Source organism: Antechinus flavipes, chromosome 5 (genome assembly GCF_016432865.1).
Source record: "Antechinus flavipes isolate AdamAnt ecotype Samford, QLD, Australia chromosome 5, AdamAnt_v2, whole genome shotgun sequence".
Taxonomy (NCBI): Eukaryota; Metazoa; Chordata; class Mammalia; order Dasyuromorphia; family Dasyuridae; genus Antechinus; species Antechinus flavipes.
This window is the reverse complement of record NC_067402.1, coordinates 39904099-39975176: the sequence shown is the minus strand read 5'-3', so window position 1 is coordinate 39975176 and position 71078 is coordinate 39904099. Positions and strand designations below refer to the sequence as shown.

General features: G+C 36.1%; 1 protein-coding gene across 1 annotated transcript; it reads left to right on the top strand.

The window, feature by feature from the left end:
* Window positions 1-48230: 48230 nt before the first annotated feature.
* CCR9 (C-C motif chemokine receptor 9) lies at window positions 48231-69523 on the top strand. Its single transcript, XM_052001583.1, has 3 exons — window positions 48231-48817; window positions 54096-54138; window positions 66831-69523. The coding sequence occupies exons 2-3, from the start codon at window positions 54118-54120 to the stop codon at window positions 67896-67898; spliced, it is 1089 nt and encodes a 362-aa protein (XP_051857543.1). The 5' UTR covers window positions 48231-48817; window positions 54096-54117; the 3' UTR covers window positions 67899-69523.
* Window positions 69524-71078: the final 1555 nt, after the last annotated feature.

Sequence of the window (71078 nt, the reverse complement as noted above, 5' to 3'; positions counted from 1 at the left end):
ATTTGTATCTACTTTCCTTTAAAATTTCCAAAAAATTCAGCTCTAATTATCAATAACTGACTTAATCCTAAGCAAAGTTAAATGAAAGCCTATTCTTTTCCTCATCTCTGTAAAACTAAACTGAACCTTCTTTTTAGGTCAGAAAAGGATGGGATTAATTCATAGGGTTGTCACATGTCTTGACAGTTTACTGTTGAGGTGGGGAATCTCTCCCCTAAGGCTGTCTTGTTCCCTCAAAGTGATGTCAGAGCACTAGAGTGGAGAATCACTCTCCCAAGTCTTACCCATCAAGAGACTGATCATAGGGTCCTTTAGATGAGTTTCTACCTTCACTGGGAGCCACCAAAAGTTCTTCCTCAACCAGTTTGAGAGATTTCTCTACTGGTGATAAAAATGGCTTAATTATTATTTGTTAGAAGAATTTAAAGACAAAAAAAATCTATTTTAATCTTGCCAACAGGAAGTTTTAAAATTAGCCAGGTGGCTAGCTGGTTGAAATAAGGAATCAGCAGCTCTGCTGCTGAATACATTGCTGTTAAGATTAAGGATGGTCTTAACAAAATGAAAGCTAAAACAAAACAAAACAAAACAGGGTGTGTGTGAAAACAACAGTAACTTGTGTATTAAAAGTTAAAATTATGGCCACATACTTTTTATTTTAAAAAAATTTGAGTGCTCTGGAGCTTATACATTTAAACTGATGTGTTGTAAATTTAAATAGCTTCTTAATCCAATTGGGGATTCCTTAAAATCAATTTGGGGCAAATCAAGGTAGATTCACCAATCTTCAATTTAGAGAGACTACTTACCTGAGTACAGACAGTAAAGAGAGTCCAGCCTCCCATAGCCAATGTCCATGGGAGAGCCAATTTGGTGTGCATTTCCTTTTTGGGTCCCTTGTAGAGGCTGGTTTAAGAAGTTGAGATTCATGCATCATAATCCCATCTCAGGTACCAATTATGTGAGAATTAAAACTTTCCAACATGCAATAAAAGACTGAGGCAGAGCTCTGAGCCAATGACACTTTATTAAAGGGTCCATGATCCCTTACAATAAAGTGGATTATAGAGGTGGAGTCAAGATGGCAGAGTAAAGGAAGAAACTCCTCCAACCTCTCCTCCAAACCACCCCAAATTCCTTTAAATAATGACTCTAAACAAATTTTAGAGCATCAGAATACCCCAAAAGATGGAATAGAACATTGTCTAATGAAAGCAACTTAGAAGATCAGCAGAAAAGATCTTAGACACCAGGGTGGGAGACCAGCAAGCTGTCCCAATGCAGGCCACCCTGCATAGCCCCAGACCCAGCCCTAGCCCAACCTCTGAATTAACAGGTACCGGTGGCTTCTAGACCTTCATAAACACCAAAGAGGATCTAGAAAGTCAACAGAAAAGTTCTGTGGAACCAGGTGGGAGCCTAGCGTACAATCCCAGGGCAGCTCTGCTCAGCCTCAGCCCCAGTTTCATCCTGAACCCCAATGTCAGTGAGATGGGACCTCTGAATCAGCAGTAGTGCTGAGGGCTTCTAAACCTCTAGGCCTGGGGACAGCAGGGAGGACTTTGAAGGTCAGAAGAGAGGGTCTTGTGGAAGAGGGAAGAATTTATGACCAAAGGAGAACTAGAGATCACTACTGACCACAAAATAGAAAATTTTGATTATATCAAATTGAAAAGTTTTTGTACAAACAAAACTAATGCAGACAAGATTAGAAGGGAAACAATAAACTGGGAAAACATTTTTACAGTCAAAGGTTCTGATAAAGGCCTCATTTCCAAAATATATAGAGAATTGACTCTAATTTATAAGAAATCAAGCCATTCTCCAATTGATAAATCGTCAAAAGATATGAACAGACAATTCTCAGATGAAGAAATTAAAACTATTTATAGACATATGAAAATATGCTCCAAATCATTATTAATCAGAGAAATGCAAGTTAAGACAACTCTGAGATACCACTACACACCTGTCAGATTGGCTAGAATGACAGGGAAAGATAATGCTTAATGTTGGAGGGGATGTGGGAAAACAGGGACACTGATACACTGTTGGTGGAATTGTGAACACATCCAGCCATTCTGGAGAGCAATTTGGAACTATGCTCAAAAAATTACCAAACTGTGCATACCCTTTGATCCAGCAGTGTTTCTACTGGGCTTATACCCCAAAGAGATACTCAAGAAGGGAAAGGGATCTGTATGTGCCAAAATGTTTGTGGCAGCCCTGTTTGTAGTGGCTAGAAGCTGGAAAATGAATGGATGCCCATCAATTGGAGAATGTTGAGTAAATTGTGGTATATGAACATTATGGAATATTATTGTTATGTAAGGAATGACCAGCAGGATGAATACAGAGAGGACTGGCGAGACTTACATGAACTGATGCTAAGTGAAATGAGCAGAAGTGAGATCATTATATACTTCAACAATGATACTGTTTGAGGATGTATTCTGATGGAAGTGGATCTCCTCCATAAAAAGAGATAATTCAGTTTCAGTTGATCAAGGATGGACAGAAGCAGCTACACCCAAAGAAAGAACACTGGGAAATGAATATAAACTGCTTGCATTTTTGTTTTTCTTCCTGGGTTATTGATACCTTCTGAATCCAATTTTCCCTGTGCAACAAGAGAACTGTTTGGTTCTGCACACATATATTGTATCTAGGATATACTGCAACCTATTTAACATGTAAAGGATTGCTTGCCATCTGAGGGAGGGAGTGAAGGGAGGGAGGGGAAAAATCGGAACAGAGGTGAGTGTAAGGGATAATGTTGTAAAAAATTACCCTGGCATGGGTTCTGTCAATAAAAAGTTATTTAAAAAATAAAATAAATAAAATTTTAAAAAGAAGAAGAAGAGAGGGTCTGTGGCAATAGAGTGGCAGTTTGGTATACAATCCCAGTGCAAACCATGCCAGTACAGCCCTGACCACCAGCCCTAGTTGCCCCAGAGTCAACAAAGCAGAACTCTGTTGCTTTAACACCCTAGTTATCACAACTTTAGAAGGGCAGGGACACTCCAAACAGGTCCAGGGCAGAAAAGAGTGCTTGTGGTCAGTTTCCTTTATAGAAGGAAATCTGAAAACAGCTGCACAAAACCCCTGAAGCTTGGGACAGGGCAACCTCTATCCTGGAAACAGAGCCCTACTTCAATAAGTTAAAAGTAAGTAATAGGCTAGGAAAACGAGTAGACAACAAAAAAAAGTTTCTGACCATTAAAAGTTATTATGGTGATAAGACAAATCAAAACACACACTCAGAAGATGATAATAAAGTCGAAGTTCCTACATCCAAAACTGCAAAGAAAAATAAAGAAAACAAGAATTGGGCTCAGGCCATGTAACAGCTTAAAATGGATTTTGCAGTTATCAAACTGTTCATACCCTTTGATCCAGCAGTGTTCCTACTGGGCATATATCCCAAAGAGATCTTAAAGAAGGGAAAGGGACCTGAATGTGCAAGAATGTTTGTGGCAGCCCTCTTTGTAGTGGCCAAAAACTGGACACTGAGTGGATGCCCATCAATTGGAGAATGGCTGAATTAAATTCTGGTGTATGAATACTATGGAATATTATTGTTCTGTAAGAAATGACCAGCAGGATGATTTCAGAAAGGCCTGGAGAGACTTACATGAACTGATGCCAAGTGAAATAATGAGCAGGACCAGGAGATCATTATATACTTCAACAACAATACTATATGATGATCAATTCTGATGAACATGGCCCTCTTCAACAATGAGATGACCCAAATCAGTTCCAATAGTGCAGTAATGAATAGAACCAGCTACACTCAGTAAAAGAACTCTGGTAAATGAGTGTGAACCACTACATAGAATTTCCAATCCCTTTATTTTTGTCCACCTGCATTTTTTATTTCCTTCACAGGTTAATTGTATATTATTTCAAAGTCCAGTTCTTCTTGTATAGCAAAATAACTGTATGGACATGTGTGTGTATGTATATATATATATATATATATATATATATATATATATATATATTGCATTTAACATATACTTTAACATATTTAACATGTATTGGTCTATTTGCCATCTGGGGGAGGGGGTGGAGGGAAGGAGGGGAAAAATTGGAACAAAAGGTTTGGCAATTGTCAGTGCTGTAAAATTACCCATGCATATAACTTGTAAATAAAAAACTGTAATAAAAAAGGGGAAAAAAGAGATTTTACAAACCAAGTAAGAAAAATAGAGGAAAAAAATAGGAAAAGAATTGAGAATGGAGCAAAAGAAAATTCAAAAAGCTAAGGAAGAAAAGAATGCCCTAAAAAACAAAATTGGCCAATTGGGAAAGGAGATACAAAAACTGACTGAGGAAAATAATTCCTTAAAAAATAGAATTGAGCAAATGGAAGGTAATGACTTTGTGAGAAATCAAGATACAATAAAGCAAAACCAAAAAGAAAAATAGAAAAATAGAAAAAATGTAAAATATTTCATTGGAAAAACAATTGCCTGGAAAATAGATCCAGGAGAGATAATTTAAAAATTATTATTCTATCTGAAAGTCATGATCAAAAAAAGAACCTGGACATCATCTTTCAAGAAATTATCAAGGAAAACTGTCCTGATTTCTTAAAACCAGAGAGTAAGATTGAAATTGAAAGAATTCACTAATGATATGAAATGAAAACTCCTAGGAATATTATAGCCAGATTCCAAAACTCCCAGGTCAAGGAGAAAATTATCCAGAAAGAAAAAATTCAACTATAATGGAGACACTGTCAGGATAATACAAGATTTAGCAGCTTCTACATTAAGGGACTGGAGGGCTTGGAATATGATATTCTGGGAGCAATGGAGCTGTGATTACAAGCAAGAATCACCTACCCAGAAAAACTGAGCATAATCCTTCAGAGGAAAAAAGTGATCATTCAATAAAATAGAGGATTTTCAAGCATTCATGATGAAAAGGTCAGAGCTGAAAGGAAAATGTGATTTTCAAATATAATACTCTGGAGATGCATAAGGAGGTAATCAAGAAAGTGATATATCATCAATAAACTTTTTTTGTTTACATTCCTATATGGGAAGATGATACTTGTAAATCATTCGAACTTTCTCATTATTATGGCAGTTGGAAAGAATATATATATAGACAGAGGGCACAGTGTGAATTGAATATGAAGGGATAATATTTTTTAAATGATGAAATTAAGGAGTGAGAGAGGAATGTACTGGGAGAAAGGGAAAGGTAGAAGGGTAATGATGCAAATTATCTGCCATAAAAAAGAGGCAAGGAAAAGCTTTTATTCGAGGGAAAGAGGTAGAGAAGGGGGGAGTGTATGAATCTTACTCTTGTAAGTGTTGGCTTAAAGAAGAAATAAGATATATACTCAATAGGAGTATAGAAATCTATCTTACCCTGCAGGAATATAGGAGGGAATGGGATATGGGAAGGGAGAGAGGGTGATAAAAGAGAAGGTATATTAGGAGAGGGAGTGGTCAGTACCAAAACACTTTTGAGGAGAGACAGGATAAAAGGAGAGAGAGAACAAATAGGAGGAAATACAGTTAGCAATAGTATTGTAAAAAAAAATTTCAAAGCAATTTTCTCTGATAAGATCTCATCTCTCAAACATGGAGGGAATTGAATCAAAATTTATAAAAAATAAGATCTATACTCTAGTTGATAAATCACCAAAAGATATGATCTATACCCCAAAGGCTATAAAATTCATGCATATTCTTTGACTTAATAACACCAGTACTAGGTATGAATACCAAAAATGATTCAGAAAAAAAAGGAATATATACACAATATATTGTACATATGAATATAGCAGCCATCTTCTCAGGACAAAAAAAAACAAACCTGGAAATTGAGGGGATGCCCATCAATTGGGGAATGGCTTAATAAACTGTGGTATGTGTTTGTGATGGAATATTATTGTTCTCTGGGAAATTATGAGCAGGAAGCTCTAAGGGGGGAAAAAAAAAACCCTGGAAAGTCTTCCATGAACAAAAGTGAAATAAGTGTGTTGTATACAAAGTAATAGCAATGTTCTGGGATGACCAACTGTGAATGACTTTGCTATTTCAATAGTACAGACATCCATGACTACTCTGAAGGACTTATGATAAAGAATCCCATCTATACCCAGAGAAGGAACTTATTGTGTCTAAATGAAGATTGAAGCATTCTTTCTCTCTCTGCCTCTCTCTTTATTTTTAACTTAATTTTTCTTAAGAATTTAAATTTTCATTAGGGTGGGATATCTGTTTTCTTCCTCACCTTGACTTTTATGGAAATATTTTGCATAACTTCACATGTGGTTTCTTAATTGTGGGTGGAGATAAGGGAGAGAACTTAGAACTCAAAATTTTGTTTTTATTTTTGTTTTTTAAGCTTTGTATTTTCAAAACATATGCACAGATAATTTGACAACATTGACCCTTGCATAGCTTTGTGTTTCAGATTTTCTCCTCCTTTCCCCTCCCCCTCTCCTAAATGGCAAGTAATTAACATTTAAATATGTTAAAATATATGTTAAATCTAATATGTATAAACATTTATACAATTCTCTTGCTGCACAAGAGAAATCAGATCAAAAAAAGAAAGTAAATGAGTAGGAAAATAAAATGCAAGTGAACAACAAGAAGAGTGAGAGCGTTAGCTTGTGATCCACATTCAGTTCCTACAGTCCTCTCTCTGGGTATAGAAGACTCCCTTCACAAGATCATTGAAACTGGAATCAATGATCTCATTGTTGGAAAGGAACTCAAAAAATTTAAAAAACATGTAAAAATAATTTTTTTTGCATGCAACTAGGAGAAATTATTAAACAAAAAAGAAATGAGAATCAGAAAAAAAAATGATTCTTGGTTCTTCCTCAAAATCTGAGATCCATTCTTTCTTTCAGAAACTTATTTTTAGAGGTTTGATATAGAGGATGCAAAAGAGGCAGGGTAAATTACAGAATCTCACTGGTTGTTAGACCTTTCTCTTGAGGACCAAAAATGACATGCAAGCATGGGGGTTTTGGGTTGGTGAAGTATGGGGTATCATCACTGATTAAGTGGTCATAAGATGAACATAAGATGGCCACTTGCTCATGATGGACAAAAGAGAATGGTCCAGAGGTAGAAAAATAAATTGGAGAACTTTCCAAAGCATCAAAACATCTCCTCTTACACTGGATTTGGACATGAAATTCGAACAAAACAAGATGAAAGTATCTGTCAGCATTCTTGTGGTTGTACAAGTGAATCTCATATCTTGGTAAACAAGTAGCAAACATTACATTAACGTTTCAGGCCCATTATAAGAATCTATTTAATTATCCCTACATAATTTATGTGACATATCAAGCTGCATAATATTGAATGGAATTGAGTAAGAGCCTATGATTTCTCATAGCTGATGATTTATGTGAGTTTATTTTATATCTTGTGACTGCTAAACTTGTTGATTATTTTAAGTAATTTTTTGATTGATTCTCTTAGATTCTCCAAATATACCATTATGTAATCTATAAAATGTGAGTTTTATTTTCTCATTGCTGTTTCTAATTCCTTCAGTTTTTTTTTATTGCTATAATATACATTTGTAATACAATATTGAATAATAGTGGTAATAATGATTCTCTTTTTCAATGATGATTTTCAGGTAGTCTAATATTACAGGAGCAACCTACTAATGGCTGCTGGATATTACAGGAACCACCACACTAGATCTAACTCTGACCAGTAGAATAGATCTCTTCATGTGAGAGGATACAAACTATACAAGGAGATTGAAAGGCAGTTGCATTCTCTGATCTCTCTTCCCTCTTGCCTCCAATTTATTTCATTCCTAATTAAAAAGCAACATCTGCATCAGTAAAGGCTGATTTGCAACTCCTTCAAGTATGTTATGATTTAAAGTTATGAGGGCTTTTGGAAAATCTACCTGCCCCTTCACACTCAGGAATGGTCCTTAACAGTTTAATAATTTTTAGATTCTCTCTCTTGGATCTATTTCCAGGTCAGTTGTTTTTCCAGTGAGACATTTTACATTTTCTTCTATTTTTTCATTTTTTCAAAATTTTGTTTTATATCAGTTTTCATTAGGAAAATTGGTCTATAATTTTTCATTTTCTGTTTTGGCTCTTCCTAGTTGAGATATCAGCACTATATGTGTATCGTAAAGGGAATTTGATAGTACTCCACTGTCACCTACTGTTCCAAATAGTTTATATATTATTGGAATTAATTGTTCTTTAAATGTTTAGTAGAATTCATTTGTAAATCCATGTGGTTCTGGAGATTTTTTCTTAGGAATTCATTTCCCATATTTTCTAAAATATTTGAGCTTCCTTCTAAAAGCAGGATGGGCCAAGAGCAGTTGGTACCATTCTCCCCAATAGGCCATAGTAGCCATCAACACATTGCTAATCTCTTTACTCGATCTTTCCTTACCCCAAGTAAACAAGTACTTTAGCTCAGAAATGTCCAGGTGATCTCATGAGTTCTAAGAGATCTGAATATCTACAAGCATTTTAGGATCTCTAACCTCTACCTGAAGAAGATTCCCTTCTATGTCATAGCCAAGAAATGGTCATCTAGCCTTTGTCTGAAGACCTTAAGTGAGTGTGAGCAGGTAGCAAAAATGCACTATCTCTTCAGATACTTCATACCACTTTTGGACAGCTCTGAGTTTTTCTTAATATCAACTGTAGAGGCTCCTTTTATTTTTGTCAATTGGTCTTAGTTTTGTTCTTTCAAGTGAAGCAGAATAAATAATTGCATGTATATATTTATAAAATTATGTTTTACAATTTATAAATATATATAATAAGTATATTTATGTACACGAACATACATACATAAAAACACGTAAAAGTTGAATCCCTCCTCTACATGACAGCCCTTCAAATATTAGTTATCATCATCTCCTCTAAGTCTTCTTCAATGGTGGGGAGTGGGAAGGCTGCAGGTTAAAAAAAAATTGTTATCAATCCTATATTCTTGGTCTGATCCCATCACTTCTTTGGTCCTCAGTTTGCTTATCTATCTCTAAAATCTTATGAATCAACTCACTTATGAATCATTCCCACTTTATTCTTTATACACTTAACTAACTTTAAACTATTGAAACAAATTCTATTAGGCAATTGACCTAAAACCCATAAGAAAACTAAGATTATTCTTTGGGTTGGTTGAAGTTCTGGGGTTACTCAAATGTATTTGCAACATAGATGTGAATAACAGATATTTCACAGGTGGATATTTTGTGGTTTGAAGTTGTTCAGTGTTTTGTGAAGTTGAATCATTTTGTTTTTTGAAATATATTTTATGAAATATTGATCCTTGTTCTTTCTTGGTTTAATGAAAGAGTATGTAATTAGAAGGGTGTAGACAGAATCTTAGTGTGACTCCATATATGGGCTCCATTTTAGATGGCATTCCTTCTCTATTTAAGAAAATTAAAACTTTTCTGAGCTAAAAAGAAGAATAATGTCCCATATTTAATTAACTGTGACAAACCTACTTAAGAAGTAGATTATTTTTTCCATTCCCTAAAAGTTTTTGCAAATGAATACATTTATTTCATGTCTTTAATTTCTACTGAATGTTTCATGAAAAAGCTGAATCCATGATGCAAGCTGTTTTTTGGGTGATCACTAAAGGAGAATATCTGAGCTGCTAGGAGGGTGACCACACCCTCCTTTAGGTAGGATCTTTCAAGATCACTAACTTTTAAAAAAAAATTTGTTTTGTTTTGCTGACCTTTATTTTTTTTCCATTTGGGGATGTGTATTTGTTTTGAAAGGCAAACAAGGTCACTTGTGTACCTTTCAGCACAACTCACCCTCAATAAGACCAAGAATAACATTTTAAAAACAAAACAAAACAAAATGCCACATCAGCATCTTATATCTGTTTTTTATTTTTTATTTTTTTTTTTTTAATGAAATGAGGCAATACTATAGAAACTGGAGCCCACTTCAGTGCCGTTCATGTGTCTCATTTTAGTTCATTCTACTGTACCTCTGAAAAATCCCTTTATAGTCTCAATGAACTCATCGAAAATCCCCATACTTAAAAACAAAAACAAAAATTAAGTTTTCTTTTATTTTTAGTTCTCACTTCTTTCCACTTCTTTCCCTTCTACTCGCACCTCCCTCATTCTTTGAGAAAACAAGCAAAACAAAACCCATTATGATATGTATAGTCAATCTTCAATCTGCTCTATGAATCCATCATATTTCTAATGGATGGCAGATAACATGTTTCATCAGGAATCCTCTGGGACTGTGATTGTTGGTTCCATTGTGTGATCAGAAGCCTTTCAAAGTTGTTTGTCTTTATTGTATTGTTATTGTATAAAATGTTCTCCTGATCTTACATATGTAAGAAATTCTAGAAAATGTCATGAAATTGAGAGTTGTTTTCTCCCACTAGAGATGCATAGCATACAACTTCAAGGATTAAAAACTGGAAAGCATGTTAAAGATCATCAGATTCAACCTTGTCATTTTACAAATGAAAATACTGAGGCTTAGAAAGAGAAAGGGACCTGCTCATAACGTGGCAGACCTAAACTGTATTTCTAAAGCCTTTTTGCTTTCCACTAAATTATAGTGGAATTGTCATTCCACAATTATTCTACTCTACCTGTCCCATTCTACAAAATAATCATTCCTTTTTCTTCTCCATTGTCAGGGTAATGACACATTTTGGGATTATTTTTTAAAAGGAAGTATATATATAAGTAAATACATATGTATATATGTCTTTATGCAATATGTATACATGTGTGTTATATATGCACACATTTGTGCAACCCACATGTGTATATTAAATATGTATACACATGTGTATACATGTACATGTGTTAAGCATGTATATATTAATGTATTAGATATATTAGGTGCATATATGTATATACTGTGCAGATATACATATATATGCATTCATAGGTAAATACATATGAATCAAGCCTATATATGTATATGTACATAACTGTGTTAAGTATGTGTGTGAGTGTGTATTAAGCATGTATACATGAATATATATTAAATATGTGCATAAGTGCATGTATGTGCACACACATATGTGTATTAAGTATGTGTGTGTAAGTGTATATATTAAGCATATATATGAATGTGTGTATATATTAAGTATGTGCATATATGCAACACATATTTATGCACTGCATAACACACACACTAAGTATATGTGTACATGTATGTATCAAGCATGTGTGTGACTGTGTGTGTATACACACATGCATATTTGTGACTCTTCTGTGGCCATTTTTCTGATTCTGTGTATGGTTTTTTTCCCCCTTCCATGCTTCAAAGCTTCCCAGTTCATACTGTATTAAGAATAAAAAAGCTCAAGAGGAGGCCAGAGAAAACCCTATGAGTGCTGTTTCTCTGAGTCTCTCTCTGAGCTCATGGGTTACATGAGGCATTTGGGCAGGTCCCCTGTTGAGAGAAGACTACTCTCAGTTCTTCTTCCGCTCCATGCCCCTGAGGAAAGTCTGTTTCACAGAGGGCCAGTAGAAGGGGGTCAGAGGGAGAAATGTGATTGCTGTTCTAAAAGTGGCCAAGCAAGGAAGTGTATACTCTAAAGCATTTGAACTACCTTCTGAATTATATGGAAGGACATCTTTGCTTTTCCAAAATTATAGGTTATTTTTACTAAAAACCGTCACTTACACATCAAGATTAGCCAAGGAAGATCAAAGAACAAAATCACTGTTTAAAAAGAAACACAAAAAAACCACAGGGTCCTCTCGAAGTATTTGAGCTGTTGGTCATGAGAAAGATGTGACATTTTGATTTTTAGGGTCAAAGGGACAATAAAAATACATTTTGTACCATATTAGTCAGAATACATATTACATTTCCCCAGCTCCCACCCCTAGATCTGGCTTGATCAAAACTTGGATGATCTGAGTATTCTCTATGTGATACAGATTAAGAGAATTGTCAAAATAAAAATGAAGAAAACATCGGCACCTGAAGTGATAATATGTAAATGCCTTTCTTAGTAAACATCTTAAAATGTTAATTTTACACAAAAATTTTTCAACATATTCTTATTCCTCTCTCTATATTGTACTCTGTGTTTCTTCTACTAGATCCCAGAAACCTCTTCATTTTAGAAGCTCACTCTAACCCTGGAATTCACACATAAAAGCATCCATCCTTGGGGACTGCCCCCCACACCCCCTCTCTCCCTCTTCCCTTTCTCTCTTTTCCCCCCTTTCTCCCCTTTTTTCTCTCCCTCTCTTCCTTTCTCTCCACTCCCCTCTTGTTGGATAACTCTTCCCAGAACCTCTATTCCTTAGGAGCTTTTTGGAATGACAGTATCACATCTTTGGGAAAAATTCTATTTCATACGTTTAACCACAGTAGGTTATTAAATAAATGATACAATTACCACTCATAACTAGGGCATAGCTAGGGTGTGGTTACTGGGGCTTGTCCCCACAGTGCCTAAATTTTGAAATTGCTGACAGCATTGCTGATTTTTAAAAAAGCATCATAGCAAAACCAAGCTAGCCCCTAGTTAGAAAGAATTATTATACTTTAATATTGGGAGGGAATCAATGGCCATCTAGTCCAATTTATAATTGAAAAAAAATTCCCATTATAATGCCAAGTGGTCTTTCAACCTTTGCTTGAAGATACCAAATGATGGGGACCTTCTTCCTTCCGAAGTAGCCCATTTCATTTTGGGTCAGTTCAAATTATTAGGGAACACAAAGCCTAAATTTGTCAATTTTCACTTCTTGGTCATAAGGCTGAATCATTTCTTCTCCAAGCTAAATACTTTCAGTTCATCCTCACATGACCTTCTGCATTCTAATTGCCCTCTCTGGATGCTCTCCACATTACCCATGCTCTTTCCAACCCATGGTGCACAGAGCTGACCAACGGTTTGTTGTAATGGGAAACATCAAGATATTCCTTTGACCAATGGCCACATTCCACATGACCTCTTCCCTACCCCAGCCCTATCTCCTAGCCCTCCCAGTAACGAGCTCCCCAGAAATGTCCTCATAGTGTCCCAGAATGGGATTCCCTCCTCTCTTCACCCTGCTACCACAGGCAAACTGCAGTTAAGTGACTCACCCATACTCTGGGCACATCGGAGGCAGGATTTCAACTAAGCTCTTCTCAACTCTAGATAGTTCTCAATCCACTGCACTGCCCAGTGGAGAACGAAATTAAGATACAGGGAAAATAACTTGTTCAAAGTTACAAAGTTAGGAAGCTTCAGTTCCAGGATTACAACTAGTTCTTTTGACTGAGTAATAATTCCCATTTGTTGAGGTCGAGATAGCAATTTCTAGTTCAAAATAAACATATGATAAATTCACAACAGCCATTCTCTTTGTCAAAAGGTAGATTTATTTAGGAGAAGAGTTTACAGACAAAATAAGAGACAAAATAACCAAGAATGGCAAATATGAAATAGAGTTGGGAGAGCATATAATTAGCAAGAAAAAGATACGTTTCCCAGAGGAACTCCCAATTAATCAGGAGAAAGGAAATACTCCGGTGAGGTGGGATTAAGCCACTGACTGGCAGGTTAGATTAACCAGATCTAGCTAGAGTAAGGAGAAAAGTACCCCTAGAGGGAAGGCACTATGAGGAGGGAGAGCATAACCTCATACTGGGCTTAGTTCTTTTTTTTTTTTTTTTTAATAATTTTTTATTGATAGAACGCATGCCAGGGTAATTTTTTACAGCATTATCCCTTGCATTCATTTCTGTTCCGATTTTTCCCCTCCCTCCCTCCACCCCTTCCCCCCAGATGGCAAGAGTCCTTTACATGTTGAATGGATTGCAATATATCCTGGATACAATATATGTGTGCAGAACCAAACAGTTTTCTTGTTGCACAGGGAGAATTGAATTCAGAAGGTATAAATAACCCGGGAGGAAAAACATAAATGCAAGCAGTTTATATTCATTTCCAGTGTTCTTTCTCTGGGTGTAGCTGCTTCTGTCCATCTTTGATCAATTAAGGCTCTCTTTATCAAAGAGGTCCACTTCCATCAGAATACATCCTCAAACAGTATCATTGTTGAGGTATATAATGATCTCCTGGTTCTGCTCATTTCACTCAGCATCAGTTCATGTAAGTCTCGCCAGTCCTCTCTGTATTCATCCTGCTGGTCATTCCTTACAGAACAATAATATTCCATAACGTTCATATACCACAATTTACTCAACCATTCTCCAATTGATGGACATCCTTTCATTTTCCAGCTTCTAGCCACTACAAACAGGGCTGCCACAAACATTTTGGCACATACAGGTCCCTTTCCTTTCTTTAGTATCTCTTTGGGGTATAAGCCCAGTAGAAACACTGCTGGATCAAAGGGTATGCACAGCTTGATAACTTTTTGAGCATAGTTCCAAATTGCTCTCCAGAATGGCTGGATGTGTTCACAATTCCACCAACAATGTATCAGTGTCCCGTTTTCCCACATCCCCTCCAACATTCCCCATTATCTTTCCCTGTCATTCTAGCCAATCTGACAGGTGTGTAGTGGTATCTCAGAGTTGTCTTAATTTGCATTTCTCTGATTAATAATTATTTGGAGCATATTTTCATATGTCTATAAATAGTTTCAATTTCTTCGTCTGAGAATTGTCTGTTCATATCCTTTGACCATTTATCAATTGGAGAATGGTTTGATTTCTTATAGATTAGGGTCAGTTCTCTATATATTTTGGAAATGAGGCCTTTATCAGAACCTTTGATTGTAAAAATGTTTTCCCAGTTTATTGTTTCCCTTCTAATCTTGTTTGCATTTGTTTTGTTTGTACAAAAACCTTTCAATTTGATATAATCAAAATTTTCTATGTTGTGGTCAATAGTGATTTCTAGTTCTTCTTTGGTCATAAATTCCTCCCTCTTCCACAGGTCTGACAGGTAAACTATCCTATGCTCTTCCAATTTATTTATAATCTCATTCTTTATGCCTAGGTCATGAACCCATTTTGACCTTATCTTGGTGTACGGTGTTAAGTGTGGGTCAATGCCTAGTTTCTGCCATACTGATTTCCAATTTTCCCAGCAATTTTTGTCAAATAATGCATTCTTATCCCAGAAACTGGTGTCTTTGGGTTTGTCAAACACTATATTATTAAAGTTATTGGCTGTTTTGTCCTTTGAACCTAACTTATTCCATTGATCAACTAGTCTATTTCTTAGCCAATACCAGATGGTTTTAGTAACTGCTGCTTTATAATATAATTTTAGATCTGGTACAGCTAGGCCACCTTCATTTGATTTTTTTTCATTAATTCCCTTGAAATTCTTGACCTTTTGTTTTTCCATATGAACTTTGTTGTTATTTTTTCTAATTCATCAAAGTAGTTTTTTGGGAGTCTGATTGGTATAGCGCTAAATAAGTAGATTAATTTAGGTAGTATTGTCATCTTTATTATATTTGCTCGCCCAATCCAAGAGCATTTAATATTTTTCCAGTTGGTTAGATCAGACTTAATTTGTGTGGAAAGTGTTTTGTAGTTTTGCTCATAAAGTTTCTGATTTTCCCTTGGCAGATAGATTCCTAAATATTTTATACAATCAGTAGTTACTTTAAATGGAATTTCTTTTTGTATCTCTAACTGTTAGGTTTTGTTAGTGATATATAAGAATGCTGATGACTTATGTGGGTTTATTTTATATCCTGCAACTTTGCTGAAGGTGTAGATTGTTTCTAATAACTATTTGGTAGAATCTCTGGGGTTTTCTAAGTATACCATCATATCATCAGCAAAGAGTGATAATTTGGTTTCCTCATTGCCTATTCTTATTCCTTTAATCTCTTTCTCAACTCTTATTGCCAAAGCTAGCATTTCTAATACAATATTAAATAGTAACGGTGAGAGTGGGCAACCTTGTTTTACTCCTGATCTTATTGGGAATGGTTGCAGTTTGTCCCCGTTACATATAATGCTTACTGCTGGTTTTAAATAGATGCTACTGATTATTTTAAGGAAAAGTCCATTTATTCCTATACTCTCAAGAGTTTTTAATAGGAATTGGGCTTAGTTCTGAAAAGAATTTAGGAAAGGGCTTCATTATAAGTAGGTCTTTTATAGGGAAAATACAGCCTTGAGGTTTCTCAGGTGCAAAGGCAGGAACTTAAGAGGGAGGGTCAGAGAACTAGATGGAAGGCACCTGGCAGACCAGGTCCCAGATCTGTCTAAGTCATGTCAGTCAAGATAATCTGAGAAAGCTAACTTCCTTTTGGTATGCAGTTATGATTGATGGAGTTTACATTATGACTGTCTTAACTTATGATGATAACACACAGTCTGGGAAAGTTAAATTCCCATCCAGGTTGTCTCAAAGGTTAATTTGAATGTCTTTAAAGATGCTAACTAGGTTGGAGACAGGATGGATGAATTAACAATAGACTGGCTTCACATTAATTCTATTCTAACAGGATTTGGGCTTCTTCCTGACTGGGGAAGAGTAAGTCACATCACATTTATGCAATATTTCTCAATTTGCAAAGCACTTTACTCATAAAAACCACATTATGATGTTTGTATTACAAGTGTAGTCTTCCCCATTAGAATGGATGTGTCTTGTTTTTATATTTGTATCTCTAGTGTTTAGTATGGTACTTCGCACATGGTAAATGCTTAACAAAAGCTTCAGTCATTTAAATGTATTGTCCTTCTTTCACAGATGATGTAATTGAGACTCACAGCTAATAAGAGTTAGAGATGGTTTTTGAACTCAGTTCTTCTTGCCTGTAAATCCCATTATTCAAGATCTAGCTAACAAGTTACCTCCAATATGAAGTCTCCCTTACTTCTCTTAACAGAAATGATCTCTTTCTCTTAGAATCCCAAAGGGTGCTTTGTTTATTCCTCACTTACTATAAAATTATATTTTACCTTTACCTTGATTTTTTTCACTGCATTGCCTGGTACATAACAAACTTAATAAATACTTGCTATTTTATCGATATGGCTTAAAATCAGTATTGTGCTGGAGTCAGAACTTACAAGTTCTTCTTAAGAGCCAATTATTAAATTTTCAGTGTGAACATAAAATCCCTTAGAAATCTGCAGAGGCAGCTAAGTAATGCAATGGATATTTTATCTATATGTATGTATATATCACAAAATATATTTTATCTTATAACATATAACATGTAATTATATTATTTGGACATGTACATGTTGTCTCTCCTTCTAGGATGTACACTCCCGGAGGACATCCTTAGCAACCAGCTCAATGGCTAGCACATAGTAAGCTCTCAATAAATGTTTACTGAATATGGAAATATGTTTAGAAGAATTGCATGTGTTTCTTTATTTTTTTATTTAATAATAACTTTATATTGACAGAATCCATGCCAGGGTAATTTTTTTACAACATTATCCCTTGCACTGGCTTCAGTTCCGATTTTTCCCCTCCCTCTCTCCATCCCCTTCCCTAGATGGCAAGCAGTCCTATGTATGTTAGATATGTTGCAGTATATCCTAGATACAATATATGTTTGCAGAACCAAACAGTTCTCTTGTTGCACAGGGAGAATTGGATTCAGAAGGTAAAAATAACCTGGGAAGAAAAACAAAAAGAATTGCATATGTTTAACTGATATCAGATTGCCTGCTGTCTAGGGGAAGAGGGAAGGAGGAAAGAGGGGAAAATTATGGAACATATAATTTTGCAGAGGTGAATATTGAACACTATCTTTGCATATATTAGAGAAAATAGAATACTATTTTTTAAAAATGCTTGCTGATGGGTAATCAATCAAGGTGAGAAAGGATTTTGACTTTACAAGATATTTTTAAAGTTTTTCCTGAATTCTTATAGCTCTATCTTTTGGAAATAAATGTGTGTTTCATGCCATAGTTATCACCACATCCCACAGCATTTCTAATGGACTGGACCTTTCCTATCACTCTATAGTGACTCTGTAGCCACCATCTGTAGAAACTGCCCTCTGCAGATACTTTCCTCCTCATAGGCTGCTGTTCACAGCTTCTGCTTTCTAACTTCTAGTCTGTCCTTCACTAGGATTCCAATTTCTCTGCTGCCATTTTAATTTGGAAAGTGTCCTTCCTCCCTTAGAGTGAGTGCTCTAGGGCAACATGCCTGGGGGCCAGCATGTCTCTGATCATTTTCTGGGCTCCACCCAACCAGGGCAAAAAGAGACCAGTATGTGGATGCAAATTGTTTCCTTGTCCATTCCAACAAAAGATCCCCAGCCCTTCCTCTGAGATGAGGTTAGTAAATGAATGAATGCCTTTAATCTCTTTTCCACATCATGGTACCAGAAATGCGTCTCCTGTAAGATCAACAACTCCAGGTGAGTCTTTCTGAGGTTGGGGACAAATACACACACCCCTTTCTATGTACTGTTTCAATTTCTGTCACTCTTTCTAGTAGGCAGCACCTGGCCAGATTGTTTTATGATTTATTTTAATCCTTCAATACACTTCCCTAAGATACCAGAGACATTGCAGGGAGGGGCAAAAGCAAGCAGCTGGATTTCTGTCACTGCAGCAAAGACCACATCCCCTTTATGATTGATACTTAAGATGATAATTCTTTAGAAACAATATTTTATTTTTAAAGCTTCTTGTGAGCAGGGATTGGTTTTTTTTCACTGCATCACCTGGTACATAATAAACTTAATAAATACTTGCTATTTTATTGATGTGGCTTAAAATCAGTATTGTGCTGGAGTCAGGACTTATAAGTTCACGAGAGCCAATTTTAAAATTTTCAGTGTGAACATATAATCCCTTAGAAATCTGCAGGGGCAGCTAAGTAATGCAATGGTTAGAGCAATGGATTCAGAAGGACCTGAATTCAAATCTGGTCTCAGATACTTGACACTTATTAGCTTGTGAGCAAATTGATGAGGTTTAGATTTGGGGAAACCAAATGAAATTAGGGTTACTGGTGGTCAGGGAGTTAAATGAGGTCTAGTGATGACACAAGCATAGGTTCTCTGTAAAGGAATTAACAAACCTGAAAACCTAGATTGATAAAAGAGGTTTATTATGGGGATTGGAAGTAAAGTTTGCTTAAGGAAATAGGTGAGAGTAAAGAGAAGAGGGCACTGGAAACAGTATTCCAGTGGGCAGAGACCCTTGGCATGACAAGCATAGGGTTGGCATGTTTGGAACCTCTGCAAAGAGAGGATCTTAGGCTCTTTTCATAATGAGAGATTTAGCTAAAGGGGGCCTGTGGGAGGAATCCCAAGTTTGTTTAGATCCAATGGGAGCTGGGACAAGCTCGGATCTCCTATTGGAATTCAAAGGGGTGCTTTTGACCAGGATTTGTGAATCAAAGGTGCTGACTTCCTGAATTGATAATGTATCAGCTAGGAGACATTGGGAATCAGAAAGGAATAAATCTATCTGAAAGGAATAGTTTCTTAAAGGGACCACAACCCGCTTCAAAATCACTTAATTTCAATTGCCTTGCTATAACAGCAATGGGAAAAAAAAAGAAATTTCAAGGTTTGACTTATTGTTTTAGGAATTGTTTAGACTTAAGAAAATGATGGAGAAGATATAAATCATATTAGATTTAAAAGTCTATTTTACATTTTTTTTCAGAGAGATGTTGTTAAATATTTATCTTCATGCACTACTTAAGATAGAATACAAAGTTCTTTCTTTGATTTTGCATATAACACTAAAACTTAAAGTCTGCCATTAGAAAGACTGCGCTAATGTTATGTCAAAAAAGTCATATTTGCTGGGAGAGAAAAGGAACTTATTTCCTGCCACATTTGATTGACTTTTGGCAAGAAGTGTTTCTCTCCTCTATATCAAAGTTTAATTTGCCCTAGTGACATCTTCCAATTACTCTAATTCTATTTTTTGAAACTAAACAAGAAAAGTCTAATCCATCTCCTATGAGAGAACTCTTCAAATTCTAGGAAATGGATATTATATTCTTCCTATATTTTCTCTAGCCTACACAATTCCAATTTTTTCAACCAAGTTGACAAACTATTAATGATCACTTTTTAATTCTACTCATTCAACTAATTCCAACTCTGTCTAATGTACCTTTGGGATCCAATATCTCTCCATTTTGTACAAAGGCATGCATAATTGGGACCACAGATGTATAGATTTATAGCTAGAAAGGACCTTAGAGGTTATTTGATCCAACCCCCTCATTTTATACATGAAGAACTTAAAATCCAGAAAATGTAAATAATTTGCCAAAATAACAGAGTCAGGATTTAAATCCATGATCCTTGGCTCCAAATCCAGTGCCCTTGCCCCTGTGCCTCCTGGCCTCTATTCAATCTCAGTTCTGTCCCTTATTAAACTTTGTGACCCTAGATGAGCATGCTTAATCTCCCTGGTCTCAACTTCCTCATTTGTAAAAATTAAGTTGTTGACCTACATAGGTCTCTGAGGTCCCTTGCACTTTAAATCTATGATGCTATAGTCTTACTTTAGCTATAGCTTACAGATTCCATTCCTTGCTGCTTAAAATCAAGATCATTACCCTTCTGTAGTCTTATGCAGGTTTCCTATTCTCCATGAACTCCCCCAGATCACTGATAGATGCCTTGCAATCATGTTTGCAAGTCCTCTCAGTTATATGTTGTTCATCTGGGACTGGTGATTTGAAATTATCAAGGATGCTCTCTTACCATCTCCTTACTTATCTTGAAAATCAGTTTTCTATTATTTTTGTTGCCCTTTCCCAGACAAATATCCTCTTTCCATTATATTTTTCCTTATTGAAGATTTCACAGGTCTCCATAGTTTCCAATAGCACTGTGCAAAAAATGTTCCTTTACAAGTCATAATACCTAGATATAAACCCTATCTCTGGGTCCCCACTAAAACAGTGGGACTTTAGCCAGGCTATTTCGTCTTGCTCATCTATTACTCATTTGTAAAATCAGAAAGTTGAATAAGGTAGTCTCTCTGACACTCTGTGATTCTATAGAAAACTTAATTATACCTACCCTTAAGTCATGAGACTTGAGGTAAGCACAATTTTGAATATTTTCATTTTTAATATTACTTTCTTGATTATCCAAAACCTGTCAGCAATAATAATAAAAGAGTAAAACAATCCTTCAAATTGCTAGAGGGTTTAACATTAAAAATTGAGGCAATCTTAGAAATCACTCATTTTTAAAGTTTTTCATGCCTAGTGCTTTAAAAATAGACAATCAGATGCCTTTCATATTCATAAACCATCAATGATAGTTTCATATGGGAAGTGTTGATGCTAAAAGTTGTGAATTTGGGCTTCCTCCCCACCCAGCACCAAGAAATACCTTTGGGTCATGGACAAAAATCTCACTAGGGATTATATATTATGTATGTATGTCTCAACCATAGGAAGGAAATAATGACTGATCTACACCCACTTCTAAGAACAGTAAATAAGCATTTAAGTATAAGGTCAGTAAATATTATACACTACCTTATTTGGTGAGCAGGGAGAACTAGCAGACCTGGATTTAGGTTCAGTTTTTTCTTGAAATATTCTAGCTAAATGGTTCTTCACTTCTCCCCTTCCCTCCTCCCCCCATGCCAAATCACTTTAACTTCTTAGTACAATGGACAATTTAAGAGTATAAGCAGGATACACCCAGTGAAAGAACTCTGGGAGATGACTATGAACCACTACATAGAATTCCCAATCCCTCTATTTTTGTCCGCCTGCATTTTTAATTTCCTTCACAGGTTAATTGTACACTATTTCGGAGTCCAATTCTTTTTGTGCAGCAAAATAACTATATGGATATATTGTATGGATATACTGCATTTAACTTATTCTTTAACATATTTAACATGTACTGGTCTACCTGCCATGGGGGCGAGGGGGGAGGGGAAGGAGGGGAAAAATTGGAACAAAATGTTTTGTAATTGTCAATGCTGAAAAATTACCCATGCATACATCTTGTAAATAAAAAGCTATAATAATAAAAAATATATATTATATATAAAGAATATAAGCAGGAGAGAAAAGTATAGATTTGAATTGGTTGAGAGAGTTTCTTCATCTGAAAGATCTTTGTGCCAATAAAAATCACAATCCTACTCCTCCTTTTCAAATGTGCTACTTGGGCTAGTTTATAAGAGATGAAGAAAAGGGAAGTAACCTAAATAAGTAGTAATGATTTATTAGTGATTTATTATACCTACAAAAAGCCAACACTTTTTTTCTGCATAATGGAGCCAAATATCCACTTTGACAGATCAGAGATTGTAAACTATTCTTAAAGTGAGCGCTCTCTTCCTCCCCTCAAAAATGGTTCCAATTGCATTACATTGGCCAAAGAGAGAGATTCAAAAGAAAGAAGAGTTAAGTTTAATGAAAATAAATAGAACTCTTAGGTCAAAGAGACATTAACATTTTAGATTTGGTTTCAGTATTATAAACTCCTTTAGAAAAAAAGCCTATCTTTTGCTTTTCTTTGTATCCATAACGCTTGGCATATTTCTTATAGACTAATTGACAGAATGAAGTTCAGAGTAAGAAATGATAGATGAATTAGTTATGATGTGAGAACCAGTTTCACTCTAATCTCAGCTTTTTTAGATTCAACTCAACTCAAGAAACATCTATTAAGTGCTTACTATATATATATTTATATACTTGACACTGAGCTAGCTATTGATAACCCAAAGGGGAAAAAAATCAAAGAAGCAAGAAAGAAAGGAAAGAAAAGAAAAAAGAAAGAAGCAAGGAAGGAAGGAGGGAAGGAGGGAAAGAAGGAAGGAAGGAAGGAACAGTCTATTGGAATGATGCAGCTTGATATAAAGTAATATCAATAGATAGAGAACGCTACGACTGAAATGTTTAATCAGGGAAGGACTCCTGGAGGAGCTGTGCTTTGAAGGAAGGTAAGGATTCTAAGGTAAAAGTATTAATTAAAATGCAATTTCCCTTTCTATCTCGAAGAGAACCTTCGCATACAAAGCTAAAGAATTGGTGCCGGTGTGTCACGGCTAGCTGAGTTCCCTGGCTTCTGCAGCCGGTCAGCCTCATTTTCTCCCTTGGCTTTAACACCTGCTCTAAGGAGAGAAGGCGATCCTGACGCCCTTCCTCCCCCCACCCCCACCCCCTATTCCCCCGGTACAGTCTGGAGTTTTTGCCTGCCTCACGCTGGTACTTCCCCAAGGGGAAGCAAACAGGCTTTGGACATCAATATCTCTGGTAGAGTGACACTGACCAGAGGGCCCGAATCTCTCCCACCTGAACATGTGCGTTCCTTTTCCAGTCGGAGGCTGATGGTTATTTCTGGGGGTCGTTTTTTGTTTGTTTGTTTGTTTTTTTGAGACATCTTTAGAACAGCAAATATATAGAGGCTGAAATCTAGGTAAAAGGTCAAAGGGGTTTCATTTTAAGGGTTTTTTTTTTTTTGTTTTGTTTGTTTTATTTTCAAAGTAGAAAGATTGTGAGTAAGATTGAGAACAGTGATTAAAAAGGACAAGCTAAGAAAAACCACAGTAGCGCAGCTCGGTCAATCTTTGGGCTCCTCTTGCCTCAGAGCAAGTTGAATCTACCTTTTTTTTTTTTATCCTTCAAAGCTTTTTTTCTAATAAGATGTTATTGAAATACACGCACGCTTCTTCCCAGAATTGTTTGTGTTTGTCTCGTCCTCACAAAAGCATCCATTTTTTAAGACGTAAGGAGCCAGATTGAAGTGCTACGCTAACAATATTACAGAGACTTTTCATATGTCAAACACTGCTAATAACTGGGTGTCTGTTTCTTCCCTTAGAAGGTGGGAACTGTTTGGCTTCAGTTACTTGTTTGTCCTGAGAGAACTCATTCACCTCACCTACAATAGTTTATTGATAAAACCATAATAAGAATCAGCAGGTAGGACGGAGTGATGAGGGGGCCAATTCCAGAATCAGAGAGAAGCAGATTTGAGACCCACCTCTGGCACATACTGGCTGTAGGACCCTTAACCTAGCAGTGCCTGAGGCAGCTTTCTAAGACTGTAAGTTGCAGAATAACTGCCAAAGTGCTTACTGAAAATTCCCTTCACTGATGAAATCATGGGTCTTTATAAAACAATATTTATTTAGCTCCTTAAGGTATTCAAAATGCTTTATACAAAATTGGTGTTTCATAATAACTTTATGAGATAAGCACCACAAGTATTTTTTTTTAAATTCGGGATCTGTGATTTTATTGTCATAGGGAACTCCCTATGGAAAAACTTGCCCCTGACCCAGTGCAAATTGTCATCTTCTTTGCAACTTAAAGTCTTAGAGAGTAGTCACAGTGGCCCACAGTTCTACCACCACAGGCAGAATCTGAAGCTAAGTCTTCCTGCCTCTCCAACTGAAACACTGCGCTGTTATATGACTCCTAAAGAGGAATGGTCTTGAGGTCATCTAGCCTAACCTTCTGAAATTGCAAAGGAGGAAACTGAGACTCAGTGGAGTTGATCAATTTGCCCAAGGTTACCCGGTCAGTTAGAAAGCATATGGTGATTGATTGTTTTTACTGAGTTCATTTTTAATTAGATCTATTCAAAAGTGGAAATAGTTTGGGAAGAGAAATTGTGCGTTCTACTCCTAAATTTTCAAGTTGTTCTTATTATTGTTCCTTCATTTTCGAGGAGGACCAGTGACATCACAAAGGTGATGTCTTGGGTATGAGCAGGACAGTGCTATGCAAAGTCAATAATCCCATTCCTCCAAAGTCACCAAATTCCTGTGGCAAAGATCAAGATGACTGGTGATGGTCCAGGATGCCAAGTCTTCAAGCATTAGCTTGAAGTACATATTATAATATGTACAGTCACACTTGACTGAAATATTGATTATTTTGATAAACTCCTTTCTCTTTCTCCTTCCCTCCCTCTCTCCCCCTCTCCCTCTCTCCATTCCTCTCTCTCTCTCTCTCTCTCTCTCTCTCTCTCTCTCTCTCTCTCTCTCTCTCTCTCTCTCTCTCTCTCTCTCTCTCTCTCTCTCTCTCTCTCTCTCTCTCTCTCTCTCTCTCTCAGTGATTTTATGTTTAACCAATATCAAATTGTTTGCTGTCTGTCTTGGGGAGAGGAGAAGAAAGAGAGAAAAAATTGGAACACAAGGTTTTGCAAAGGTAAATCTTTTCATGTATTTGGAAAAATAAAATACCATTAAAATAGGGAGTGGTTTTCTGGGTGTGGAGTGGTAGGAGAGATGTAATTGGAAGCAAAGGTGATGCAAAAAAAGATATGAAAATGAAAAAACGAAACAGGAGGAAAGCAGTTAAATGTTCTATAATTGATGGCATTGCTTATTTGGAATCTAACAGTGGTCTATGACCACACTGGTGAAATGTGGTTATTTCTGTGATATAGTAAGAAAGAAAGAAACTACTGGTTTTACTCATTCCAGCAGGTTGAGAGTTTAAAGGTAAAAAGTTCAAGATTTGAAGTTCAAGTCTTTTGCCCTTCTCAGAATGAGAACTGTGCTGAGAAACAAGTTTGAAAAGAAATTTGTAAGTGAGAATCATTGATGTGAAGTGACTATTATAGAAGAAAAGTTCTCTTTGAAAAAAATATCAACTGAACTTTAACAGTGTCACGAATGGAAAAAAAAAAAAGTCTTCCTGCTCATCAGTTGGCTTTCATTGACCCAGAACTCTCTAGAAGGCCAATAAATTTAAAGGATCTTCCCAAATTTTCTGAATGTTGACACATTGAAGGACATGGGATGCCCAGAGATTGCAAGACCCTGACACCTCATCATTAGACAAATTCTAATATTAAATTCTAATATCTCTCAAACAAAACAGCCACAGAGGATATGAAATAATCCAATAAAATTACATTATAAACTCTTCCATTAGATTATAGGATTATATATTCTTGAGAGTAGAATGTGTCTTTTTCTTCTGTGTCCCCAGACCTCAGCATAGTTTCTGACACTTAGTAGATGTTTAATAAATGTTTATTGATGGATTGAGTTCTTATCTCTCTCATGAAGGTAACTAATTTCCAAGATTATGCTGTTCCTGAAATAAAAAATTGGAGCAGAGGCAACTTTGTGTAGTAGAGAGTGAGTGATAAACTCAGAGACAAGTGATAGGAATTTGAATCCTGGCTCTGTTACTTACTTGTAATGTGATTCCTCCCAGCCTCAATGACATCATCTATAAAATGGGAACAATAATACTATTTTGCTGCCTCCCTTATAGAGTTGTTGAAAGGAAAGTGCTTCATAAACTTTACTTTGTTCTAGAGATGTGTTATTACTCAATTTTTAAAAATGTTGTTCAACAAAAAATAGCTGAGTACTGAAAAGCAGTAACTAACAGAAATTAGGGTTAGTTCAGCATCTCACTCATGTGCCATAATAAGTCCCAGTTAGGGAGTTCTTTATTAAAAATAGGATAGAGAGAATCATAAAAGATAAAATGTACAATTTTAGACATATATGGAAAATTCTTTGTCCAAGAAAAATCTGTTAGAATTAAAAGACAAATAGTTATCTGACAGAAAAACTGCAGCTAATTAAAGGTCTGACATCCAAGGCATACAGAGAATTGACATAAATATGTATGAACAAAAGCCATTCATCAATAGATAAGTGGTCAAAGCATATCAATGGAGTTTCTATAGGAAGAAATGCAAACTATTAATAACTATATGTAAAAACCTTAGGATAAGTTGAGTTACAGAAGGGTATTTACATTCAGCACCAGAGTGGTGTGAAGATTAATACAAACAGAATAAAGAGGGAGGGAGAAGATAAGAGAGTGATCAATGAATCCAGGAGAGAGAGTAGGAACATTAAGTAATAGCAAGGCAAGTCAAAAGTAGAAGTAAAGTAGAAGAGTTAGCAAAGGAAAAAAAAGGTTGGGTAGTAATCATGAATCTCAGACCAATCAAACTTAAAAAAAATCAAGAGAGAAATTTTTTTATGTCAGTCATATTAATATTCTTTTAAATGTATATATATATATATATGTATAGGTACGTGTATATATATACACATATATATATATAATATATACACACACATATATATATCCAATTGTTAACAGAATAATATCTATAAGATCCTATATGATCTAATCCTTATCTCCCTTTTTAAGCCTTGTGTCCCATTTTCCCTTACATAAACCTCTTGTTCTGCTCAAGTGAGCTCTTATATGTGTGCACCTATAACAGTCATGTACATAAAGTGTGCTTTTCAAATTTTTGAAAACAATATAAATGTTATTACCATTATGTGCAATAGAGCAAGCGTTAATATGGAAGACTCAAAGAATGAAAAAAGATGGCTGCTGTTCCAAGGAGTTTTAAATGTAGTTGGGAAGGGATGGTACAAGATAATGAAAAGTTAAATAATATATTATTGCAAGATCAAAACATGAATTAATCACAAGACAGAATGGGGTTAATTTACAAATATATAATATAGCTAATAATTACTTTAGAAGTTTCAAGGGGAAAGAGGCTTTTGTCAAGGAAGGGGATATTTGAGCTGATAATGTGGAAATGAGAGAATCTTAGTGATGTGCTATTTTTAAAGTTTCAAGAGGTAATTTAATAATTTTTAAAATAATGCCAACATTTTATTTATTTTTTGTAAATAATATTTTATTTTTTCCAATTACAGGTAAAGATAGTTTTCAACATCTATTTTTGAAAGATTTTGAGTTTCAAACTTTTCTCCCTCCATACTTCTTTTCCGTTCTTCCTCCTCCAGATGTCAAGAAGTCTGATATAGGTTATACATGTTCATTCATGGAAACATTAATCATGTGAAAGAAGAACAGAACACAAGGAAAAAGCCACAAAAAGAAAAAAAAGATAAAAAAGTGTGCTTCAATCTACATGCAGAGTCTATAGCTCTTTCTCTGGATGTGGATGACATTTTTCATCATGAGTCTTTTGTTATTGTCTTAAGTTATTGTATTGCTGAGAAGAGCTAAGTCAATCATAATTGATCATTACACAATGTTGTCTACAGTTAATATAAATGGAATTTCTCTATCTCTTATTGTTGGGCATTGTTGGTAATATGAATGGTGATATGGTAATATGAATTGGTAATAGAAATTCTGATGATGTATGTGGGTTTATTTTATATCCTGTGACTTTGCTAAAGTTAATTATTTCAAGAAGTTTTTTAGTTGATTTTTGATGATTAAGTGTATCACCATATCATCTGCAAAGAGCTATAGTTTTGCTTCCTCAATGCCAATGTTAATTCCTTCAAATCATTTTCTTCTATTGATAAAGTTAGCATTTGTAGCAAAATATTGAATAATACTGGTGATAATGGACACCCTTTATTTCACCAATGATCTTATTGGGAAAGTTTCTAGTTTATTCCTATTATAGCTAATATTTGCTGATGATTTTAGATAGATGCTACTGCTCATTTTAAGGTACTCCATTAATTTCTATGCTCTGTAATGTTTTTGATAGTAATGGATGTTGTGTTTTGTCAAAGTTTTTCTTCATCTATTTAGATAATCATATGATTTTTGTCACTTTTGTTATTGATATTGTCCATTATGCTAACAGTTTTCCTAATTTTGAACTAGCTCTGTATTCCTGACATAAATTCCACCTGATCATAACATATTATCTTGGGGACAAATTGTTATATTCTCTTTGTTATATTTTATTTAAATTTTTTGTATCAAATTTCATTAAGGAAATTGGCCTATAATTTTTTTTTTCTCTTAGCTCATTTAAATATCAGTGCCATACTTGTGTCATATAAGGAAGTTGATAGACCCCTTCATTTTGGGGATGGTTTTTGTTTATTAGCATTTGCTATATTGAACATTATGGTAATAACATTTATATACCCTATCGATTTTTCCATTATCCATCATTCTATCATCCATTTATATAGTATTGGAATTAATTGTTCTCGACATTTTTAGTAGAATTCATTTGGAAATCCATCTGGTGCCAGAATTTTTTCTTAGGGACTTCATTGATGGTTTGTTCAATTTCTTTTTCTAAAATGAGGTTAAGTATTTTATTCTCTCTTTTGTTGATGTGGGCAATTTATATTTTTGTAAATATTCACCATTTCATAATAGATTTATTGACATTTATTTGAGCAAAGTAGCTCCTAATTATTGTTTTAATTTTCTCTTCATTAGTAGTGATTTACTCTTTTTATTTTTGATAATGGTAATTTGGTTTTTGTTTTTCTTTGTTTTAAAAATTAAACTAAGCAAAGATTTATTGATTTATCTATATTATTTTTATTAAACCAGTTAAGTTTTATTTATAAATTCAAAAGTTTTCTTATTTTCAGTTTTATTAATCTCTCACTTTATTTTCAGGATTTATAATTTGGTACTTAATTAAAGATTTTTAATTTGTTCTTTTCCTACCATTTTTGGTTTCATGCCCAATTCATTGATCTCTTTATTTTATTCATGTAAGCATTTAGATGGTCAAAGGATATGAACAGAAAATTTTCAGATGATGAAATTGAAACTATTACCACTCGTATGAAAGAGTGTTCCAAATCACTATTGATCAGAGAAATGCAAATTAAGACAACTCTGAGATACCACTACACACCTGTCAGATTGGCTAAGATGACAGGAAAAAATAATGATGAATGTTGGAGGGGATGCAGGAAAACTGGGGCACTGATGCATTGTTGGTGAAGTTGTGAACGAATCCAACCATTCTGGAGTGCAATCTGGAATTATGCCCAAAAAGTTATCAAACTGTGCATACCCTTTGATCCAGCAGTGTTGCTTCTGGGCTTATATCCCAAAGAAATACTAAAGAAGGGAAAGGGACCTGTATGTGCCAAAATGTTTGTGGCAGCCCTGTTTGTAGTGGCTAGAAACTGGAAATTTAATGGATGCCCATCAATTGGAGAATGGCTGGGTAAATTGTGGTATATGAATGTTATGGAATATTATTGTGCTGTAAGAAATGACCAGCAGGATGAATACAGAGAGGCTTGGAGAGACTTACATGAACTGATGCTAAGTGAAATGAGCAGAACCAGGAGATCATTATATACTTCAACAATGATACTATATGAAGATGTATTCTGATGGAAGTGGATCTCTTTGACAAAGAGACTAACTCAGTTTCAATTGATCAATGATGGACAGAAGCAGCTACACCCAAAGAAAGAACACTGGGAAATGAATGTAAACTATTTGCATTTTTGTTTTTCTTCCTGGGTTACTTTTTGCCTTCTGAATCCAATTCTCCCTGTGCAACAAGAGAACTGTTCGGTTCTGCACACATACTGTATCTAGGATATACTGCAACATATTTAACATATATAGGACTGCTTGCCATCTAGGGAAGGGGGTGGAGGGAGAGAGGGGAAAAATTGGAACAGAAGTGAGTACAAGGGATAATGTTGTAAAAAATTATCCTGGCATGGATTCTGTCAATAAAAATTATTATTTAAAAAAAAACATTTAGAGATATAAATTTTCCCCTAAGAACTGCTTTGGCTGCATGCCAAAAGTTTTGGTATGTTGTCTCTTGTTGTCATTGTGATGAAAATTTAGTTTCTATGATTTGTTGTTTGATCCTCTCATTCTTTAGGATTAGATTATTTAGTTTCCAATTAATTTTTAACCTATCTTTCCATGAGAGATTTACACATAATTTTCATTACACCATGATCTGAAAAGAACACATTTACTATTTCTGCCTTTTGGCATTTGATTGTGAGATTTTAATGCCCTTTAATATATGATATTTTTATTTAGGTGCCATATTCTGCTGAGAAAAAATATATTCCTTTCTATTCTCATTCAATTTTCCCCAGAGGTCCATCATATCTAACTTTTATAGAATTCTATTCAATTCCTTAAATTTTTTGCTTATTTTGTGGTTAGTTTTATCTAATTGGGGAGATAAGGTTCCCTACTAATATAGTTTTGCTGTCTATTTCTTTCCATAAGTCACTTAACTTCTCTAATTTGGTGCATATATGTATAATATTTATTGTCTATGGTACCTTTTAGCAAGATGTCATTTCCTTCCTTATCTTTTAATTAGTATTATTTTTGAAATAATACTAATTGCTTTGTCTGAGATTAGTATTGCTACCCCTAATATTTTTTTTTAATTTCAACTGAAGCATAATATATTCTACTCAAGCCTTTTACCTTTACTCTGTGTGTATCTCTACTTCAGATACATTTCTTGGAAACAATATATTACAGAATTCTGGCTTTTAATCCACTCTGCTATCTGCTTCCATTTTATGAGAGATATCTTCTCATTCACATTCATAGTCATTTTGATTACTGTGTATTTCCTTCTATCCTATTCCTCTCTTTATACTTTTTTTCTTTCTCCTTTCACCCTGTCTTTCTTCACTAATGTTTTGATTTTGCCATGGCCTTCCTCAAGCTTTTCCCCTCACCCTTGCCTCTTCTACTTCCCTAAAGGGTAAGACAGATTTCTTTACCCATCTGAGTGTTTGTTATTTTCTCTGCCAAATCCAGTGAGAGTAAGGTTCATACAATGCTTCTTTCTTTACCTCTAATGGGTTTTTCATCCTCTTTATGTGATATAATTTACTCCATTCTGCCTTTCCCTTTTCTCTTCTCCCACTAAAATCTTTAAAAAAATATTATCACATCAAAGTCAACTTAGACTCCTCTCCCGATTATGTATACTCCTTATAACTGCCCTATGATAGGTACAGTTCTTAAGAGTTACAAGTCTCTTCCCATGTAGAGATGTAAACAGCTTAACTTTATTGAGTAACATGTTGTTTTTTCTTTCCTGTTTACCTTTTTATGCTTCTCTTGAATCTTGTATTTAAAGATAGAATTCTTTTTGTTCAGCTCTGTTTTTTTTCATCAGGAAAGTTTAAAAGTTTCCTATTTCACTGAGTGTCCATTTTTTTTTTTTTTGAAAGATTGTGCTCAGTTTTTCTAGGTAGTAGATTCTTGGTTATAATCCAAACTCCTTTGCTTTCTAGAATATCATATTTCAAGCCCTTTAAAGTAGAAATTGTTAAGTCCTCTATAGCTTCGACCATGACTTCTTGATATTTGAATTGTTTCTTTCTGATTGCTTGCAGTATTTTCTCCTTGACCTAATATTTCTAAAATCTGGCTATGATATTCCTTGGGGTTTTCATTTTGGGATCTCTCTTTTTAAAATTTTTCTTCTTTTTTATTACAATTTTTGATTTTCAAAGCATATGCATGGATAATTTTTCAACATTGATCCTTACAAAACCTTGTGTTCCAAATTTTTCCCTCCCTTTCCCCTACCTACTCCCTTAGATGGCAAAAAATCCAATATATGTTAAAAATATATGTTAAATCCAATATATGTATACATATTTATACAATTATCATACTACACAAGAAAAAAATCAGATCAAAAAGGAATTTTTGATTCTGCATTGGTTTATTTGTATAAAACCTTTTAAATTTAATGTAATCAAAATTATCTATTTTGTGTTCAATAATGTATAGTTCTTCTTTGGCCACAAATTCCATCCTTTTCTGCAGATCTGAGAGGTAAACTATGCTTTGTTCTTCTAATTTGCTTATAATATCACTCTTTATGGCTAGATCATGAACCCACTTTGACCTTATTTTAGTATACAGTGTTAGGGGTGGGTCAGTGCCTAGTTTCTGTCATATTAATTTCCAATTTTCCCAGCAGTTTTTGTCAAATAGCGAGTTCTTATCCCAAAAGCTGGAGTCTTTGGATTTGTCAAACACTAGATTACAGTAGTGTCCTGTGAATCTAACCTATTCCATTGATCTACTATTCTATTTCTTAGCCAGTATGAAATGATTTTGATGCTTTATAATATAGTTTTAAGTCTGACACAGCTAGGCCACCTTCATTCTATTTTTCCATTAATTCTCTTGAAATTCTTGACCTTTTCTTCTTCCAGATGAACTGTGTTATTATTTTTTCTCAATCTATAAAATAATTTCTTGGGAGTTTGATGGGTATGGCACCAAATAAGTAGATTAATTTAGGTAGTACTGTCATTTTTATTATATTCTTTATATTACCTATGAGCACTTGATATTTTTCCAATTGATTAGATATGACTTTATTTGTGTGGAAAGTGTTTTGTAGTTGTGTTTATATAGTTCCTGACTTTGCCTTGGCAGATAACTGTCAATATTATAAAATATTTTGGAGTCTATTTTAAATGAAATTTCTCTTTTTAGCTCTTGCTGTTGGACTTTGTTGGTAATATATAAAAATGCTGATGATTTATGTGGATTTATTTTGTATCCTGCAACTTTACTAAAGTTGTGGATTATTTCCAATCATTTTTTAGTTGATTCTCTAGGGTTCTCTTAGTGTACTATTATATCATCTGCAAAGAGTGATGATTTGGTTTTCTCATTATCTACTCTAATTCCTTTAATCTCTTTTTCTTTTCTTATTGCCAAAGCTAACATTTCTAATACAATATGGTGACAGTGGGCAATCTTGTTTCACTCCTGATCTTACTGAGAATTGTTCTAGTTTGTCCCTATTACATATGAGGCTTGTGGATAGTTTTTTTTTTTTTTAATAGATGCTACTGATCATTTTAAGGAAAACTCCATTTATTCCTGTACTCTCTACTGTTTTTAATAGGAATGGGTATTGTATTTTATCAAATGCTTTTTTCTGCATCTATTGAGATAATCATATGATTTTTGTTAGTTTGCTATAGCCAATTGTGCTAATAGTTTTCCTAATATTGAACCAATCCTACATTCCTGATATAAATCCTACTAAGTCATGGTGTATTCTCCTGAGAATAACTTTTTATTTAAGATTTTTGCATCAATATTTATTAGGGAAATTGGTCTATAATTTTCTTTCTCTGTTTTCACGTTACCTGGTTTAGGTATCAGTGACCATATCTGTACCATAAAAGGAATTTGGTAGGATTCCTTCTTTCTCTGTTTTTTCAAATAGTTTGCATAGTATTGAAATTAATTATTCTTTAAATGTTTGGTAGAATTCATATGTAAATCCTGGCCCTGGAAATTTTTTCTTAGGGAGTTGATTAGTAGCTTGTTCTATTTCTTTTTCTAAAATGGGACTATTTAAGTAATTTATTTCCTTTTCTATTAATCTGAGAAATCTATATTTTTGTAGGAATTCCTCCATTTCACTTAGATTATCAGATTTATTAATATGTAGTTGGGCGAAATAACTCCTAATGATTGCTCTAATATCCTCTTCATTGGTGGAAAGTTCTCCCTTTTCATTTTTGATACTAACAATTTGATTTTCTTCTTTCCTTTTTCTAATCAAATTAATAAATGCTTATCTATTTTTTTCATAAAACCAATTTTTAGTTTTATTTATTAATTCAATAATTTTCTACTTCAAATTTTATTACTCTCCCCTTTTATTTTCAAAATTTCAAATCTGGTATTTAATTGGGGGGTTTTAATTTGTTCTTTTTCTAGCTTTTTTAGTTGTAAGACCAATTCATTGATCTTTTCTTTCTCTATTTCATGCAAGTAAGCAAGATATAAAATTTCCCCTAATGCTCCCTTTGGCTGCATCCCACAAATTTTGTTATACTGTCTCATTATTGTCATTCTTTTGGATAAAATTATTGATTGTGTCTATTATTTGTTGTTTCACCCCACTCATTCTTTAGGATTAGTTTCCAATTAATTTTTTTGTCTATTTTCCCCTGGCCTTTTATTGCCTGTGATTTTTATTGCATTATGATCTGAAAAAAAATACATTTATTATTTCTGCCTTTCTGCATTTGATTTTAAGATTTTATGCCCTAATAAATGGCCAAATTTTGTATAGGTACTACTGAGAAAATAGTATATTCCTTTCTGTCTCCATACAATTTTTTCCAAAGTTCTATCACATCTAACTTTTCTAGAATTCAATTTACCTCCTTAACTCCTTTCTTGTTTATTTTGTGGTTTGATTTATTGAGTTCTGAGACAGTAAGGTTGAGATCCCCCACTAGTATAGTTTGCTGTCTATTTCTTCTTGCAGCTCTTTTAACTTCTCTTGGTGCATATATGTTTAGTATTGATGTTACTTCATTATCTATGGTACCTTTAAGTAGGATGTGGTTTCCTTCCTTATCTCTTTCAATTAGATCTGTTTTTGCTTTTGCTTGATCTGAGATCAGGATCGCTACTCCTGTTTTTTTGTTTTTTGTTTTTCCTTTCTTTCTTTCTTTTTTACTTCAGCTGAAGCATAATAGTTTTTGCTCCAGTCTTTTACCTTTATTCTGACTGGATTGTTGAGGTGTGAGAAATGAGGGGTGAGAGATACCCTAACAGCAATAGAATACCCAGACTACTGTAGCAGGTTTTTGCAAAAAAAAAATTCCCAGTCCTGATCTGCAGGTAAAGTTTTGTCAAAAAAAAAAAGTTTTATTACAATGAGAAACAACTTCCCAGAGGTCCAGTTCCAGACACTAACTAGCAAAGGTTTGGGCACAGAATCTTGTATTAGCCTTCTATGGTTTGGGACTAGGGAGCTATTAGGGGCTAATTTTCAATTCAATAAAGGGTACTGATTGTTTCCCAGATCAAAGTGATTTCCAGGTCATTTGAGAAGTGAGAGTTTCCTGGGAAACCAGGTAACTTTCCCAAGGGAGATTCAGATGGGTAGGGATCATTTTTAGGAATTTCACCAGGCCAGGTGGCCCACCCTCCACAAAGATCAGGGAGACACAGAGTCCCATTATATCAGAATCACTCTGCTTTAAATGTGTTTCTTGTAAACAAAGAATTGTAGGATTCTGGCTTTCAATCCAGTCCACTATATGCTTCAGTTTTATGGGAGAGTTCATTTGCGATTTCCTTGGAGAGATGACCAGTAGATTCTTCCTGTGATTCTTTAACCCTCTGGTTCTAGGATATCAAGGTAATTTTCCTTGATAATTTCTTGAAAGATGTGGTCCACACTCTTTTTTGATCATGGCTTTCAGGTAGTGCAAAAATTCTTAAGTTATCTCTCTTGGACCTAATTTCCAAGTCAATTTTTTTTCAGATGAACTATTTTACATTTTTCCAATCTTTCGATTTTATTTGATTGATTCTTAATGTCTCATAGAGTTATTAGCTTCCATCTGTCTAATCCTAATTTATAAGGAATTATTTTCTTCAGTTAGCTTTTGTACCTCCTTTATTTTTTAAGAAGTTATTTTCTTGAGTCAATGTTTTTGCTTCCTTTCTCAAGCTGTTGACTCTTTTTTCATAATTCTCTTCCATAATTTTCTTTTTTTTTAAATTTTATTTTATTTAATAATAACTTTGTATTGACAGAATCCATGCCAGGGTAATTTTTTACAACATTATCCCTTGCACTCGCTTATGTTTCGTTTTTTCCCCTCCCTCCCTCCACCCCCCCCACCAAGATGGCAAGTAGTCTTATATATGTTAAATATGTTGCAGTATATCCTAGATATAATACATATTTGCAGAACCAAACAGTTCTCCTGTTGCACAGGGAGAATTGGATTCAGAAGGTAAAAATAACTCGGGAAGAAAATCAAAAATGCAAATAGTTCACATTTGTTTCCCAGTGTTCCTTCTTTGGGTGTAGCTGTTTCTGTCCAACATTTACCCATTGGAACTCAGGTCTCTTTGTCATAGAAATCCACTTCCATCAGAATACATCCTCATACAATATCGTTGTCGAAGTGTATAATGATCTCCTGGTTCTGCTCATCTCACTTAGCATCAGTCCATGTAGGTCTCTCCAAGCCTCTCTGTATTCATCCTGTTGGTCATTTCTTACAGAACAATAATATTCCATAACATTCATATACCACAATTTACCCAGCCATTCTCCAATTGATGGGCATCCATTCATTTTCCAGTTTCTAGCCACTACAAACAGGGCTGCTACCAACATTTTGGCACATACAGGTCCCTTTCCTTTTTCTCTTCCATAATTTCATTCTATTCCTTTCTACCCCACCCCCATTCCCCACAATTTTTTCTCTTATTTCTCTTATTGATTTTTAAAATTCTTTTTGAGCTCTTCCAAGAAGACTTTTTGGGTTCAAGACCAATACATATATGTTCCCATTTGAGGCTTCACATGTAGGCATTTTGATAATCTTATTCTCTTCTAAGTTTGTGTTTTGAGCTTCTCTGTAGCCATAGTAACTTTCTTTGGTCAGGACTTTATTTTTCTCATTTTAAAAAGTTCATGTCTGCTCCTGGGGTACAGGAAGACACTGCATAAAGCTTCTTGCACTGGGGGCCAAGGGTCTGGTCACTAGTTTTTTGAGATGGGGCTCTGGGCTGGCAGCTTGCCCATTGTGCCCTGGTCTGTGTGCCTTAGGCTCTAAGGTTGGCAATTTGCATGCTTCACTCAGACCGAACCTCAGAGTTGGCCTGCTATGTCATTGCTCAGTTGAGCTCAGACCAGCACTTTAATAAAAGGATAGTCATTTGATCATCTCCCTCTTAGACTAAAGACAATCATAGTGGTAAGCTCACAGTTCATATATCCTTCAAAGAGTAGGTTACCATCAATCTTGACTGGTTAACAATTAATGAGAGGATGAATATTCCAATAAACGTTCAGTAAGCCATTTGTTTCTCAAAGTAACCCCAGCTTTGGGCAATCAATTCAAAGAATTTATGTTCCACTAAAGCTTGAGTGGAACACAATAGCTACCCTACCTGGGTTGGGTCTGAACAAGAAAATTAGTCCAATCTCACCATCAGTAATGTCCTTTAAGACATTGAACTTTTAAAAACAGGACATTAGAAACAGTTGAGGAATTCTAGAGCTCCCTAAATCATTAGTTAACACTCATTTCTCTCAGGGATACAATGCATGTATAGAGGGAGTCCAAGTCACTTGGTAAGTGTTCAGAGGCAAAACCCTAGGCATTATGATGGTACATTTTCTTCATTAAAAGTAAATACCTGAAGGATTTAGTAATTTGCATCAAATGGGAGCTCGGACTAGGAGGAACCCAATGTTTCTAGCCTTGAGATTAAAAGCAGGACTCTGATGACAAAACTATAAGAGATATAAATATCTTATTGAGAGACCTCTGATCCCCTTACAGTCTTTGCCTCAAAAAAAAAAAATTGGTCAGAATGGTGCAAGTGGACCCAGAGCAAGAATATGGGTTTGTGTGAGTAATTTGATGTCATTTTGTATGCAAAAATAGCCAATACTCTCTCTACCTCATGGACCAAGCAGGATGTCAAGTACCTTGTGGTTCCTGCAAAGCCAAGATAAAAACCTGAAAGACAAGTAGTAAGTAACCATAAAGATCTGCTTGGATGTGGTTTAAGAGGTATATACATCCTGAGCAATAGTGCATTTGGGTATGAGGTGGAAATTACTTTGTGGTAGACATGTGATTAGATAAAAGCCACCTATCATCAGTTGCCACCATGGTGCCAGGATTCATTAAAAGGGTACTTTGAAGAATTCTTTTGGAGGAGCTGAATTCAGTAAATGGTATGCTAGAAAAATAATTTATTAAGCACTTCCCTGAGGAAACAAATACAAGAAAACAAGATGGTTCCTACTCAGAGAGAACATGACTTCATTCCAATGGGGTAAGACAAAACTTAAAGGGGAGCTAGGAAGCAAGGCACCATATAGAGGGAGAGGAGAAAATGGTGCTTGCAAAAGGGCAAGGCTGCTGAGGAGGAGGTAGAAGGGAGAATGAGTTGAGCTGAGGTCATAGTGAGCAGTCTAAGGCTCCTGATGAAATGGCAACTGGCTAAGGACTCACCAATCAGGAAAGCAAGCTTTAGTAGGAGTAGTGGGGCAGCAGAGAGGAGAGTATCTCTGACAGGTAAGATTGATGGTGAGGAAATAGAATACGTTGGAGGGTGAGAGATAGTTTCCAAGAAAACTCTCAGCCTTCCCTGACCACTTTCAATAAAGAGAGCTCCTTTTTTCAGAAGTGGGTCCAAAAAGCACATTGAATAATCACTTCATTGTTTCTCTTGACTAGTCTCCCAAGATTTAATTCCTCATTGGAGCCATCACTTCATTGACATAGGAGACACTCTTCATTGCTGCAGATTGCAATCCATGCTCACCTCATCCTGTGCAGTTTGTGTCCATATTCCCCAATAAATTCTCTGTAGAAGACCAACCCAACATGCTCTTTGGGGGCTTCAGTATTCTATGGGCACCAGGGTAGCCCTCAGGCTTTCTATTCCTCAATCTTACCACATGAACAGCTTATCTCCCTTAATAATGATATCAATTATGCTTTTTTTCTTATATACAATCATTGGAAGTCTCAGTCCACTTAGACTCACTGAGCATCTTGCTGTTGCTCTTTGGGTGACCTGCTATTTTTATTCTTTTGGGGTTGTGGTGATAGAGTGATGACCTTTTAGACAGAAAGAGCTGAATTTATTTATTTATTTGTTTTTTATTATTATAACTTTTTATTGACAGAACATATGCCTGGGTAATTTTTTACAACATCGTCTCTTGCACTCACTTCTGTTCTGACTTTTCCCCTCCCTCCCTTCACCCCCTCCCTCAGATGGTAAGCAATCCTATACATGTTAAATATGTCACAGTATATTTTAGATACAATATATGTGTGCAAAACCGAACAGTTCTCTTGTTGCACAGGGAGAATTGGATTCAGAAGGTAAAAATGACCTGGGAAGAAAAACAAAAATGCAAACAGTTTGCACTCATTTTCCAGTGTTCCTTTAAAAGAGCTGAGTTTAAATTCCACTGTGATATCTACTAGATGTGTGACTGTGGATATGATACCTATCCCTCAGTCTTGGTTTCTTCATAAAAAGGAAATGATAATGTGTAGCATCTTATAGAAGTAAGGCTCTAATAATAAAGTCTGTACAAGTGTGTTTAGAAAACTTTAAAGTTATGCACAAATGTCAATTATTATTATGGCTATTCCATGATTTTCAGTCATGAAGTAGAATTGTTAAATTTTTTTTTTTGATTGGGAGCAGCTCTATCCACCTAGAAGAGCTCTACAATCTTACGTAGTTTAATCTCTTCCTTCTATTCAGTTTGGGACCCAAGTCAATCTCATTGAAAATATCAGGCCAAGATAGAAACACAATGTACCGTCTATCCAAATGCATATTATAGACTCTTCATTAGAACATCTCTAAACATTTGTTTTTTGAAAGTTGTTGAAAAGATGACTTCCATAGGAAATGAGGACCAAAATAATAAAAAACCCAATCTCGTCATCATATGTACTTTTTCCACAGCAAGAGTTTTTTGCCCCCACACATCCTGCGTTATGAGAAACTCGGTGAGACCCCAAAGAATGAATAGATTGCAACAGTGAAATGAAGTAAAAAGCAAAGGCTGGAGGTCCATTTGCTCAGCCAGGTAGGGAAAATAATACCATGGTCTGTCACCTAGCTTCCACCTCCTGGAATCAACATTAAAAAAAACCCCAAAAACCAAAACCCAAAGAACTCATATGACAAGGTCAATTTCATATCGCTTAGTAAAAGTTTTTTTCTTTGCACAAGAGAAGCTTTTAAGATGTAAAAATGCTTATCATTTACACATCAGAGGAAATGATGTCACCATATATCTATAGTGGTTATCTCAGGGGGCTCATCTGCCAACTGGCACCGAGGAGACAAAAAGGCATCTAAGAGAGGGTAAGGAAAAAATCTAGTATATATATATATATATATATATATATATATATATATATATATATGTATATATATGCATATGTTTACATGCACAGACAAATATATGTATATATATGCATATACACACATCTACACATATGTGTGTGTGTGTATATGGTGTATACACAGAGTTCATCTTATACATTTAATGTTATATATTCACTAAGACTTTTGGGACTCGCTCTATAAAATAAACAAATTTGGACAGGAAGTCTTTTGAGGCTGGGACTTCATAGAAGCAGAGGTGAGGAGGGTGTAGACTCCAGGAATATGGTACAGTCACTGCAAAGGCATAGAGTGTTTGTGTATGGGGGCCACTTTTGGAGAGGAATTGGAAAGCCAGGCTAGTTGGGCCATAGGCACATATAGAAAAGTGATGAATAATAAGGCTAGATACTACATGATTAGTGACTTGCCCACATTTCATACATGCTGTACTTGGAATCATAGAATTATACATTTGTAGCTGGAATAGTTGGTTCAAGATCCTGATATTCCCGATGAAAAAACTGAGACTTACTCCAAAATGTAGCAATTTGTCCCAAAGCAGTAACAGAGGCAAATGCCGAACTACAAGTTTTTCTACTTCTTGCTATCTCCCTTTTGCCCATCCTCAGACTCTTGATGACTTCTCTACACGATTGGGATATATAAGTTTGATGTGCTTACATAGCCTTAGCCTTGCAGTACTGATCCCTGTCCAAGAGGAGAAGGGTATATATGTTCTATGTATATATTTTTGCAAGTCCAACTCAATGTTTTTGAGATTGAAGGTGACTTTCTCAGTCATGAACTGAACAACAGAAAATTATAATGAACCAACAATAACAACCCCCACCAAACTTCCTCCCATCCAGAAATACAACAAGCGTGACTCAAGGAGAATATTTATTGAATGAGGAATTGGAAACATTCTGGAGAAAGACCTATGGTATCTTTAGAAAAGAGTTTCTAAGAGCGTATATACCAGATTCTATTTGTGGGTGATTGTGGATAATATGGCTTTCGTCACAGAAAGTGAAGAGTAAAGATTCCACTTGTCGATCATAGTGATGCAAATTGTGTCTCCCTTGATTTTGGGGGAGAAGCAAGGGAACTCTGAAACTCTTCTCTGACAGAGACCTGCCCTTCAGGACAGTTAAGTGGTTTCATTCTGTCAGAAATCTTGGGGGGAATTAGTTGCACCCTCCATTGAATTGAAGATTAGCCCAGGACCACTCCCAGTAACTCGAACTTAAGTGGTCTCATTCAATTGGTGATCTTAACCTGATATTTCTAATGAATGGCTTGAAACCTCAAGATAAGTATTCTCTTTTCAACTGGAAATCTAGGCCTGGGGGCACTGACAACATTGAAGGAATCTCATTCAACAGAAGCCCTAACCTCAGACTGCTGTAAGAGATAATTCTGAACTCCAAATCTCTGCAGAAGTCTGAAGTAGGATTATGCTTTGCCAATGAAGTTCCCTTAATAAAGCTGCCTACCAGGACTCTTGCCCACTGTGAAGACATTCTCTTCTCAGTGTTAACCTTTATTTCCCTAACAGAATCTTTTGCTATTAAGAAGTCTGTCTTCCTAGCAAAGCTGGCTTCTCAGTGTGCCAATAAAAATCCCTTTTCTTGCCATAAACAGATAAAGCAAGATTTGGAGAAAAGTCCCTATTCTTGGCTGCTATTTCTGGGACCCCCAGAGGTTCGAGCTCTAGGTGTCATGGAATCTGTTGGAGGAGACTCCCTAGTTCTTGTCCTGAGTTTGTGCAGGAGGAGCACTGGAGGGGAGACTGCCTACGGGGACAAGCTGCCTCCCTGATGCCCTGCTCTCCGGCAGAGTTTAGGGCTTGATCAAACTCTTCCTTGCTCCAGCATGACAGCCCAACACCTGGTGGCTGGTAAGAGCACTGAATTTCTTTTTGCTATGAGAGGGGCTTCTCCTTCACTCTCATGCTGGTTTCTCCCCCCATAGAGTGGGGATTGCAGGGGAACTTAAGAGCTGCCTTGAGACCTCTCCTCTGCCTCCCCAGCTTGGTGACCTGTCATTTAAATGCTCATTTGTTCCTGCTCCCTTATTGAGGTGTGCTTTAATGGTGAAATTGGGGACTCAATTTTCTCTTCTCAGACCTCCAGAGAAATGTTTAGAGCACAAACTCTTAGAAAGTTAAGAGATTTGGAGAAGCTTAACTGTAGTCTTGTCTCACAGAATGTTTCAAAAGTTCCTCTTTTTCTATAATTAGTCTAATTTCCTATTTGGTTTAGCGGGACAAAATTCAAATGAGCAAATCTTTAATTTTGAGCAAATTGATGAACACTATCTTCTCTTGTAATATGAACATGTGTGTCTTTTTGGGTCATGGGTTTGTGGAGATTCTTGTGAAAAACTAATTCTTTCTTCCCTGGTTACTCTTTTTCACGTTATCTTGTCTAGATTCTTTTTCTTTCCATTAAAACTTCTTTCAGAAGAAATTTTTCTCTATCTACATTTAAATCTCTAGCCATCATTCATAATTCCCAGACATATACATACAAGCAGTTACCAAGTCTTGTCAATTTGATCTCCACAAGATGGCTGCATGCATTCAGACCCTCATCATTTCTTCATTACATGTGTTCATTCATTTTCTAATTAGTCTTTATATCTCCAGCCTCTGCCCTCTACACAACTGCCAAAGTGATTCCTCAAGCACCGGTCTGCTCATATCACTTTTTCTTCATTAAACTTCTATGGCTCCCTACTATTTCTGGGATCAGATTCTAACTTCTCTGGCATTTGAAGATCTTTACTACTCGGTACCAACTTACATTTCCAGCTTCCTTAAACATTACTGCCCTCCATATGCTAGATGGCCCAGCCAAAGTAGCCTTCCTGTTATTTGTACTACAGAGCAATCTATCTCCCATCTCCTGTCTCTGTGCCCCATTTCTGGAAGATGCTGTCACCCCACCTCCCAGAATTACTAGTTTCTTTCATAGTTCAGCTGAAGCACCATTCGTTATACCCCTTTCTTGATTCCCCACCAGGAGCTAATAATGCCCCCTATCCCATTCAAGTTACTTTGTATGTAGTTACATGGATACATGCTATCTCCCTTGATATAATTGGAAGTTCCTTGAGGACAGTCTTTTATTTTTGTCTCTATCCTTAGTGCTTCTCATTCTCTTTTTTGTTGCCATACTTATTCTTTGTAACTTGGCAACATTGTTTTTATTGTTTTGTGTTTATTTTCTCCCCAATTTATATTGAGTTAGCCTTTATGTGTATTGTTTTCTGTACTCTACTAACTTCATTCTGCGTCAGTTCTTTCCATGCATCTTAACATTGATCATATTGGGCATTTTTTATTGTTCTTATTTAGTCATTTTCAGTTGTGTGCAACTCTTTGTGACCCTCTTTGGGGTTTTCTTGGCAGAGATACAGCAGTAATTTGCCACTTCCTTCTCCAGTTCTCTTTACAGATGAGGAACATGAGGCAAACAGGTTAAAGTGACTTACCCAGGATCATATAGCTAGTAAAAGTCTGAGGCCAGATTTGAACTCAGGAAGGAAGTCTTCCTGACTCCAAGCCTGGCATTTTGTTTACGTCATTATTTAACTGCCAATTATTTCTAACCCTGCATTAATATGTCATTACATTCATGCTCTAATGCTTAACACAGTGCCTGGCCCATAGTAGCTACTTAATACATGTTTATTGTTTTAAAGTTTGCAAAGTATATTTACATATCAAGTCATTTGATCCTCACAATAACACTGTGAGATAGGTGTTATTTCCCCATTTTACAGATGAGGAAAAAGAGAAACAGAGATTAAGTGACTTGCTCAAAATCATGCAGTCAGTCAAAACCATGTTAAACACCTATTATGGACCAGGCACTGTGCTAAGTGAAGGAGATACAAAGAAAGGTTTTTTAAAAAAAAAGCCCTCATGAAATTCAGCTGAATGCTGGGGAGACATCATGCAGACATCTATTCTTCAAAAAGATATCTATGGGATAAATTGGAGATAATCAACAGAGGAAAGACATCAGCATTAAGGGAGATTGAAGGAAAAGGTCTGTCGGGAGTGGAAACTTTAGCTGGGACTTGCAGAGCTCCAAGAAAGCTGGGAGGCAGAGAGGAGGAGGGTGAGAAAACAGAGCGAAGACCCAGTCTAAAGATAGACTCAGAAGATGGAATATCTTGTTCAAAGAAGAGTCTTCAGAATAAGCCAGACTCTCAAAGTATGTGAGGTGGAGAAAGACAGAAAGTAATTGGGAGCCTGTGGTTTATTGATTAGGGAGGTGACATAGCTCTGCACTTTTGGAAGATTTACTAAATGTCTGAGGCTGAATTTGAACTTAGGGATTCTTATTCTGTTCCATACTCCACCTCCTGTCCCACCTAGTTTTCTTCAGTATTTAGCAACCAATACAGCTGTAGGTGGCTGCCAAGGCTTCCGTTTCAGACACATGATGTTCTCACCAAAATAGCTATTTGCATGCTGCCTCCCCTCCAATAGAGTGAACTCCAGGAGGGCTTCTTTTAAATGGCTATGTATTTCTATCACTTAGCATGTGCCTGGTACATAGTAGGTACTTAATAAATGCTTGTTGACTGCATGACTTTGGGCAAGTCCCTTAAGTTCTCTCGGGATAGACCTAATAGTGTGAGAGGGACCTGATATGAGATAAACAATGAAAGTAAACATAAACCTCTCTCTTTCCTTTTGACCAAGTAGAGAGGAGGCTGGTAGCAAGTATCCCACAGTCCTGTACTCCACCATCCTGGAGCTCTGGCTTCCTGGAAGAGGAAGAGGGGGGCAGAGACCACTCCCATTCAGAGTCTGGATGCATCTGTCTGTCTAAGCTTCTCCTTCCCTCCCAGATCAAAACTTACTGTTCACTGATTTTTCAGTAATGTCTGACTCTTTGCTATTTGGGGGTAGGGGATTTCTTGGCAGAGAAACTTCATGATTTGCCATTTCCTTTTCCAACTCATTTTACAGATGAGGAAACTAAGACAAAGATTCATCTTCCTGAAACCTGAAGCCAGATTTGAACTCGAGAAGGAAGTCTTCCTGATTCTAAGCCTGGCACCCTATCTACTATACTGGCTAGCTGCCTCATATTTCTAACCCTACATTAATATGTCATTACATTCATGTATCAAAGCTTAACACAGTGCCTGGCCCACAGTAGCTGCATAATACGTGTTTATTGATTGATTGATACAAGTTTCAATGCTCAGGTTAAAAATATCAACAACCTCCTGAGTTTTGGAACAGTCTTTCCAGCCATTTCTAGATTCTGATATCTCTATAGTGATCGTGTCCAGCAGCAGCTTGGGAGCCAGGGGTTATATATGAGATCTGACATTAATTTTTTCCCTGAATTTTTTGTTCACATATTTGGACCAGGCAGGGAAATAACACATGCTTCTTTTCATCACAGTGAACAGTGCCAGACTTGCTGGCTAAACTTGAAAGTACCCCTTTCCCCTCAGTCAGTAGGAAGGGAGAAAAAAATAATGCATAATGATTTAATAACAGTAACTGCCTATGAAAGGATTGTTGCATTGCAGTAGATCTTTCTGATCACTTCTGCTCTGTTTCCATAAGTCAAACAAGAAAACCAAGTATTTTAGTCAGAACGGTTGCATGCTCACAGTATGCTTACAAACTCCTTTTTTGTGGGGTGAGAACAGTGAGATGTTGCACCTTAACCATTAGGGAAAAACCCAACCTAATCAAAAAGGAAGAAGAAGAAGAAGGCAAGAGACATGAGTGGAAGCTGAGTATTGCATAATTTGGAGCTGGATAGAAAAAATCTAATATTTTCTCTTATAAAGCATTTTGGATTTAGATGGAATCTCCTTATCTGAAAGGAGTGAGTTAAGTAACTTTTCAAAGTCACACAACTGACATGAAATGGGATACAATTTCACAAGCATTTATTAAGCATCTACTTCCATGTGGCCAGCACCCTAGTTGAGACCTTTATTGCATGTTAGTTGACTATTGCAATAGCTTCTTAATTATTCTTACTGTCTTAATTAGTCTTACCATCTTTAGTCTTTCTCTTTCTAATCTATCCTCCAAATAGCGGCTAACATGATAAGTCTGATTATGTCACTACCATGCACAAGAGACTCTAATGCTCCCCAATTACCTCCTGGAGAAAACACAAACTCTCTTTTGGTATTTAAAGCCTGTTATGTGGAACTCTATTATGTTATAAGAAATGATTAGCAAAATATTTCAGAAAAACTGGGGAAGACTTCCATGAACAATGTTGCAAAGTGAAGCACACAAAGTAACAGCAATATTGTGAAACTTAATTATTCTCAGCAAAAGTGATCCAAGACAACTCTGAAGGATTTAACATGAAAATGCTATCCACCTTCAAACAAAGATCTGATGGTGTCTGAATGTAGTTGAAGCATATATTTTTTTTACTATCTTTCTTATTGATGGGGTTTTTTGGCCTGCTTTTTCTTTTGCAACATGGGTACATTGGAAATGTTTTGCACAACTGCATGTATATAATCTATATCAAATTTTGTATCTTCTTAAGGAGACGATAGGGAAGGAGAGAGTTCGGAATTCACACTTAAAAAAAGAAATGTTATTGTTTTTACTTATATGTAATTGAGAAAACTAGAATAAAAATTAAATATAAAAAATAATAAAGTCCATTACGATCTAGCTCCTGTCAGACATTTCCAGATTTTGAACTTCCTTTTATACACCATGGTCTAATCAAGCCAATCTCTTCTCTGCTCCTCATCCATGCCCTTCCACCTCCCCTTTCATGCCTGGAACATAGTCCCTTCTTACCTTCCCAATTTATAATTCTTAGCTTCTTGCAAAATCCTGTTCAGCTGTCACCTAATACATGAAGCCCTTCCCAACCACCTATCCCAACTATCAATGTCCTTCAAAATTCCTTTGTATTAAGTGAAGTAAGAAGAACTAGGAGAATATTGTATACAGTAACAATGATATTTTATAATGAAGAATTGTGAATGACTTTATTATTTTTAGCGGTACAATAATAAAAGACAGTCCCAAGGGACTCATAGTAAAAAAATGCTGTCTCCACAGGAAGAAGTGATATGTCTGAATGCAGACTGAGACTGAAGTGTACTTTGGCTGGCTGGTTGGCTCTCTCTCTCTCTCTCTCTCTAAATATATATATATATACACATACATATACATATTTCTCTCTCTTTCTTTTCCTTCCTTCCTTCCTTCCTTCCTTCCTTCCTTCCTTCCTTCCTTCCTTCCTTCCTTCCTTCCTTCCTTCCTTCCTTCCTTTCTTTCCAAGTCTTCTTGCACAAAATGACTAATTTGGAAAGGTTTTATATGCTTACATACATATAACTTATATCAGAGGAGGGGGGGAGGGAGGAATAAAATTTGGTACTCAAAACTTTTAAATATATATTAAAATTGTTTTTACAAATAATTAGGGAAACATACTTTTAAAAAAAATTACTTTGTAATTATCTTGCAAATACTTTGTAGTTATTTAGACTTTTTTGTTCTTTCCACTGGAACCAGATCTGTATTCCCAGGACATAGCATCCCAAGTCTAGTCACTTAACAAGTAGTCACTTAATACATGCTTGCTAATTATTTGAATGGTTCCAGATGATCAGGTCCCTTTTTAAAGTGCTCAGTAGTCGATTTAATGATGCTGGTGATAAGCAATCATCAGATGGTATTTTGACCAAAGTCAGCAACCATGTTGGGGGAGAAGGACAAGGAGAGAGAGAGGGTAAATTTGTGGAAAAAAAAAAAAGCCCTGGGTTTGAATTCAGAGGACCGGGGTTGAAATCCTATCTCTGCTGCTTATAAATTCTGTGACTCTATTGCCCTGGACTTTAGTTTCCCTATCAGTTAAATGAGGAAGTTGGATTGGATAATAGATAAAATCTGGAAATCTTCACCATCAAAGAAAAAAAAATGATTCTATCAGGCTTGACCATGTTATGTCAGAGGAGATGGGTCCCCACCCCTCTTGGGCCATCCCACCAGTGACTGGGAAATGAGAGGAGGTGGCTTTCTTTTTTTTTTTTTTTTTTTTGTTTTTAATGCTTTTTGCAGGCAGCTGCTGCAACAGAGCTCATAGAACAGGTGGATCAGCAGGAGAAGTGCTACGAGTGAGGAAGGAGTGGGCAGAGGTGAGAATTGGTGAAACCTTTCACCTCACCTGCTCTACCTATAGCAGATAGACTGTCTCAGCTGGAGCTGCATCTCGGAGCTAGTAAGTGACTTTCTCTCTTTTTTTCTCCTACTACATCTACCTTCCAGAATATCTCCCTTTGGGTTCAATCCCAAACCACTAACCAATGCATCAAAAAAAAAAAAAAAAACCCTCACAAACTCTCCACTCACTAATTCCTGCTCTGTGCAAGGGTCCAGGCTAGAAGGCCCTGTGGAAGACACCAATAGAGTGAAGACATAGCCCTTGCAATTGTCATTTAGTGATTTGTACAGAAAGGATTTTCATACAAGATATAATATGATAAATGTATTTGGGAACTAACTACAGGCAAAATGCCTTGTAATTCAGAGTGGAGAGAGATTCTTTGCTTCAACTTCCCTGACTTTCCTTAAAGATATTTTATTTTAAAAAATATTTTTTATTTAGCAAGCTTTCCCAGCATATGATGCACTTCATGGCAAATGAATAGATCCTAGAATAAAAATGGCAACATCATATGCTGAAAAGAATACTGGATTTGAAGTGAAAAGATGCACATTTGAATTCTGGCTCTTGTTTTCTGGCTGTGTAATAAGCAAATCACTTAACTCAAAATGAAGAAGTTGAAGGAGACAACCTCTAAGGTTCCTCGTAATCCTACAACTGAAACTGGTTTCAAAATCATTCCATAGCCGGCAGTCATAGGTCAAATAACCTTGAGATCCAGGACTAGGAAAGCACTTATAATAATTGTGAGATTGCACAAACTGATGACCACCCTCCAGTCAGGGGAGTCTGAACTCAAAAATCCCTTGTACTCAGTTGGACTTTATATCCAAGGCTGGATCGGTCCCTTTCTGCTTGCATCCACTCCACTTCCTTTCTTCCTTTCTACACTATGAGGAGTTTCTGGAAAAACAGGGGGGTGTGCAGTAGATCCCTGGGAAATTGAGAAGACAGTACAAATCTTTCTCTGTTTTGTTTATCCTCTCACCCTTCTAAATGAATTCAGATGAATCATTCTCTTCAGCAGCTCTTGGACAGTTCCAGTGCCAACATCCTGATTCTAGCTCTTGAGATTTTTATTGCCTAAAAACCTCAAATTACTTTTAGTCCATCACTAGCAGCTAATTCCCATCTGTTTCAGAGAATTCTCCAATCAAAAGATTTCCCTCATAAAATTAGGAAAACCTTTGCAAGAATATGCAATCACAGATTTAGCATAAGAAAGGACCTTGAAGACTATCTAGTCCAAGTTCCTCATCTTGCAGATGAAACTTAGACCCATGGAATTTATGGGCTTGCTCAACATCACACAAGTAGAAAGAATGATTCCACAAGAGAATAAGCATCAGATATTTACTTTCATGTCTTTAGGACGCTTTCTATCCATTATACCATTCTTCCTAGCTTAGCTAGCAGATTTGGATCCAATTAATATTTATTGATTGACTTTAGTTGAGTCTGTATAGCTTAGTGTAAGAAACACTGGTTTTGACCTTAGGTTCAAATATTGGTTCCATTACTCGTTACTTTTTGTGAGCTTAAACAAGTTATATTATATATCTAGCTTTAGTTTCTTTTTGTTATTGTTTGTTTTTTTCCCAACAGTATTTTATTTTTCCAAATATATGTAAAGATAGTTTTCAACATTCATTTTTGCAAGATTTTGTTTTCTAAATTTTTTCTCCCTCTCTCCCCGCCCCTCCTTACTTCTCCCCTCTCCAAAAACATCAAGCAATCCGATTTAGATTATATACATATATTACTTTTAAACATATTTTTATATTTGTCATGTTGTGCAAGAAAAATCCAATAAAAAGGAAAAGACTATGAGAAAGAAAAAGAAAACAAACAAACCAAAAAGGTGAAAATAACATGCTTTGATCTGCATATAGTCATCATAGTTCTCTCTCGGGATGTAGATGGCACTTTCCATCCCAAGTCTATTGGAATTATCTTGGATCACTGCATTGTCTAGCTTTAGTTTTCTAATCTGTAAAGCAAGGCAGAATTTGGACTAGATAAATTCTGGAACTCTAAAGACTAAATCTATGATCCTAGGTTGAATATTTGAGCTAGGGTTAGTAAAGGCAAGTAGGAAATAGATACACAATTCCAAGTGATTAAACAATGGTGAATTCTACTTATGTGCTGCCATTTATGACTGGACCAGAAATCTCTATGACTCCTCTAATTAAGTCTCTCTAGCTATCACCTTTTGTAGTTGGGGGGAACAAAAAAAAAACTTAGTATGTTCCTTGTAAACAGAGATGCATAATGTCATAGCCCAGGTGCAGCAAAAAGAACAATACGAAGCTGTTCCAATTTAGGATTGCCATGGCAACCACAATGAGGCCCCTTTATACTGATGGAGGAAGAGATTGGTGGAATCATTGAATATGGGTTTTGTTGAAAATCAACATCAATTAACTTTCAACGGACAAATAATGTAGCTCTTTTACCCTTCAAATGTTGTATGCAGTGGAAAATTTCTTCCTCTCTATTTAACATATTTCAAAGAAAAAATAAAAAGAAATTTGAAAAGCTGCCTCTGAGACTTGCATACTGGTAGATTCAAACATTCAAAGAATTTAGCCCCTGTGCTTTTCAGTACTAAATGAAAATTGGTCTATATGTTACAGTAATGTCTGATTTACCAGCATGAGAGACATAACTGCCATCAATAGTAATTCTTGAGTAAAGATCATTTTGAAAAATTACTTATGTCTTTTGTTTTTATATTTTATATTATATTTATTTTTTCTAACCGGTAAGCTCAGAAAAGCCAATGACGTGTCAATCATGTTCAACAACAAAAATATTTTATACCTCTCCAACAAAAAAGGGGCATTTAACAAAATCTTCACTCTGGAGTTTGGACATTATAATTGCATAGAATTCAATTTTGTCTTATTGTTCTTTTCTATATAATATATTGTTTATTATGTGATTGCTTTGCTGATTTGTTTCATTCTGCTATCTATGTAAATTTTTCATTTCCCTCTGAATTCTTGTATTAGTTCTTTTAACACAATAATATTTCATTACTTCCTTCCATGTAGCACAATGTGCTTATTTATGCTCCAAGTAATGGATACTTGCTTTGTTTTAAGTTCTTTGTAACCACAAAGAAATGTGGTCATAAACATTATGGTATATATTTTGCAGCAAATTTTGAACTTGACTTTCTTGGATTATATGCCTAACAATAGATAAATGACCAGACATTTTAGCCCTCTCTTCCATCCCTTTTAAAGCAAACTTCAAAATTGCTTTCTAGAAATGCTAGACTCAAGTCACAGGTTCACTAGCAGTGAGCCAGTCTTCTACTATTTCAATCTTTTTGTCAATTCACAATGAGTGAGGTGAAAACTCTTGGTTTTTAAAATTTCCATTTCCCACAGCAATTTTGAAAGAATTTTTCACTTGTTCAGAGTTTATAATTATTATTTGCTTATCATATTCACCATTTATCCATTGGGGTAGATAGAGTTTTACAATGATTTTTACCAAAATAGATTGTAATTTTCTACACCTAAGAACTTTCATAAGCCTGTCCTATCTGATGCTTTAAAAAGCATTTTGTCTCTGATATTGAGCTTCTTGTCCACTTACACTTCTCTTAAATGTTATCTGATTAATCCTTCATCCTATCCCTGTGAGTTAAAATGGAGGAGAAATCATTATTGTCAAGGACCACAGATATAAGAATCATTTTCCCTCTTGCATCTCAAAAATCGATCATTTACTTACAAAAATGATACAAGTCCAAATAAATCAATGTAAATCCTTTAAGTTAGGTGGTATGATGGATAGAGCATTAGGCTTGGAATTAGAAAGAATCATCTTCGTTAATTCAGATCTGGCTTCAGACACTGAAGCCAGAAGGTGGGTGATGTTGAGCAAGTTGTTTAGCTCTGCTTCAGTTTTCTCATCTGTAAAATGACCTGGAAGAGGAAATGGCAAAACCACGCCAGTGTTTTTGCCAAAAAAAAAAAAAAAAAAAAAACAAACAAACAACCAAAACCAAATAGGGTCACAAAGAGTTAGATATGACTAAAATGATTGAACAACAAAATCCTTTCAAGGTAAAACTGGGTACTTTACAGCTTAAAGCAAAAATATTAATTTTGTACCCCAAAGCCCTTTCTTATTCTTCTTCCTCCTATTGTTCCTCTTTTTCTTCCTCATTCTTTCTTTTTCTCCACATTCTAGTCCTCATTTATTCATTTTTTATTTAACAAATAAAACGTTTGTATAGAATTTAGCATAATTTTCTGCATACATCAGGCACTTAGTTGTTTTTTAATTTTAAAAAATGAATGAATGAAGACTAGAAAGAATGAAAATCAAAAGAAAAGAAAAATGAATGAATGAGGACTAGAAAGAAGGAAAGGTAAAAGAAGAAAAGAAAAATGAATGATTATAAAGAGAAGAAATATTGGGAGAAGAAAAAGAAGAGATTTTCTTTTATTATATAGATAGATACCATGGGAGCATCAAAGAAAATTAGAATAATTCTATCCTAGGTTTATTAAAGATAAATATAAAAAGGCTACCTCATTCTAGGTAGAAACAACATTTCACTGAAGGTCAGTGCTTGAGTCTATCCCATTCTCTTTCACATAGGCTTCTCTATTAATTATTTCATAAAGGGATAATTAGCTTCTAGAACCTTCTCCTAGGAAAAGTAATTTTTTTCATTTCCTTCTCCAGCTCATTTTACAGATGAGAAAACTAAGGAAACGATGACTTGCCCAGGATCACCCAGTTATTAAGTGTCCTATTTTTTCAGGACCGTTAGTTTGGGTCTCAGAAATCTTCATCATCAAATTTTCCTATTAAGAATTTTTAAACAGAAAATTGTGGGGGAAAGATATTCAGCAAAATTGACTGCGACAGGAAGCCAGAGTGAGATAAATAAGAAAGAGGTGAAGCACCTACAGATGAAACCCGGCAAGCATAGGTCTCTATTATAGCTACTGGCTGCAGCTATGTGTTTCCTTGCTAGTCAAACTTACTTGCCCTTGTAAATTGGACCAGGCACAGTAACAGATTCAGAGGTGGTCCATCTCTCTCATTCTCTTTCCATGTCTAAGCTGTTTTAGGGACTTTTTCCCATTTTGCCTCTGGGACCTGAAGGAACTTTTGGAAACGCTTCATCCAACTCGCATAGGAAAGATCTAGGAGACCAGGCAGTGTCTAGCTTTCAAGCGTTAACTCTGATTGGCTGGCATGGAAATATTTGTGGGGTGTGTGTGTGGATCTTTTGCGAGTTATCTCATTGCTTTTTGTTTTGTTTTGTTTTGGATTTTTTGGTGCTTTCCTTCTAAAGACAAGTCTCCGCCTGGACAAACATGATACCCTCTGATTTCATGGTGAGTACTGTTATATTAATTCCCCAATTTCTACTAGATTGGCTTTGGTGATTATGATGGGGGACCGTGATTCAATATCTCAAACTAGCAGAGAGTATCTTGTCTCAGTGAAGGCCCTTTCTCTACCAAAGTATAGAACAATGCATTGTTGGACACTTAAAGTCGCTCCTCTCTGAAGCCCTCCTGGATCCTTCCAGTGAACGTGTATTTTCGCAGAATACTGTGCCTGGAAATTTCTTTAGCTCGATTACATCCAACTTTGTATTATGCTTATCTGTGTATATACACATGCTCCCTCACATACATGCTCCTCAAAGGCAGGGATCATCTTGTCCAGTATTTTTTGAACTCCTCTGCCCACGGGGACTTGCATTTTAAGACTGGAATTGGGACTGGGCCTTTCATTGGTTCAGGGAATTCTTAGGTAGGGAAATCCTCTTCCAGTTCTCCGCAATTTAATCAGAAACACCTGCCTAGAACACTGGGAATTAAGAAACTTTTCCAGGACTGTTTCTGTTCAGTTGCACCTGACTTTGAGACCCTGTGGACCATAGTGGGCCAACCTGAGGGGTTCATTTTCTGATGTCATGCATTCTAATACTGTCTGTAGTTTTCTTGGCAAAGATACTAGAGGGGTTTGCCATTTAAAAGGGATCGCCTTTTCTCAGAACTCTCCACTATCATCTATCCATTTGGGGTAACTCTACCTTTTACAGCTCATAGTTTCACTGAGTCATGATAAGCAGTGATCCAGGAGGGGTTGCCCAGGATTATAAGCCAATATTTGACCGAGCCAGGTCTTTCTGGCTTCAGTCTTAGATTTCTATATAGCTAGGTCTCATTTAGCTTGAATTGGGATAGTTGGGTGGGTCTGGAGTAAGGAAGTCTCATATTCTTGAGTTCAAATCTCACTTTATACACTTACTAGTTGTGTGACTCTGGACAAGTCATTTAACCTCAGTTTTCTTAACTGTGAAATGGGGATAAGAATAGTACCTTCCTCAGAGGGGTAATGGAAGAATCAAATGAGATAAAATTTGTAAGACTCTTAGCATAGTACCTAGCACAGAGTAGGCACTAAATAAATGTGCTTTCTTCTTTCTTTCCTATTTACTCTGGTCCCTTTCCCAGTTCCTTGTCAATGCCAGGACCTTGCCTTGTTTGTTTTTAAAACATGTCCTTCTTCACCTATAGGCCACTGCACAATAGCTCATGGTATGAGCTGTATTCATGCAACTAGATTGGAGATAGCACAAAGGGCTATATAGAGGGAAGCCAGACATTCAGGAGCAGAGCTTGGGAATGTGCTTAAACTGGACCTCTAGTCTCTTGGGGGGTCACTAGATTTTTCCTTCTGATTCTCCTTCCCAAAGTTACTTCTAGAGCGATACGTGTATTTGTAAACTCCTTGAAAGGCAAGACTTAGGTAAGTAGGGGATTTTTAAAAAACATATGTTATCTATCTTTAAGTTAAATTTCATTTTTGTTCAGTAAGCAAATATTTTTTCTTCCTCCTAATGTATCTCTCATCTGCTAGAAAAACAAACCCAAGGCTTTTGCAACAAATAAGCATGGTCAAGCAAAACAAATTCCCATATGAGTATAGGGTATAGATTTTTTAATATTTAAAAGCTACTGCTTTTAAAATATTCACACTAAATACTAAATATTGTAGAAAATATTCTCCCCCAAACATAAAATCAATAGACAAAAAAATCAGGTCATTCCAGAAAGTTCATGTACTCATAGATTCAGAGCTAGAAGGAAGCTTAGGGGTCTTTCAGTCATTTTACAGATAAGGAAATTGAGGTACAAAGAAATGATATAAGTTGACCAAATCACTGGGAAAGGCTGACTAGAATTTGAACTCAGGTCTTTTGTTTGCACCCTTGTATTGTGATTATCATTCCCATGTAGATGATTCCCAGATCCACATATCCTGTCTTCAAATCAGTTCTTCCTCATCAAATTCATCCCTAAGTTTCTTATTTCTGTCATGGAGATCACCATTCCTCCAGGCACTGAAGTTCACAACCTCAGAGTCATCCTTGACTCTTTATACTTTCTCAATCACATCCATACCCAGATCCCCTATAGACAATTAGTTGTCAACATGCTCATGAAGTGAATGAAGAAGGAAAGCAAGTCTTTTTTAGTTAGGAAGAATGAGTTCAACTCTGATGTCAGATAATTACTTACTATCTATATGATCTTGGACAAATCACTTTAGCTCTGCCTCAGTTTTCTCATCTGTAAAATGGAAATAATAATAATAATGCATAATATGATAATAATAATAAAATGGAGATTAATAGTAGTACCTACTTTTTAGAGTAGTTATGCAGAACAAATGGGTTGATAACAAATGAGTTTTGCAAACCTAAAATTGCTATGTAAATGTTGTTCTTATAAGGAAAGGAAGGCTGATTTAAGCTGATTTATAGAGATTTAAATCTCTGCTAAGAGTTGAATTGAGGGAGCATTCCCTGCTTTACTAAGCACATAAGTCTTATTAAACAATCATTCCTACCCATTACCACATAATTTTACCTAATATGATAGGTATGGGAGACACTGCTTTTGTCATTGTTGTTTACTAAGTTTCAATCATGTTCTGACTCTTCATGACCCCATTTGGGGTTTTCTTGGCAGATGGAGTGATCTGCCATTTCCTTCTCCAGTTCATTTTACAGATGAGAAAACTGAGGCAAACTGAAATTAAATGAAAATTAAGTGAATTGCTCAGGGTCATATACCTGGTAAGTGTCTGAGTTCGGATTTAAACTCAGAAGATGAGTTTTTCTGACTTTAGGTTCGGCACTCTATATGCTACACCACCTAGCTGTCTCTGATATTGCTTTAGTAAGCCCAATTGAAAGTCCATTTTAGAAACATATTGGCAAGTGAAATAGATATTAAGGTTTGGTTAAGTCATCTGTTAGTTACAAAACTACCAGCGGATGGGGAAATAGTGTTGATTCCATCAAGTTGGTTTACATAACATTTTCTAGATGATAAAACCCAGACAAATTGAGCCCCAGAGTCGGGTGGGATTTAGCATCAGAAGACATGTACGGGTTATGATTTCTTTTAATCCAATCTCCAAATTTTACCAAATTTGAGAGAGATGAAGTTACTTCCTCTGGCTCACACCAGCAGTAAATGGGAAAGCTCAGGCTCTGATTCTAAACTCAGGGCTTTCCCCCACTGAAACACGATGCTTGAAGTTATTGAGTAATTTCACAAAGTTCTCACATCTCTAACATATTAGCAATTTGTAGACTTGAACCCTTAAAATTCTCTTGAAAACAGGAAGTCAGAAAGACTGGCCAGTGGGGAAAATATGAAAAACTTAATTAAGCCTTTGAGAAGAGAAAATAGAGTTTTCTTATGACTCTGAGTTATAAGCTCTTAGTTTCATTCCTAGCTCTGTCCCCTATGTTGTAATCTCCAATAAGTCTTCAACTCTGTGGACCTTCATTTCCACATCTGTTAAATGAAGAGGCTGGACAGATATACTTTGATGTCCCTTTAAGTTGAAGAGCTATAAAAAATTCTCTTTTCTGTTTCTCTTCTACCTTTCCTTAATTCCACTGCCCAGCAAACAAAAACCCATTTCACTTGTGCCATATATGTAATACAGATGATTTATTTCTCACCTAACAATCACTTGCCTTCTACTTAATATCAGAAGGGTTATTAACCAGAAGAGTAAAAGGGGATTAATTTAGGATACTATTTTACCTAATAAGTATATAATTTTTAACAAGTTAGTGTCCTAATACAGCAGATTCATCCACCCATTATTTTTCCTTCTAATTACACATTTCTTGGAACTAAAGTCTTTGCCTTTATCATACTTCTTGCCGGGAAATATAATATCCATGAATTTGTATTCTTGAATTCCTCAATGGGAGCAAGATACTTTCAAGGCTAGTCCCAATTCCTGAATTAGGCTGCTTAGAGAAACTAATAAATCACTATACCTCACAATAGGTCTAGAAATGGAAAACTAATTTCAGAACTTCCAATCTTTTTCTTTTCTTTTTAAAAAATTACTTATTCATGATTTTATTTTCCCCCAATTATATGTAAAAAATTTTTAAACATTTGTTTTAAAATTTTGAGTTCCAAATTCTCTCTCTCCATTCTTTTCCTCCCTCATTGAGAAGACACACAATTTGGTACAGGTTATATTTCTATGCAGTCATGCAAAACATATTTTTATGTTAGTCATGTTATAAATGAAAATGTAGACCCCCCCAAAAAAAAAAAACCTCAAGAAAAATAAAGAAAATTTAAAAAAGAATTCTCCACTCTGCATGCAGATTCCATCAGTTTTTTTCTGTGGCTAGGTATAACATTTTTCATCAGAAAGCCTTCAGAGATGTCTTTGACTTTGTATTGCTGAGAATAGCTGAGTCATTTATAGTTGATCATTTACAATATTGCTATTACTACATACAATACTTTCCTGGTTCTGCTCCTTTCATTTTGCATCAATATATGTAAATCTTTCCAGGTTTTTCTGAGAGCATCCTGCTCATCATTTCTTATAACACAATAGTATTCCATCACAATCACATCTTGTTCAGCTATTCCCCAATTGATAGACATTTTCTCAACATTCAGTTCTTGGCCACCAGAAAAGAGCTGCTATAAATATTTTTGTACATGTAGGTCTTTTTTCTTTTTGTTTTTTATCTCTTTTGGGATAGAGATCTAGTATTAGTATTGCTATGTATACACATTTCGATTGCCCTTTGGACATAGTCCCAAATTGCTTTCCGAAATAGTTGAATCAGTTCAGAACTCTACTAACAGTACATTAGTGTTTCGATTTTCCTACATCCCCTCCAATATTTGTCATTTCCATTCTCTATCCTATTAGCTAATCTAATAGGCATGAGATACTTCTCAGAATTATTTTAATTTGAATTTCTCCAATCAGTAGAGCTTTAGAGCATTTTAAAAAATATGGCCATAGGCAACTTTGATTATTTCATCTGAAAAATATCCACTCATATCTTTTGACCATTTTTCAATTGGATAATAGCTCTTATTTTTATAAATTTGGTTCAGTTCTCAATATATTTGAGAAATGAGACCTTTATTGGAGAAACCTGTTATAATTTTTTCACAGTTATGATTGCTATTTCTCTCCATCCTATTCCCCCCATTTATTCTATTTTTCTCTCTTCTTTCATCCTGACTCATTTCAAGTGTTTTGCTTCTACCACCTCTGCCAATCTGTCCTTCCTTCTTTCAGCCTCACCCTCTTTTCTTTTATCTTCTTTCCCTCCTACTTTCCCATAGAATAAGATAGATTTCTATGCCCAACTGAGTGTGTATGTCAATTCTTTTTTGAACCAATTTCAATCAGAATAAGGTTCAAGCAGTCCCTATCACCTCCCCCATCTTCCCCTCCACTGTAAAAGCTCATCCTTTTTTTTTTCTTTATCACTGTAGTATATCATTGTCTTGTGAATTTTTTCTTGTTATTTTGTGTATGTATTTGTGTGAGAAAACCTATTTCCTAGGGAAGCCTAGGGAAGATAAATAAAACCAAGAAAACCATAAATATCTTGTGTATTATTTTTGCAACTATCTCCTAAGAAGTTGTTAACAGATATTTGAACAAAACAAGTGTATAGTGTTCCTTATTCTGTGAAGAATTGTTTGTTGTGGCCATCACACTATTAACAGGTTTAAGAACTTGCTGCAAAGGTATGTTTAAGAACTCTCATAGTAGCCTGAAGAGAATAAACATAAGTGTCTATTATGTACCTGGCACTGTGATTATAGATATCTCTGATAGATCCTCACAAACAAGTCTGGAAAATGGTTGTTTCTATCATTCTCATTCCACATGTGGGGGAACTGAGGCAGATGGAGGTTAAGTAACTTAACAGAGTTAGAGAGTTTCTGAGGTTGAATTTAAATTCAGGTTTTCTTGATTCTGGATCCAATGGTCTATTCATTGTTCAACCTTTTTGCCTATAGGAGGAGAAATAAGGATTTGAGGGAAAGATAATGAGTTCGGTTTTGGACTTCTCAAGTTTGACTTCCCTATAGAGTTTGATTTCAAGATATCCAAAGATAATGATATAAGATTGTAGTTCAGAAGAGCTGGGACTGGATCTACAGATCTGGGAATTTCTACATAGAAATGATAATTGAACCCATGGGAATGGATGAATGCATCAGTCAATAAAAACTCATTAATCATCTGCTATGTGCTAGGCTCTGTGCTAAATGTGCTAAGAATACAAAAAAAGGCTTAAAGATATTTTCTGCATTCAAGGACCTCACACTCCACGAAGGGAGACAGCGAGCAAACAAGTGTATACAAACAAGTTCTGTGCTGGGCACAAAGGAGATAATTCAGAGAGGGAAGGCACTAGAGTTAAGGAAGTTTGGGAAAATCTTGTAGAAGTTGAGATTTTAGTTGGGACTTAAAGGAAGCCAGGAAGGCTCACTAAGTAGAAGGAAACAAGAAGAAAATCCAAGATAGAACTTCAGGTCCACCATGATTGGTGGGTGGGACTTGTATGATGATCCAGCAAAGGATATGGAACATGATTGGATAGGTAAAGGACAAACCTAAGGAGGGCAGGTCACCCCCCCAAAAAAAAAAAAAAAAAAAAACCAAACCCTTGAGAAGAAAGAGCATCCAAGAAGAGTTGACCAACAATGTCAAGGGCTGCCAAGAGGTCAAGAAGGATGAAGATTTAGAGAAAGTCATTAGCTTTGGCCACAAAAGATCCTTGTTAACCTTGGAGAAGGCAATTTCACCAGAATGATGAGATTGGAAGCCAGATTTAGGATTTAGGGTTAAAGGAGAATGAGAGCATTGAGGAAGTAGAGGCACCCGGTGTAGATGGCTTCCTCAAGGAATTTAGCTGAGAAGGAGGAGAGCAATATAAATGTAGCAGGGATCTTCAGGCCAAATGAAAATTTTTTAAAGAATGGGGGAGATATGAGGGTGTTTGAGGTTCTGGAAAAGGTAAGGAGAGACTGTTGATTAAGAGGAAAGTAGCAGTGATAGTAGGGGCAATTTGTTGAAGAAAAGATAAATTAACAAGCATTTTTTAAGTGCCTACCACGTGCCAGTCACTGCACTGAGCACTTTATAAATATGTCATTGAATCCACACAACAATATCGGATAATATTATAATCCCCCATTTTATAGTTGAGGAATCTGAGGCAAACAGAGTTTTATTACCTATGATTCAGTCCCCACCGGGCTCTCACTGCAGCAAGGCAATCCTATTCTTCTCTCATTCTCTTAGTGGCTTATTCACCATAGCATCGATTTCAAACCTTTTCTTCTCTCCTCAGGTTCTCATGGCATTCTCTTTCCCCACCTTATTGACCGAATAACTGAGAAAAATTGAATCTCTTCCCACTCTTCTCCCCCTTCCTCACCTCATGTCATTAAGACATCTTTCTTCTGTGTCTCCTCCTTCACTCCTATTGCCAAGGCTAACTCCTTTACATGCTCAATCCTATCCCAATGGGTTGCACAGTGGGTAGAGTGTGGGATCTGGAGTCAAATCCAGCCTCAGACCCTTACTAGCTGCGTGACCCTGATTGAGTCACTTATACTCTGCCTCCATTTTCTCATTCATAAAATGGGGATCATAGTAGTGCCCATTCATATTGTTGTAAGAATTGAATGAGATATTTGTAAAATGTTTTGCAAACTTTAAGGTGCAATATGAATGTGAGGTTATTAATATTATATAAATTTATAAAATAACAATAACCCATCTTTATATTTTCTAATGCACTTTCATAGATGCTCCTTCCTGTGATTCCAGCTCTTTTCGGGATCTACAATCACTTTATAGGCATTTGTGAAGTGCTTGCTATGAACCAGGCTCTGTTGGGACGAGTAGGAGCTGAGGATAGCAGGCAAAGTAAATACAGGGGCTTGAGATGCCACAGGAGAGGCAAACATCCTGCTCCACCTCTAGTTCTCTTTAAATTTTAAATGTCTGTTGGCTGCCCTGTGGTTTTCAGAGCTTTAGGAGATTACCTGGGTTTACATCTTGAGTTTTCTGTTTGTGTGACATGACAATCACAACACCCAGAGGGGGCGGGCAGCAGGCACGCTGCTTCGGTTGATACCGAGGGAGGCAGCCAGGGTCTCCTTTGATGGTAAACAGTCATCCTGCCCACAAATAGGAACTTGCAAACCCAGTTCTGGGCCTTGGAACACAAGCCAAGTTTCTTACCCTTTCAAGTTCAGGGGCGGTAGGGGGTCGAGGGTTGGGGGAGTATGGCAAAATGGATGCCGAGGAGGTAGATCTATATCAGACTTTGTTCAGAACAGACTCATCTCTGGATTCTGGGTCAACTTTGAGAACTGAATGCAGTGGCAGTTCTGCTGCCGCTAGATACCTAGAAAGCGAGGGCAAGGTTACACTTGACACGAGACACGACTGCCCGAGATGAGAAAGCCTAGAGAATTCAGTTGGCGATTGTGCCCAAGTAGAATATCCTCTCCGGAGAGATTACGGCAACCACTGAATGAACTCAAGCAAAGTGAATTATCCGATTCCACCCAGTGCTAATTACAGAGTATGTCACGAGCCAAAGGCTCATATATCCTAATTTACCTGGAAGGGGCTCTGGGGCAGAGCTGAAACAAAGGCTGTCTATGTGGTGTGTGCCATAGTTAATGTGGTGGAGTGGTAAGAAGTCTACCTGGAGAACTTATCTCATAGGCTTGTTGTAAGGACTAGTGAGACAGTACGGGTCTAGCACTTCACAGGTGTTAAAGTCAGCATAAAGTGCAGTTATCATTATTAACCTCTCTTGAGTCTCAGTTAACTCATCTGTAAAATAAGGTCGTGAGATTAGATGGCCTTGAAGATTCCTATGAGGTCTGTGATCCTGCTACTTAAGATCAAGTTTCTATTTTTTTTATCATCATAAATAATAGCCTTTAAGAACTTTAAAACTAGTTATTATTGATGATGTAGTTAATAGAGTATCCAGTCTGGAATCAAGAAGACTTCTCTTTCTAAATTCAAATCTGGTCTTAGATACTTAGTAGCTGTATGATCCTGACAAAGTCACTTCACCCTGGTTTGCCTCAGTTTCCTCATCTGTCAAATGAGCTGGAAAAAGAAATGACAAAGCAAGAAAATCCCAAATAGGGTCATAAAGGGTCAGCCATGACTGAAAAATGGCTGGACAACAAAGAGATAAGAAGGTTGATGCAGTGGAGAGAGCCCTGGTCCTGAGATGCGACCTTAAATACTTAATACTTCCAGGCTGTGTGTCCCTGGGCAAGACCCTTAACTCCAATTGCCTCAAAAATGAGATAAAAAGCTTAAATTTCACACATGTCCTAATTTGTACAATATTAGAAGATGTTGTACAAATAGATACTTTCCTAGCAAGGATATTCCTTCAGTCCCATTTTCACAGAAAGGCAATTCATAATAAGATCTAGAGTTTTCCCAAAACTAACAAGTAATTACTTTTTACAATAGAGCTAAAATCGAATTCTTGAATTAATAAATTCCTGTTTGACAACATTAGCCTAATCTGAGTCAACACACAATTCTCACCGAGAAGTGCTTATAATTGCAAGCTAATAGTTCAACATAATTAAGAACCATAGGCACAGTACCATATATCTGAATTTATCTATCTACTATGTATTTAAATATAAAATAACTGTTTTTAGAAATAACTCTTTAACAGATAAGCAAGTCATTGGGCAGCTCCTTATGCTGCAGAATTAGGAATTTTCCAAGCAAGAATTACAAGGAAACACAGCTGATAGGAACATATGATAAAAAGAAAATGTTGCTTTAATCATATGTGTATGCTTGATCTCTCCGTTAGATTTCCTTGAGCACAGGGATTGTCTTTTGCCTCATTTTGTAACCTCATTGTTTAGCACAGTACCTGGCATGTAGTCGGCACTTAATAATAATAATAATAATAATAATAAATGTTTAACTACTAATTAATAAATAACTGATAATCATTTATACATTTAAAATTTTTATTTTAAATATGATCCATATGTTTCATGAGATATGATCCCCCCCAAAAATTGAGAACCCCACAGAGGAATCCTGATTTATACAATTCATTAGCCATGTAGTCCAACCCCTTGAATTTGTAGATGAGAAAACTGAGGCCCAGGGATGTCAAATGACCTGCTTAAAGTTACAAAGGGAATGAATGTCAAGGGTAGACATTTATATTATATATTATATATATATATAAACACACACATATGTATTATAAAGGTTCAGATCTCCTAATTATGGAACCAGTGCTCCTTCTACAATACCACAAGGAAGAAATTTTCTTAAGAAAAATAAGAGTTTTCTGTTCAGCTGCTTCCTTGAGATCAATTCATTTCTACTTAGAGCCACTGATGCTCTTCAAATTATTGCCTGGGTGTTAGGCCATTTTACAGAAGGGGAAACTGACTCTAATTATGAAAGCCTGAGATTCAGATGTGGGGCTGGAGTGCCAGAACTAAAATTCATGTCTGACCATGTCACTGAGCATGTGCTAAGGCAGCTCAGAGGTTCTTAACTTGGACTCAGATACCCCTAATATTTCAAGGAGCATGAAATTGAATAGGAAAAGAAAATTGACTTTTCAACTCCTTTCCAACCAAAATTTAGCATCTCCTTCAAATATGATTGTGGGCAACAAACATTTTTCAGAGAAAGGATCGTAGGTTTTACCACACTGCCAAGGGGGTCCATGGCCCCAAGGTTAAGAAGATAGATTGTGTCTCTATCTAATCAGGGGACAACCTTAATGGGTATGACGACTTCTTCCTCTACCACTTCTTCCTCTACCCAGTTTATGTGCTCTGTGTTTGAATGTCAGTGGACATGGGGGGAGGGGAAGTTAGCTATGTTCTTAGGGTCAGTTGGTGAATAACTAAATCCATTTTTCCCCTCATCAGTGGTACTATTTCTAGCAGTTTGGTTGCCCAGAACAAATATCTTCAAGGGCTCTTGGGGCAAGCTGCAGGAAGCAAGCCCTCAGTCAAGAGTTGGGGAAGAGATCACAGAATCTGAGGAGTCAGGAGTATAGTGGGAATGTGCTCCAGACTGTTAGAGATCTGGTAGCTTCCTATTTTAATTAATTCCTATCTATCCATTGCTATGCTTTTCAATTTCTGTACATTGGAAGGACTTCAAGTGCAGTTAATGCCCTCAAAAATTGGCACTCTGAGCCAAAATCCCAGTCTCCTCACCCTAGGTATAACTCTGTTTGTCAAAGCTGGTAGCAGATAAATGCCTGACTGCTACATCTGAAAACCCCCAATCTAATCTTAACAATACACATCAAATTGAGAATAATAGAATCTATACATCCCAGTATGAAGTGAACCCTTTGTTTGAACCTCTTTCCATCTTATCTCAGACTCAGGGCATTAGAAGAGAGCTGAAGATTTCTCACATTCATTCCTCGATCTGAAAAGTGGTAGAGCAGGTAGAGGGAGAAGGGAAGAGAGGAGTTGGGGAAGGGAAGGAATGGGAGGGGAGGAGGGAAGGAAGATCTGAATTCATATCCAGTCTGAGACACTACTAGTTGGATGCTTTGGGGCAAGTGTAGCATTCTGGTTAGTTTTCTGGAGGTCTCTGGACCACCTTTGTTTCAGCAGAGTAATCACCACGAGAATAGCCACGGGTAAAGGCTAAAGTCTTTATTGTCTCCTTTCCTGGGTCCCAGGCTAGCTCTATCTCAGTCGGGGAAGCAGGAGGACAGGCCAGCCACCATGGTAGCATGAGATGGAGTGAATCTCTCTTGGCTCTGAGAGCTTGAGCTCCTGACTCCTGTCCTCTGTCTTCTCTGAGTCTGACCCTGGCTGAGTTTGTCCCAGCTTTATATGCTCTATTATAATTAGATCATTTACACTATACTGAGTATAAACTAATCCTTATATCACTAGGAAACCATTATTTATTGTAAGATTAAATCAATCATACTAAACTAGAGAACTATTAATCACCATGCTAATCTAGATAACCCTTGTCTCATCAATTCTACTTAGTTAGTATCTTGTAAGAATCCTTGTTTCAAGTACAGATTTCTGGCCCATAACAGGCAAGTCCCTTAACTCCTGCCTAATTATTTTTTTTTCATCTGTAAAAGGGGCCTGATAATAGCACCTACAGGAAAGGAGAGGAAACAGGAGAAGAAGGAAGGGAGAGAAGAGAAGGAGAAAGGAAGGGAGAGGAGAGAAGAGGGGAGGTTAGAAGAAAGAAGGGAGGAGAGGAGAAAGAAGGGGAGAGGAAGGAGAAAGGACGGCAGGAGAAGGAAGTAGAGGGGAGAGAATGGGAGGGGAGAAAGGGAGAAAGAGACCAAGAGAGAAGGACAGGTGGAGAGGAGATGGGAGAAAACATGAGGAGAAGAGGGGAGGGAAGGAGATGGAGAATAAGAGGGGAAGAGGGGAGTCGGGGAAAGGAAAAGATGGGAGGAGAGGAGGGGAAGGAAAGGAATGGGAAGGAACAGAAGGGGAAAGGGAAGAAGGAAAAGGAAGGGAGGAGAGGAAGGGAGAGGCAAGGAGGGGAGAGGAGAGGGGAGAGGGGGAGCTGTTGTGAGGATCAAACGAGAGAATAATTGTAAAGTATTTAACACATAGTGCTAAATAAATGCTTATTCTTTAATTCTCTCTCTTTTAACCCTTTGCAGACTAGATCTGACTATAACTTCACTACACCCGATTATTACAATTACAGTGACAATGACAATTACAATGACTTCTGTGAGAAGACCGACGCCAGACGGTTGGCCAGGTACTTACTTCCACCCTTCTACTGGCTTATGTTTGTGGTGGGAACTTTAGGGAACAATCTAGTCATCATTATGTACTGGTATTGTACAAGAGTGAAGACCATGACCGATGTGTTCCTGCTGAACCTGGCCATTGCAGACCTCCTCTTCCTCCTCACTCTGCCCTTCTGGGCTGATCAGGCTTCTGACCAGTGGAAATTCGGGACTGTCATGTGCAAGGTGATCAATGCGACACAGGAGATGAACTTTTACAGTTCCATGCTGTTCATCACGTGCATCAGTGTTGACAGATGCATCGTGATTGCCCAGGCTTGGAAAGCCCATCTCTGGAGACGGAAGAGCCTTCTCTACAGCAAAATGGTGTGTTGTGCTGTCTGGGTGATCGCGATCACCCTGTGTATCCCAGAATACCTGTACAGCCAAGACATAGAACAATCCGAAGCCAGGTTCTGTACAATGGTCTACCCCAGAGAAAATGACAAGCTCAAATCCGTCCTTTTGATTCTAAAGCTTATTCTGAGATTCTTCCTCCCGCTCATCATCATATTCATTTGTTATACCATTGTCATTCACACTCTGCTACAAACCAAGAAGTCATCTAAGCACAAAGCCTTAAAAGTCATCATCTTGGTTCTCACCCTCTTTGTCTTAACTCAATTTCCTTACAATAGCAATATGATGCTGCAGATCATTGATTCACTCAAGAAGTTCATTTCGGACTGTGACATTTTCACCCAGAGTGGCATCCGTTTCCAGGTTACTCAGACCATTGCATTCTCCCGCAGCTGCCAGAACCCATATATTTATGTTTTTGTGGGTAAAAAATTCCGCCAGGATCTTGTAAAAACCTTGAGGAAACTGGGATGCATCAGCCAGTCCCAGTGGGTCTCCTTCACCAGGAGAGAAGGGAGCCTAAGGTTGTCATCCATGATGCAAGAGACGTCATCCGGACCCCTCTCCTTCTAAGAGATCTTCTCTATCACCATCCTGTCCTGTGTGGACTACCTGACTGGACCAAGAGGCAACCAAAAGGAGGAAAAAGAAAAAGAAGCAAGAGAGGAAAACGTAAACATCCCTTTGCTATAAGTTAAAAGACTTCCATGATTCCACCTGCCTCAACTCAGTGTTTTACAGAGGAGCCTGGGAAATAGTCGACTCCCAGTGCTATCCATTATAGTTTCTATGTAGAATTCATCCGGTTCTTCCTGTTGAATTGGAAACTGCCACATTTCACCTCCGACTATAAAATTCATTCAAGCATTAAAGCATTTAATCACTGACCACTACCATAGCATGGAATGATGTACTTAAGGTAGCAAAAGATTTAATATCACTGTATTTGTCTTGGGTTTTCCTGTTTCTTTTCTTTCTGACTGTTCTGATTGAGAATCGGTACAAATTTATCTGCTCCTTGAACTAATTTCCTTCCTTGTACAGTATAGTCTGGGCACATAAGTGTAGATGTAATTCCCTTTCAAGTTTCATACTTGTTCTAGGTCAACAGAAGGTACATTTCTTTTATGGTGTTTTCCACTTATTAGGTGATTCAAAATATAAAATCAGTAATTTTCATGCTATGAAATTGAAAATCTTTTACATGAGCAAAATGTAGCTAAGATAAGAAGAAAAACATTCAACTGGGAAAATATTTGCATAATATAGTTTTGATGAAAGTATGATATCCAAGCTCTGAAGACAACTAATAGCAATATGTGAGACTGAAAGCCATTCTCTAATAGATAATTGATTAAAGGATATAAACAAGTAATTCTCCAAAAAAGAATTGCAACCATATGAAAAAGAGATCTAAATTAGTAAAAGAAATGTACATCAAACAACTCTGAAGTTTTATTCCATTCTCATAAAATTGCCAAAGATGACAAAATATGGGAGATAATTAATGTTGGGTTGTGGGGAAAAAAGGTATACAAGTACATTGTTGGTAGTTGTATGAATTAGACCAAACATTCTGGACAATTTGGAACTATGTGAAGGGAATAATTAATATTTTAACCCTTTTATCCAGAGACTCCATTGCTAGACTTGTACTCCAATGGCATTTTTTAGTAGCAAAAAACTAGAGTCAAAGTGGAAACACATTAATTAGGGAATGGCTAAGCAAATTATCCTATATGAGTGTAGTGAAATGTTATAGTGTAATAAAAAATAATGAATATAATTGACACAGAGAAGTGTGAGAAGACCTATATAAACTGATGCAAACTGAAACAAGCAGAATCAATACAACAGTATACGCACATAACTATAACAATGTAAATGAAAAGAATAACAAAAAATAAAAGTCAAAACTGAAACTATAATGACACAAAATGATATAAGTTGACTTGTCTCCTTTCTCTTTTAAAGAGGTCAGGTATTCTGTTAAAGAGGTATTTTACATCTTTAGAGATGTAGAATACTGCATGTAGTATCAGACATTTTCAATAAATTGTTTAACTATTTTTTCTTCTTTATTATGAGGGAGGGCTTTCTGAAAGAGGTTGGAGGAGGGATATTGTGGGGAATAGATGTAAAAAACAAAAGAGAGCAATAAAATGTTATTTGAAAATAAATTTTCTCTTTAAATTCAAGTACCCAATCACTAGCTATTTTATTTCATGTGTTTGTGTGTATGTGTGTGTGTGTGGGTGCATGTGCATATGCATGTATTAGGGTGGAGGGACAACTGTCCTAAAGGAGAGGTTGCCCTGGGAGTGTGATGGGAGAGAACGAAAGTGGAGAGAATGGGGATTCCATAAAGCTCTTGGGATTTTCTTCATCTTTGTCCTCAGATTTCCAGAAGTCCAAGTAGTTGTTAAAATTTCTTTTTCTTCCAATTGGCCTGTATGTAATTATTGCTTTCTCCATTTTTTGGAAACAGCTTTCTATAGTCTAGATCAGGGATTCCTAATCTTTTAGTGTGTCTGACAAATCCATCTGACAAATTGATGAAATCTATGAATCCCTTCTAAGAATAATATTTTTAAGTGCATAAAATACATAATTAAAAATATCAATTAGACTAAATGATGGTTTTCAAATATTCTTTAAAAAATCAAATTCATAATTATGTCCAAAGGGCTCAAACTGTGCATATTTTTTGATCCAGCAGTGTCTCTACTGGGTCTCTATCACAAAGAGATCATTAAGAAGAAAAAGGATTACCAAAATGTGTGGGAAGCAGTCAAGGTAGTAATAAGGGGAAATTTTACAACTCTAGAGGCTTCCTCGCATAAAATAAAGAGAAAATCAATGAATTATGCTTGCAATTAAAAAAGCTAGAAAAAGAGCAAAAGAGCAAATTAAAACTCCCCCAAACAATTTTTAGAATTTTGAAATTCTAAAAATAAAAGGAGAGATCAATGAAATTGAAAGTAAAAAAAAACCTATTGAATTAATAAATAAAACAAAGAGCTGGTTTTATGAAAAAAAAAACAAAATAGATAAATGCTTGGTAAATTTTATTAGAAAAAGGAAAGAGGAAAATCAAATTGTTAATCTTAAAAATGAAAAGGGAGAAATTTCCACTAATGAAGAGGAAATTAGAGCAATAATTAGGAGTTACTTTGCCCAACTTTATGCCAATAAATTTGATAACTTAAATGAAAAGGATAAATACCTTCAAAAATATAGGTTGCCCGGATTAAGAAAGGAAGAAATAAATTGGTTAAATAGTCCCCTTTTAGAAAAATAAATAGAAGAAGCTATTAATCAGTTCCCTAAGGAAAAAAAAAACCAGGACCAGATGGATTTATATGCGAAATCTAGCAAATATTTAAAGAACAATTAACTCCAATGCTACATAAACTATTTGACAAAATAGGGAATGAAGGAGTCCTACCAACTTCCTTTTATTACACAGTCATGGTACTGTTATCTAAACCAGGTAGGATGAAAACAGAGAAACCAAATTATAGACTAGTCTCCCTGATAAACATCAATGCAAAAATCTTAAATAAAATATTAGCAAAAAGACTATAGAAAATCATCCCCAGGATAATATACCATGACCAAGTAGGATTTATACCAGGAATGCAGGGCTAGTTCAATATCAGGAAAACTATTAGCATAATTGACTATATCAATAACCAAATTAACAAAAATTTTATGATCATCTCAATAGATGCAGAAAAAGCATTTGATAAA

Excerpts from the sequence above, each read along its gene's own strand:
- CCR9 (XM_052001583.1), top strand. The coding sequence starts at position 54,118 with ATGATACCCTCTGATTTCATG. Across the intron at positions 54,139-66,830 it reads TGATACCCTCTGATTTCATG|ACTAGATCTGACTATAACTT; the intron begins GTGAGTACTGTT and ends AACCCTTTGCAG.